At 35.5% G+C, this 72089-nt stretch overlaps 5 protein-coding genes and 1 long non-coding RNA gene across 7 annotated transcripts in view; 1 reads left to right on the top strand and 5 right to left on the bottom strand.

The window, feature by feature from the left end:
* The window catches only part of LOC125676025 (uncharacterized), a 3861-nt gene extending 3155 nt beyond the window's left edge, over nt 1–706 (bottom strand). Inside the window, exon 1 of the mRNA XM_048913950.2 lies at nt 314–706. Within this exon, the coding sequence (XP_048769907.2) occupies nt 314–706 (393 nt within the window). The remainder of the gene's footprint in view (nt 1–313) is intronic.
* A 12246-nt stretch (nt 707–12952) lies between these two features.
* LOC125682866 (uncharacterized) lies at nt 12953–16107 on the bottom strand. Its single transcript, XM_048923455.2, has one exon. The coding sequence runs from the start codon at nt 16059–16061 to the stop codon at nt 14442–14444; it is 1620 nt and encodes a 539-aa protein (XP_048779412.2). The 5' UTR covers nt 16062–16107; the 3' UTR covers nt 12953–14441.
* A 6146-nt stretch (nt 16108–22253) lies between these two features.
* Nucleotides 22254–30472, bottom strand: LOC125683660 (perlucin-like protein). The gene is made up of 6 exons (XM_048925053.2): nt 30281–30472; nt 30111–30195; nt 26166–26248; nt 25503–25584; nt 22629–22844; nt 22254–22314 (listed from the first exon to the last, which is right to left on the bottom strand). The coding sequence occupies exons 1-5, from the start codon at nt 30434–30436 to the stop codon at nt 22630–22632; spliced, it is 621 nt and encodes a 206-aa protein (XP_048781010.1). The 5' UTR covers nt 30437–30472; the 3' UTR covers nt 22254–22314; nt 22629.
* An 8218-nt stretch (nt 30473–38690) lies between these two features.
* Nucleotides 38691–55618, bottom strand: LOC125683648 (uncharacterized). 2 transcript variants are annotated; one of them, XM_056159380.1, is made up of 4 exons: nt 55531–55618; nt 41443–41823; nt 41214–41323; nt 38691–40650 (listed from the first exon to the last, which is right to left on the bottom strand). In XM_056159380.1, exons 2-4 carry the CDS (start codon nt 41821–41823, stop codon nt 38973–38975), a joined length of 2169 nt encoding a protein of 722 aa, XP_056015355.1. In that variant the 5' UTR covers nt 55531–55618; the 3' UTR covers nt 38691–38972. The 2 variants fall into 2 exon arrangements, with proteins under 2 accessions (XP_056015355.1, XP_048780981.1); XM_048925024.2 differs by lacking the exon at nt 55531–55618 and adding an exon at nt 46238–46508.
* A 7483-nt stretch (nt 55619–63101) lies between these two features.
* Nucleotides 63102–64112, top strand: LOC130052995 (uncharacterized). Its single transcript, XR_008801423.1, has 2 exons — nt 63102–63630; nt 63798–64112. It is a non-coding gene; the product is annotated as an uncharacterized LOC130052995 (long non-coding RNA).
* Nucleotides 64113–66828: 2716 nt separating this feature from the next.
* LOC125683644 (uncharacterized) lies at nt 66829–70674 on the bottom strand. Its single transcript, XM_048925012.2, has 4 exons — nt 70316–70674; nt 69813–69925; nt 67838–69702; nt 66829–67344 (listed from the first exon to the last, which is right to left on the bottom strand). Exons 1-4 carry the CDS (start codon nt 70640–70642, stop codon nt 67118–67120), a joined length of 2532 nt encoding a protein of 843 aa, XP_048780969.2. The 5' UTR covers nt 70643–70674; the 3' UTR covers nt 66829–67117.
* Between the last annotated feature and the right edge of the window lie 1415 nt (nt 70675–72089).

Below are 72089 nucleotides of genomic sequence, written 5' to 3'. Positions count from 1 at the left end.
ACAATTTCGGAAAATACAGAGAAGCTTGGTGTCTGTCCGATGGTTTCCATCATAGTCACAGACAATATACCAGCCAATTTGTTCATGAAATTGATTATATTATATGAATCCTCATTTTATTAATACAATTGATTATACTGTCTATATCGTCATGAAGTAGTTAGAAAACTTTCATTACTGTTGCTGTAATTCAGTTTCTACCTATCTAATGTATCATATTTTGCTTTAAGCACTTTAACTTCTTTGGTCACCAATACTTAAACAAATAAGGCATGGAATATTGGGATGAGGAGTAGATATTTGGCATAATTACCCGAAGTCGTTTTAACATATTGACGGCATGGTGGTAAGCGTGCCTCTCCTTTTCCGTCATCATTCGGTACTCCTTCCTCCATCTGTGCTCAGAATTAGGATGAAAAACATCTATCCCGTCCCCAAAAAACACCTGTGGAGGGGGGAGAAAACTTTCAATGAAATGTGTCTCCTCCGCAGTCATATTGCTACCCTGATTCAACATGGCTCGGTTGCATGCTGCTCTTTGCATACATTTCCAGTAAATTTTGGCGCCAATGCTGCGTTGTACATCCGTCTTTCTGTAGTAACTATTAAAACAGTCCTCCACATCGCCGGGCGTCGTCATTTCTTCAATCATTGAATATCCCAAGCGAAATGCCAGAATTCCAGAAAATAATATTAAAACATACATTTTTATGTTTTACGATTACTAGAGGTTGATTTTTGCTTCTAGATCAATGTCAAGATGACATCATGAAATTTGCTGTTCGCGTTTCATATCACGTTATAACGTCTAAATAAAACCATGTCTAGTATTAAGGGACATGGTATACAAATTATATATACTGTCACAGATATTCTTTACAGCACGTTTTCGAAAGACAGAAATCAGCATTCATAAATCAGCCATTGATCAGAAAGAATATTCTGCCGGTAAGCCTTCCGAATTTCTCCCGAGTTTGACCCATATATGATGGGCGACAGGTTTAGATCCATTTTACAACCCCCTGTCATAATGAATAACTCAATCGGCCAGGGACAGTTTTTAACGTAGAATCCATCATAGAAATCATATCTAACCTCGATTTCACAATACATGTAGTAATGTTTTATCAAATGGACTTTATTCTCTGAACACTTCGTTTCATAAGAAAACGGTTTTTTTTTTGTTTTAAATTACGCCCAAATTTCATTGTAATCCGAAGTCAAACATTATCATGAAATAAATTCCAAGCCATGATAACATGTGTTTAAAAAATAAAATATTTCCAGAATAAAGCAAAATCATGTCCGGTACTTCAAGAACAAAAAATGTCCAGTAATCAAAATAATTGTTACGTTTCTGGATACATGTTTTCAGAAACTACTCAAGGAAATTTATTTACGATATCATCATGTAAGAATGTTTGTCCATGTAGTATGTCAAAAAGCAAATAATTACAAGCCTTGATTTTGTTTTTACAGTGCACAACGCATTAAAGCTTTGATGTGGCTAGACGATAATAGCCCGTGGCCTTATTTTATGATATGTCTTCAAATGTCATTAATTTAGTGCGAGGAGCTGTCCCACTTGGCATACTTTTCCTAGGTAAATCATATTGGTTTTCTAAACCCTTTTTAAAGGTTTGATTTTACTTCTTTTAAAAAAAATTTCTTCGTATACCTATCTTTTTATGTGATACTCTTGTTTGTTTTCATATTACAAATGATGGGAAAACTTAAAGAATACAATGTTTATATATATATATATATATATATATATATATATATATATATATATATATATAATTTTAAAACTGTTTTAAATGTAACGCCTGAGGATTATGAAATAAAAGCGCTTGCGTTAAAATTTTAACTTTGTGTACTGTTTATTTTATTTCCTTTAATATATACATATATATATTTATATAATATTCCATAAACGAGTCAACTTTATGGCCGTCAATAAAAACTTGAAACTCGCCTCATCTGTGCTGTGGATTATGATCAATATTATATGTATATATTGTTATATCTCCCTTTTGAATCCACACCTGTCTGCATTTGCGTGGGAGGCTTGCATACAGTTTCCGAACGTAAAATAATGGAGTGTCAAATCCGGCACACAGCAATTCAGCCTTCATATCTTCAAAGTTAAGCACCAAATAGTCTAGTTTTTACTATCCGCCCGTCACCATACGGGACGTGTGGCCATCCGTCAGTCTACCTACATTGTAGCTGGCTGTCCGAGATCATGTTTTCCGGACTTTTTCCCGTACAACATTGAAAGTTTATAACTAATTCTCTCTTAAGAAGCGTAAGAATGAGTTTGCTTTTCAATTGGATTGGCGCACCGTGACCTACTTTATGGTTAAAAGTAGGTCAAACAGTTTTCCGGACTTTTTTTTATTTATTACGGATATAGATATAGCCCTGAAATTTACTCACAAGCTTCCTCTCAGAGGAATACAAATTCAATTTGCATTTCAGCTGCATGTCAGTCCAAGATCACCTTTTCCGGACTTTCTTTCGTAAGGGATGCATGTACAGCGTTATGGCTAAATGTAGGTCAAACAGTTTTTCGAACTTTTTTGTAACGAATACAGATAATGCCCTGGAATTTAGTCACACGGTTCCTCTCGGACGAATATAAGTTCACTTTGCATTTCAGCTGTATTGGTGCACTTTAGGACTAAAATAGGTCAAGCATTTCTTAAGATTTTTTTGCGTTATGTTTACAGGTATTGCACTGAAATTTTGTCACAATCTCTCTCTCAGAGAAATACATAATCAGTGCACATGTCAACTTGATTGGTGCACCATGACTTACGCTAAGACTAAAAGTAGGTCAAATTCTTTCCTGGACATTTTCACACTATGGATGCAGATATTACAACCTCCCTCTCAGTGAAATAGATAATTAGTTCACATCTTAGATAGATTCGTGCGCCATGACATGCTTTAAATTCCGATTGTGTGTGGTATCAATAGTGCATTATACATGTATGCTTACAGATTGACTGTCACTTAGCGTATGTTCTACCGTTTGCAATACTCATGTTTTGTTTCTCATGATAAGCCAAATGTTTTCTATTGGACGTAAGTCTGGAGACTGTGCAGGCCAGGAAAGCTGAGGAAATTCATTTTGCCTTTTCCATTTTATACTAACCCTGACCAATGACAAGGTTCATTGTCATCCTGGAATAAGAAAGGTTCTCTGCCAAAATGTTTCGTCACAATTTGCCATACATTGTTGTCCAGTATTTCTATGTACTTATTTCCATTTAGCATACACCGTACCAACAACATGATATGTAAAACACCCCCAAACCATAATTGAACAGTGAATAAAATATGTATAAAAAGGGTGATATTTTTGTTCTCATTCTTGGGGAAAGTGAGACACAGATGCAGGTCATTCTTCAGTTAAAATTACCATTTGAATCTGCGTCTGTAATAATTAAAGTGATTCAAAATCTAAAATTGAATAAGAATATGTATATGAAACCGTTTTAGCTAGGGTGCCTTTGCATTGTGACCTTCGCATGGCGCTTAGAGGCCAGGAAAATCAATTTGTATGGTGCAATCTATAAATAGAAGCCACGTCATTAAGCTGTACACGAGTCAGGAGGGTTTTCCACTTCTGTTTTGGCTGCTGTTCCGACTCAGTAAAATGTTTGTCCGACGCAGCAAAAATGTGTGCAACACAGTAAAAAACTAGTTCTAATTGTAACGGGGACCGTTACATATGTTCCCCAAACCTCCCCCAAATAAAATGTGATGTCCTTGTGAATCTATAGCAAAAAATCATTTTATTTTAGCCTTTAATTACATGTAGTACGTTTAATATGGTAATTTCAGTACCAAGAAATGAAAGAAAGAGTTGCACGTGCGTACACGCGCACGCGTGTATGATTCCGAATTTTTGTTGATGTCATTCAATAGGCATTTGTATCATATACCCACAGCATGAATTTCATAACGTTTCCACCAAATATAAGGAAGTTATAGCGAATTTAAAATCGTCCAATCAGAATTCAGCACACGTGCATGCACGTGCTGAGCAGTAATTCTAACCACAGCAATTTGTAAGGAGTACCAAAACACATCTAAAACCCTAATATCAATAGAATTTGATGAAAAACAAAAACGTTATCGTCCTTTAAAAATCGAACATTTGAAAAACGTCGCACGCGCATGCGCGTGTGCGTTGGCATTTTTTGTTACACCAATATATAGATACACATATTGTCTACGTATGCTGTGAATATCATCTCATTCGCTTCATCAATAAGATAGTTACAAACGTTTTAGTACTATCCAATCAAAATGAAGCGCACGTGCATGCGCGTGCAAATTGGTAATTTTGACCATGCAAATCAGTTAAGGGTCTCAATATCTACCTATGATATGAATATCAAGCCATTTCAATGAACAACAAAAAAGTTAGACTGATTCCAAAGTTAGTGTACAAATTTTGTAATGCACGCGCATGCGTGCACGTGCAGACAAAATTACTAATCATTTTTCATATCTACAAATGATATACTACCATCCTATTTAGGTTTCATATCGATCCCCTTAATATTCTGATTTTCCAATTTTTGTACCAAAATTGCAGTGCACGTGCGCGCGCGTGCATGCATGTGGAGACAAAATGACTATCACCATGCACATCTACAAACGCTATACTATCAAATTTGATTTCGTGATTTAGTTTCAAAAATGAGACTAAAAATTATAGTCTTGGGGCAAGGAAAAGATAAAAGGTACAACATTATATTATATTATATTATGGAAGACAATACCCCGGTTTCAAGTATTCAAAACACCGCGTGGATTTTACGAGGGCTGTATGCTGAAATACATATGTTTAGAACAAGTGTTAGATAAACATTGCCATTGTGTCAAGCATGAATGTGAAATGGTTTGCGGTCCACAGCACGCTACATACAACGAAAAGTAATCGTGTTTTCAATTTCTTTGTACTTCAAACAAACAATTGACAATGACATGCATATGCTACATGTATTTCCGAACGTACAAATGATGAAGAAGGGGGAGGGGCATGGATGTACTGTCGTTGTTCCCTGTCCCCACATTTTGTTTTCGCTGAACGATCTTTTCATATAAAAAAGATGCATTTAGTTTTTTGGTGAGATGCCTCTTCATTATTTCTAACAGCGGTTTGAACATTACCGTTTGAAAATTACTTTTGTAACTTTTCAGTGCCTAGTTTGGGATTCTTATTTAGCTACATTTACATGTTGTAAATCTTGCATATTTATTGCGAGTCACTTCTGTTACGTTTTTTTTTTTTTTTCATATTAGAACTCCTACACAAGCTTCGAATCTTATGGTTTTTTGCTAAGGTTATTAGCATTTTCATATAAAGAACTGTTTTTTAAAATTAAAACAATAGCAATGTGTATTATGTCTTATTCAGACAAACGGATGAGTCTCCTTTGCAATATGAATATGAGCTTTTACACAAGAAGTGTAATACACACAAGTTGATGAGTACAACGTTTAATGTACCTATGTACAAAGTCTTGGGTTTTGTTTTTTTTTGTTTTTTTTGTTTTTTTGTTTTTTTTTTAGATTTACGTATAATAAACAATCACTACAATTGCTAAATGTAAATCCATGCTTATATGTTAGTCTAATTCATCATCATATTTGAATTAGTATATATCCTCTTGCACTAACTTTCATGTTAAAAATGAGCTATCTCCACTCTTGTTGATGACACAGTATTCAGTTTCAAAGTAATATTGCACATGTATGATGAACAACTTTTCTAAATAACTTCCTAAATTTTGTTTTCAGTTATTCATGTATTTATCGGACTTATTTGGATTCAGATTCTCTCCAACCTGATTTTGAATTGAAAATAACTTCTTTATTGATTACAAAAAATAATTCCACTTTCATGGTTTGATTGCTATTTACAGATAATTATGCACTGGATTCTGTAGTACAAGTCATAAAGATGCATGTTTATGTGTGTATTTAAATGATTTCAGGTAAGGTAATGAAATGGATGTAAAGCGTTTCATAATCCTGCATTATTGGTGTGTTTTGACATGTGGCATTTGTTAGTGTATGTGGTTTTGTGTAATTTTCTTTTTTGTCCAGTTTGTTTGTTCCTTTCTATTATAAGTGACTTACATATTTGTATCAAACTATTTATTTGTTTCATTTCAGTTGTATTCTAAAAATATTTCATACACTATTTAACTGGAACACAACAGTAAGTTAGTTGCGAAATAACAATTGAACACTTTATACCGAAAACTACCATTACAACTGTTTTCACATTTTCTACCAAAAATGTTCTTCTCTATAACATCACATCTGTAAGAGAAAAAATGCATAGTCATGTAGAAAGCATTTAATTATCCAGGGACCGGAGCAGAGCGGATCAGAAACCCTTGCCTTGGGAAGATGGGTGGGAGCTAAACAGGGTATAAAGTGTTCAATACATTTGTCAAATATTTGAATAACATAGCCTTAAATGCTATTGATTGATTGTATCTTGTTTAACGTTCTTCTCAATAATTTTTTATTCATATGGAGACGTCACCAAGACCGGTGAAGGGCTTCAAATTTAGGCCTATGCTCGGCGCTTACGGCCATTGAGCAGTGAGGGTTCTTTAGAGTGCCACACCTACTGTGACACGGGACATCCGTTTTAAAGGCCATCTCCGAGGACCCGTGACATTCACACCTGATGCCGAGAGTTTGGTGATGGAACTGTCTTTACCTGTTTAACGAACTAGGTCTGTCGCGGCCGGGATTCGAACCCCGACCGCCCGCATACAGAGCGAACACTTTACCTCTGGACCACCGCAGCGGTGGTAATGCTATTGATACTAAATTCTGATTATAGGTATTTAATAAGAACAGGTGTCCTTTACCAAAATTGTTAATTTCATGATCCAAGGACAGGGTTTTAGTTTAGTGTGGGATCAAAATTATCATAGTGACCATTGTTTTAACAACATCATATAAAATTTATATTTCAACGTGTTGAAAAGTTTCAGGACATTGCTTCCAATCCATATTTGTTATTTTCTTACAGAAAATGTACTACTTAGTTATGCGAAAATAAAGAATAATGCATAAACCTTTTTTTAAAGTTGTTCCTGCTCATTAACATTACATACAGAATTCATGAAGTCAGCTTAGCGCTTTTCAGTACTTTGATTTTTTGTGTGTGCAGATTATCTTGTGTACTGCATACGTTGTACAGTTCGCCTGGATACTGGTACAGGTATGCGAGTATTAAATTCGCCTGTTATATCCTTCAGTGTGGCTCTACGAGACGTCTTAACCATCTTGGAAAGCGTGTTTTCTGATCACTTTGTCACAATTTTTTCATTCGCTTTGAATTAAGTGCATGTCTATGAGAAAACCATGCACAAATGAAAAAAATGTTACTCATGACACATTAAGAAATAGGGACATTCTAAACTTATTTTAAAAGAATCTATGGTGAAAGTATCACAAGTTGATTCACAACTGTATTCAGGAAATCCCCAATCTATTTTTAGCCCTCTGTCAAAGGATAATTTTGATCGAAAATTAGCACTTTTATGGACAGGGCCGTAAGTAGGGTTCTAAATCAGGGGAGGCAGGGGATTGGGGGCCGCCGATTGACTTTACGACTGAAAATGACACTTTTTAAATCCCAATTTATCATGTTTGTGTTTCATTTGTACTATGTAAAGAATCGTAATATGGTGTCAAAGACAAAGGTGCTTGTCTTCATTTTAAACATATATCCTATAATATAACATTTATATAATTTTATTTTCTTTTTTGCCAAAAAATCAGACGAGGCAGTTGCCTCGTCTGCCTCATCGGCAGTTACGGCCCTGATGGACTCCCGAAATCAAATAGAAACCCATTGAAACGGCATATCTCTGTTTTCTGTGAAGAATACTCACATAGGACTATCCATAAACCCGATACTTTTTGTTTACAAGATTTTATATATACGAGAAATCTTGGAGAATTTCTCATTAAAGTTTACTTGACATTTTACATGCCTATAAAACCTTCGGTGGTGTGTCTGATAGAACGCATATAATTTAGTTTACAGTATTCAATTTGATTGGACATCATATTTTTCACAAAGTCATGAAAGGAATTTTATGGATTTACAAAAATAAACTAGGAATACACTTTTGAAATTCAAATAAAATCTGTTATTGAATTATCTCCCTTTCAGAAAAAGAGCACGCTGGTTTAAAAAAAACTTTGCTTACATTGGAGGGAAAATGACATCTATGTCGTCTGGTACATGTGATTTCGCACACATTTCGTCATCTCAGATAACTAAATGCGAACTACAGAGGTATAGATTTATCAGAAAGCCATCTAATACTGAACAGAGCAGGTATAAATACCATAACCATTTCACAATTCGAGGAGCAAATTTGCAAGGAACACCGAGATACTTTAGGTCTCTATTGGAAGAGAAGTAAACGATCTTGTGTACACCCTTTCCATGGAAGTTCAAAAACAAAGCCAAACAGAGGCATTACGGCTGTTATGAGTAGAGAGATATGGCTGCGTCTGCAACTGTCAGTTCCAATAGGCGAAGGTATGTTTATTAGAATTTATTTTAGGACCAGTTTTATTGACCTAAAGGAAATGAATAAACAAAAACAAATTTCACATGAGTTTGTTGAATAAACTGATAAATGCAATGAAAATTGACAAGTGACCTTTTTTTAAGTTATGAAGATTGCATTAAGTTAAGTAGACTACTTATTAAAAATATGTGAAAGTGCAATAAGTGTAAGGTAATTTGCATCTCAACTCAATCCCTATGGTTCTCTGTGAATCAACAATGGCTGATGTGTATTGAAAACAAACCCAGACCTTCTAACTCTAGCAAATTTGTGATGTCTACAATGCTGGTTACATTTATTGTAAATTCTATCTAAATTAATCTCTGTCATAGATGTAAATTTATGTAAAGGATTCACAGTTTTAACCAGATTTTAGATATTATTACCCATTTAATATTTAAGGTGAATTTTTGAAAATGCAATTATTAGCTTCCATGGGCATGATGGATGGGTGGGTGGGGGGTGTCGGGGCATCATAAGATGACAATGTATATCACAAAGAAGTATTTATGACTGATTTGGCGAAAATAAAATATATGTGTGCTTCCTATTTCACTCCCCAAAAAATTAGATAGGGTTGGTAGGTAAAACATTTAATACATTTTTTTTTTTGAAATCTTAGTTTTTGATATGCTTATATTTAGGGTAGGCAGCAAAAAGGTAAGTAGGGTCGAGAAACAGGAGACACATATATTTTATCTTGGCCTGACTGAATTGTTTTTTATTATGGATATGACAAACATTCTTATACAAGTATAGACCTGTAATCAATTTCTTCCTAAAATTTTTAACAATTGGAATAAATGTACTTTAAAACTTGAAATTTTCAACTTTATTTGGAGTACTGTGAAATAGCGTTGCCAATGGTAACCAAATAAGGCACTGTACAACGTGTCGATTACCAGATTGTGACAAAATTCTCAAAAAAGTCTTAAAATACATTGAAATGAATAATTATGACAAAAGAAAGTGAAACTGAAAACCTAACATGAATAGCTTTCTGCATGGTTTTCTCGTAGACATGCACTTAAGTTTTCTGTGTCCTCGCATATTCGACAGAGTTTCAAAAGTTTAGAAATTGTAGACTTACTTATTTTCACATGACTCGCCCGATGGTCGCTCTCAGTAAGATGATTTTTGTAGTGTCACTTGATAATTCCTTGCCGTGCTCTGCCATTTTCTGGATTAGTACCGATATTTATATGTCTATGTTTATATGTTCTTGGAATACGTCTATAGTAGAAGGACTTGTGGATAAATCGCGATAACTCTACATGAGCCTATTTCTACCAAGCCATGGTATAATTTCTTTCGTTGGCTTTTTACTGTAAATTTCAGCTATTACCGGTGTGACTATGGTTATGGTTATACATATCCTCGTCCAAAATCCAAAGTTCAAATTTATGCTAGAATATACTGAATGGAAATATATTTGATAGATTTGCATCACAATTAAACCCACCACAGGATAAAATTACCGTACATGCAGCAGAGCTCAGCAAAGAGGTATATGTATAAGTTGATTGCTTCAATATGATGGAGACAGGTGTTAGTACAATCACCTTAAATAGAAATGGTCAGAAAAGTCATTTTCAATTATTTTGGAAGTGACGCCGCAAAGTCAATGGAACTGAAACAAGACCGACAGCGCTCTCCTCCACAGTTAAGTACCTGGCCATTAGATCGTGCAATCTCTCTCTCTTTCTCTCTCTCTCTCTGTACCCTTAAAAAAATAATGTTGGCGATTTATGATTTTCTCTACCTTATTGTTTTGTGTAGTAGGGTTCATGTAACAGTCGATTTCTTACCTACTGGACAAAAGTGAAGACTGACTGCAGAATGCAAGGTGAAGATAACGAACAGTGATCAATCTCATAACTCCTACAAGCAATACAAAATAGATAGTTGGGCAAACAATTGTTGATTATGAGAAAAATATCATTCAAAATTATAAATCGCGAATATCAATTTTGTTAGGAAAATACAAGGGGTTTACATGATCAGGATGGTCAGGTGCATGTGACCTTCCCCGCAAATGGAACACAATTTCTAAGTATCAATTCCTGCCTTCCTTTATAAACTTAACATGAGTATCCCAAAAGGGACCCTTTGTGTTATCAGCATAGTGTAAAACTGTACACACAAAGTCTAACTCCACTCATTCTTGTTTAATTTAAACATATTTTATTGAGAAACTCAACAGGATTGGGTAGCAGACATAGTCTATGTAGGCCCTCTCCCAGTTCGTGTTTCTTGTTTGTCCGTGCGAAGGACTGAGCAACGACAGGACAACCAATACATGGTCTGACACGTCATCTGCATGCAGGTATGGAAACTATGGATTAACCATAATCAACCCTATGACACCCAGAGGGAATTTTGCAATGTTAGGAAATTATGATAGGTAAAAACGATAATCTAATGATTTATTTCTTTATTGCATATTATAGGTTAAAACGGATCTTCCATATGTCGATTCTAAAAAACCCACATAATTCGAAATAAAAAGACACCAGAGAGTATTCCACATCAGTTTCATATTTAGGTATTTTATTGAACATACATATGTAGATGTCAACGGAAAACTAACAACACAACTTTATGACAAACAAGATGACTTTATTTTCTCTATGAACTTCTCACATTTGTGTAACGATATTCTATTATCATATGAATGTGGTATTTATGTCTCTCAAACTAATTCGATACCCGAGAGCATGTCCTGTGTATGCTCAAATTTTAAATCAAGACAGGCTACTGATAAATACGGTCATGTTACAGGGGTTTCAACAGCCTCGTTTAAAGTAAGTATTTTACAAATTGTATGGTCGTTATACTTTAGTTTACAAATACAAGCTACTACTGGGCCGGATGTTTTATACCTATTGTGAGGTCATGTGGATATATAAAAAAATAGTTCGTTTACCTGATAAAAGTATAGGGCTCATAGCGGATATGACCGGTCAACAAGTGATACTTCTAGACAACTTAACCCACCTTTGGTATGTCCAGGGGTCCGTGTTTGCTCTTCTTTTGATTTTGTATTTATGAGATTGATCACTGTTCATTATCTTCGCTTGTTGATATACATTTTAAGTTGACTTCGTCTCGTGATGTTACCCCATAGTCGTGAAACCAAAGCGATGTTGTGATTTAAATAATAGAAAATAGCAGTTAAAGTGTAAGTCAGTGTGTAAGTTTGTGTCCAGTAGTAGTGTATTATCATTAAAGTGTAAGTCAGTGTGTAAGTTTGTGTCCAGTAGTAGTGTATTATCATTATATCATTAATTACATTTGTGTACAACCTTGTGTATTTATTTAACAGGTTGGAATCAATAAATGATTATGAATTGATTTCAACTTGACGGTGTTCTGACTGCAACATATTCAATTCTATATAAAGTGATATAGAATGAATCTTGTTACATAACCCTGTGTTCATGTTTTTGAGATTTTGTTTTAAATGATTATTCTTGTGTATAATGGTATGTATCCGCTGGAAAGCCTGGGGATAAAAAGTGCGTGTAATAATGAGGTCACCTTCTTGAAATAAAGTATTATTATCATCATTATTATAATGGTTTGTTAGGTGTGTTATATCGAAAGTTTGCTCTTTATCTGCTAAAAGGAACATATACATGTAATATCTATGGATTCATTTCATTTATTGTATGTCAACGTTGTATTTTGATAATCATAGTTTTGTTACTGGATGTTTGTCAATCTCTACTCAGAGTTATCGTTCCTTACACTCACATATACCTCTGTCAACGTCTCAAAATAAGCAATGTTATTCCGGTTGTAAATTCACTTTTTTACGGCTAATAAAACCAAGAACTACTGTATAAAATATTGGGAAAATGTAGGTTAAGCAAGTATTTGTAGGTTCCCACCATTATTCATGCACTTACATGTACCTGTATGTATAGGCCTGGTGCAATAGAACAACCCAATTTCAGCGTTTCAACCCAAATCAATGCTTCCTGTGTCACAAAAAGACTTGACAACTGCTCGGTAGTTATCTATTTACGTAGATTTTTGTAACTGAAGTCGAAACCATATTTTATTTGAGCATACGTGCCATTTGACAAGAATCTTGTAAAACCCTCGAGACGTTGACAGAGGTGTATGTGTTAGCAAGGAACGACAACTCTGGGTAGAGATTGGATGTTTGAATGCTAACAAAATGAAAGCAGTTAAAATCCGAACTATCAACGTTTTATACTCCTTTTTGTTAATCAGTTTACATGTCAAGGAACCGATACTAGTTTTTTTGTTTCCTGCAGATGAATAAACAAAACACCGCGTAGGTTTGAAAATGTAATTTATTTAAAAATACTCGGTAAACAGCGAAAAATTGTACACATATATGGTGGTCAGTGACAACGAGAGACAATGATAAACTTGACTAAACATCTTAAATGTAATCATACCACTTCCACCCCTATCCAGAAAAACCCCACAGATATCAAACCCTGAAATAGAATATATCAACATTCCAGAAAACATAACGTCAGAGTATTAAGCATCCTCTGTCGACCGGTCACACCCGCCGTGGGGCCAATATCTTGATCAGGTAAATGGAGTAATCCGAAGTCAAAATCAGTGTGCCAAGAACGGCCTAACGTTTGGTGTGAAACACTTCAGACAGCATTTGACTCAACTTTCCTTGTCCGATTCAAAAACTGATCATATGCAGAACTAGCTCTTGCGTATCGAATCAGTTGAGAGACATGTGAAACTTGATTCTGGTATCAAAACGTGTAAATAAAGTTTCGCTGAATAACACCGTTTTCATAAGTATTTGAAAACATAGCTAGTGTAGATGTACCATAAATTTCGTATGTATTTGGTTATTTTCGTGTAGTATCTATATCTGCGAGAATGACAAGTACTCTCCGATTTAAAGTTGTATAAGATTAAGGTTTCATTTGAAAGAATGCTTGATAAAATCTTGCATTTAAATAGCTTATTGAAGCACACTGTTTTGACAATTGATAACATTTCGGCATTACATCATCGAGTGTACCACTTACAGGCCGGACGTGAGGAAGGCTATTTATACATACACTTATGTCTTTTAAACATTCGCGCAATGCGGAATGAAATGTCATACCATTTAAGAGTATAAAAATGTTTCCTTGAAATTTTCATACATATTACAATCTTATAAGAATTCTCTGAGTTAATCTGATAAGCATTTTTATTAAAAATGATACATGTGATTTACAAAAATACCTAGATTGATATCTTTAATATTCATATCAAAATTTGAGCATTGAGTACCATAAAAAAATCCCGATTAAACGATTTCTGTCTGTTACATACATGTATAATTGTATTTCAGAAAAAGGTGAAGATCACGAACAGTGACCAATCTCATAATAATAAATTCTTTCTTTGACTACTTTTAAAAAATAGGACTTCATCGCTAAAGCATCTTTGAGTAAGAAAATATCAAATTCGTTCAAAATGAAGCAGATTAATATGAAAGATTGTAATGTCATCACATATGTTCCATCGCTTACGAGGCTTAGCTATTCACGAAGTAATAAAAATGATAAAAATAAGAATAAAACAATATACAGGGGTGTTATCTTTTTAACTCTTACATTACTTTGCAGTTACTTTTTGTCTTGCGTTTTATCTTTTCTTCATAACATTAAATTCTTTCAACATGAAGCAGATTGATTTGAAAATTGATTGTAATATTTTCATATGTGTTTCACCGTTGATGAAAACTTATCACTTTTGAATTCCTGAACCAAAAACGAAAGAGGAGTATTGTTGTTGTCTTTCTAACTCTTACATTACTCTGCAGTTTTTTCTGCCTTTTTTCTTACGTTTTGGCAATTTTTCATAAACATGTTCATCTGAATCAAGGTTGACCGTGGATTCTAATTCTGTGTTGATGTTAGGATAATCGGATTTTACTAAGTCTTCCTCGCTTTGTAACTGTTTTCGTTGTTCCCAATTCATAGCGGGGCAGTGGAAAAGATGTGTTGTTAGCATGCCACGGGTGAGGATCATCTTGCACCCTGCGTCGAAATTTATGCAGTACATGACGAATGCGGGGCATGTGTTTTCATAATGGTCTTCCCACTTACAAGCATGCAGAAGAGCACCACAATCACATTCCTTCATCATGCAATTTTTGTCCACGAGAACTGTACAGTTACTGTTGTAGCAGTTTTCACAATGGTGGCTTTGCTCGTTGATATTCTGCAAAATATTATATGGGGGTAGACCCAAAGCTTTAAAATTCATGACTGGACAAGTACGTAAATGTTCTGTAAGAAGTATTCTGGAAATTTTATATTGGCATCCATATTCTTTATTGATGCAGGGAATTTCCTTAAATAGACAAATTCGTTTGTGATCTTTGATTTTACATGCATGTAATTTCATCGAGCACCCTTTGTTAGAACATCGTTTGATCATGCACTCTGGCTCCTCTGAGCAGCTGATTTTGTGACAATGGAGACAATGTTCGTGTATGTCCTTATGTTTTACAGTTGGTCTGTTAGGAGAAAGCGCTTGCTGATAGTCACCAGAGTGTCGATGGCAATTGAAGCTTGGATACCTTAAGACTGTTTCCGTCATTTTAGTGCAATGCTTTAGGTGATACCAGAGCTTGTGTCTCGGCATTTCCATCCGGCATCCGATAGTTTTGTTGATACAAGAAATGATAGTATGTTTACACATTTCATCATGTTCTCGTTGTTTGCACCTATGAAAAATAGCTTCATCACACTTATTCTTGCATTTCACCAGAGGGCAATCTTTCATTTCGTTGCAATTCTTGTGAAAACAGGATAAACAATGCTCATGAGGAAATTCGGATGACTCATGTTCTTCAATATCTCCCTGATCACTAATGGGTCTTTCTGCCTCTCTATCTCTCTTCAATTTGAGTCTGATTAAGTTAGTAGATAAGTCCTTAACGGAAACCCCACTCAGATCGTCCAACAAGGGTTTCTTTATCGTCACAGACTTGTTCAAATTAACCTTTTCTCGGCTTGCTTTAGTTTGAACATGGTCAGTGTTCTTTACAACACTGGTTTTCCTTTTAGAATATAGCGACGAACCTGCAGAGAGTATCTGGTTATCAAACACTCTTCCATGGTTTGGTATTGGCGGTGTTTGACTTTGATCCGTAAGACACTTTGATTCGTGCTCCATCTTTTTTTCTTTTTCCACAAGTTGCTCTTTCAAACTCCGCTTTAGGCTTGCAACAGAAATATTTCCAAAGGAAGCACGAAGGGGCGCTTTAGGCGCAGTAATGTATTTAGATTTGTTTTCATCCTGCTCAGGTCGTTTTTGAACCTGATCTTCTTTCTCATCGTCTCCGTGATAACTGAACACTATACCAGGAGCTTTCCCGTACACTGATTTACCAAAATCTTTGATATTCTCATGCGACATCTTCTGCAAATTACACCTTCCAAATCTCCCTAGCGGTTTCAGCAAATTGCCTGTGAAGAAGGAAGTTGTTGTGGCTTTAACGGAAATTTATGACAGAAATAATTCAAAATCTTGTCAAAAAGTAAAGTTTGATTGACATTTAGAGGCGTCACATTCCATCAGAGCTGTTGCACATAGTTTAAAATAAATGAGGCTTACGGCAGATGTGACTGGTCGACAGGGGATGCAACTCCTCCTAGGCACCTGACCCACCTCTGGTATGTCCAGGGGCTCGTGTTTGCCCAACTCTCTATTCTGTATTGCTTATAGGAGTTATGAGATTGATCACTGTTCGTTATCTTCACCTTTCATGAGAGAGATGTAGTTAGGTAATATATGTTTGGGATTATTGTTGCTTAGTGTATTTGTCACGGAATATTTTGAGTAAATCTAGTATATTACATGTGTGAAAAGGTGAAGAAATCAAACAGTGATCAATCTCATAACTCTTTTAAAGAATACAAAAATTAAGGGAATGGCAAACACGAACTATCTGGTGTCTACTTGTAGCTGTCTATATACATGTATATGTGTTACTATCATGTTTTGTGAGTACAACATTGCGATACATATTTCTTTTTAAAGACCTCCATATATATACACATATATACATATATATATATATATATATATATATATATATATATATATATATATATTCTGATGATGTAAGAGTGTTACTGTGTCTCCCATTACTATCAGTACATTGTAACTACGCATAAACCCCCAAACCCAAATATGAGGCCTGTTGTGCATCAACTTAATAACATTCTGAAATCAGATGAAGAAATGACAAATGTGCTCCGTGACTACAAAGTCATTAACAGTAAAAGACAACCAAACATTCTCTAAAGAATAGTAATATCCATTCAAATTTCATAAAAATCAAATTTCCGGGTCAACAGATGGATAGATCCCCTATTTAAAGGAGGGACAAACCTTCGAAGGAAGGGAATTCACCGTAAATGCAGGTATGTCCTGTGGTTCTAAGAATTTAATATAAATTAAGTATGTTATTACATGTTGCGGATATAGTCAAAATACCGGAAAGACAGGACCAATTCTTCGAGCCAGAAATTGTGTACATAAGTAACACATTCAAGTACCAGAATACTGGAGGGAAAAAAAACAACTAAGTGAACATTTAGGCGTGTGTGAGAAAGGACGTTATCAATCTTTCCTTTTTATAAACTCTTCACAGACGATTAAGTGGAAAGGAGAGAAAAAGAAAAATATTTCATTTGCTGATTTAGACCTACTCTTAATAGTGTAGTGTAAATGCTTTGTATTACGTCACCATATTACGCTCCTAATGACTCCCTATATATTATGACTTCATTTTCATTTTGTAGTTACAAAACATTTTGTTTTCATAATGTAAAACATCTGGAGATCTTTTAGAAATGAAAGCGCTTACATTTTACAACGTGTTGTCAGATTTCACACACACACACACACACACACACACACACACACACACACACACACACACACACACACACACATATATATATATATATATATATATATATATATATAAAGTCTCTTTTCTCGAACTAAAATATAAAAATCTCTAAACACTTTATAGACACAAAGTGTTAAAAGTTTATATATATATATATATATATATATATATATATATATATATATATATATACTTTTTGTTTGAGAAAAACCCACTTTTTGTTTGAGAAAAAAGCCCACTTGTGATTTTGTCTTTCATTTTTTTCCTGTTTTGGGGTTTAATTTAATTGTCGGACTTGAGTTTTACTCTGTAAAGCTAACGCTATATTGCATAAATCGATGAGGAGATACAGTATGCCATTTATAGTAAATGTTACTAAAAACGTAACAGCAAGACGTCGTCATAAGATGAATGGCATGGTTAGATTGAAAAAAATATGTCTTTTGGATCCACGAGTGCATATGATCTTTCAAAAGTACAGGTTCAAATCTATTTTAATATCTATTCTTTTACATCTGATTAGAAAAAAACACTTTTTTCAATATCAGAAATTCTCCTACTTTGCTTCTATGAAAATTAGTTTTATGTATGATACGTGTAGTTTTAAATAGCTTGATCCGGTAGAAAAAAAGTTTTATCATTAACATTGATGTCTGCAGGATGAAAAGGTGAAGATAACGAACAGTGATCAATTTCATAATTCCAACAAAGAATACAGAATTAGGAATAGGGCACAGGCCCCTGGACAAAGGTGGTATCAGATGCCCAGAAGGATTTAGGAACCCCTGATGACGGTCACACACACCATGAGCCTTTATCTTTATCAGGCAAACGGAGCAATCCACATCTAAAATCAGCATGTAAAGAACGGCCGAAGAATTTGGACAGCATTTTACCCAATGGCAGGTTGTATATGTAAATCACATTGTTATAACGGCCACATAATTTGCTAAATGCTGACTTCAATCGAGGCTGTTGTAAACCCCTGTAACACCAACTCACTTGTCAGTAGCTTACCTCAATTTAAACTCTGATCATACTCAGAACAAGCTCTTGTGTGTCGAGTCAGTTGAGAGACATAAAGAGCATAATTATGCAGGTGATAATGGAATATTGCTACATAGATATGGGAAGTTGTCGATGGAGAAGATGAAGTCATCTTGGTTGTCATAAACTTGAGTTGTTAAGATAGTGGCTAGTTTATGACAGGTGGAAGAGGTATTCCTTTTTTTTTTTTTTTTTTTTTTTTTACAAATACGTTGTCACAAATTAAAGTTCGTTTCCATGATATAAAATTAGTTCTCACGAATTAAATTCGTTAACACGATTTCTTTTCTTAAATCAAGAGGAGGCTACACGTTAACATTAACTTCCATTGGATAAATCAAAATATAAACGAAAATTCATCACCGACATGAGCGTATTTACCATACGTTATGTGTTTCAAATCGATCTGTAGCAGGTGTAGTTCATATGTTAAAAATTATATATATTTAGGGCTTTCCACCTTTTTGTGGAAAGTCGTAATGTTATTAGGGCTTTCCACCTTTCTGTGGAAAGTCCTATTGATATTCGCAGAAATCATTGTTATCGCTACTCCCTTTAAACCGTAAATGATAGGAGGATGAAACCTTTGCTTAATCATAGAGGGTAATTAGTAGAAGCGAAGAATTTCAAATGAAGGGATTCGGTGTCCCCTAAAGGGAGTTAATGCCTCTTTATGTTTTGAGGTTTATTCGTAAAACATGTCAAACTTGAGAACGGTTTGTCGTAGAGAGATGGGACCAACTGGAATAGGATCGTTGACCTTTGACCTTGAAAATTAGGTCAAGGTCAAAGTCATCAGAAAAGAGGAAAATAACACTTTTTATACTCTCTTTCCTGCTTAAGATAGCGTTGAAATATTATATCGGTAAGTATTAATTTCTTCATTGGTTTTGATAGTATGCATTATAACTTTGAACTTTGATCCTTCTGTGAATTTCGGAGACTCGCGTTGAAAACCTTTTTTTCATTTTAAAGGTCTTTGTTTTTCTGTTTATTATTTTCCTGCCGTCAAAAAAAGATTTCGTCTTAAGACTTACATGTATCGAAAAAGTTTATAGTCCATCATATAGTACTTGTTGAGAAACGAATACAGTTCACCCTGCGAAATTCAACTTTGACCCCTTACGGAGTTATTGGACCTTTCGCAGAAATTATTGTTATCGCTTCTACTTTTGAACCGTAAATGATAGGAGGATGAAACCTTTTCTAAAGCATAGAGGGTAATTAGTAGAAGCGAAGAATTTCAAATGAAGAGATTCGGTGTCCCTTAAAGGGAGTTATGCCTTTTTATGTTTTGCGATTTATTCGTAAAACATGTCAAACTTGAGAACGGTTTGTTGTAGAGCCATGTGACCAACTGGAATAGGATCGATGACCTTTGACCTTGATAATTATGTCAAGGTCAAAGTCATCAGAAAAGAGGACAAATAACACTTTTTATACTCTCTTCCTGCTTAAGGTAGCGTTGTAATATTATATGGGTAAGTGTTGACTTCTTGATTGGTTTTGATAGTATGCATTATAACTTTGAACTTTGACCCTTCTGTGAATTTCAGAGACTCGCGTTGAAAACCTTGTTATCGCTACTCCTACTTAACGGAAAGTCATAGAGACACGAAACCTTTGGTAATGAATTCACAGTAAAACCCTCTTGCAAAGAAAAATTAATCAAAGGGATACGAAAACCCTTAAGCATAGTTATTGCCCCTGAAAGTCTCCAATATCATTATCTAAGTCTATAACTTTTATATTAATATAGACAGAGACATGGGACCACTTGCATTAAGACCGATGACCTTTGACCTTCAAAATGAGGTCAAAGGTCAAGGTCATCATCAAAATTAGTGTTTTTTCATTTTCAAGGCCTTTTATAGTATTTTTAGCATTGAGAAGCTAACCGAAAGGAACCGAAAACCCCTAAACAAAGTTATTGCCCCTGAATGTCTTGATTAACATTTTTTAAGGTTATATCTTTTACATTAATATAGATAGAGACATGGGATCACTTGCATGAAGACCGATGACCTTTGACCTTCAAAATGAGGTCAATGTCAAAGGTCAAGGTCATCGTGAAAATTATTATTTTTTATTTTCAAGGTCTTTTTCAGTTTCTAACATCATCTTAAATATTCTTAAATACCTTTTTTAAATCATGGTAGGTGGAAAGCCCTCTAATTGTTCGAGAACAATTAGGATTACTAGTTGTGAGATATTGTTCTTTCCTTTTGGAGTGCGATGAACATCTACTGCCATTTGAGAACATTAACGCAATAGGCCTTCCATTCACTTTCATCAACTTCAATTTTAGATATTTGAAGGGTTAAAAAATGAACCGAAGCTTCAATTAGTTATGGAAAAAAACTGTTGGTAATTAGAAAAAACCTCAGTTCATTTATTTCAAGATTCTTTAATGCATGCACACAAGTATTTGTCTATAATATTGGGGCTGCACCCAGTGAACTAAAGCCCCTGCATTTGACAATATTATCAGCGATGAAAGTATTGTATTTTAAAACAGAAATAGCATAGAACATTGGCTACTCTCTGCTTACAAGAGCAGACAAGTACCGGTATATGGTCACAAACTTCATGCTAAGGATTATTTTACCGAGATATCAATACAACCTATCATTGGGTCAACTGCTCTCTGACGTGTTTCATACCGATTGTTAGGCCGTTCTTTGCACACTGATTTTGACTACGGATTACTCCCTTTACCTGATCAGGATATAGGGCTCACGGCGGTGTGACCGGTCGATAGGGGATGGTTACTCCTCCTAGGCACCTGATCCCACGGCTGATATATTCAGGGGTCCGTGTTTTCCCAACTCTCTGTTTTGTATTGCTTTTAAGAGTTATGAAATTGATAACTGTTCGTTATATTCACCTAGGCCTTTCATTTGCATAGTTCAATATACAGAAATTTCAGTTTTATTTCAACATAAAATATTAATTTCATTTTAGAAACATAAGCTTGTGGTCCACGAAATTGCAGTCCTTTTTCAAACGAAAGCAACTCTATTTTACAATGGAGGTGGGTTCAAACTATCAACGGCATTTTCTTTATACATGTATGCATAAATATCCCACCTCTGGTATATCCAGTGGTCCGTAAGTCGTACTCTGAGTTTTGATTTTTTTTTTATAGGAGTAAGCTATATGAGATTGATCGCTGTTCTAAGTGTTCTTCTCCTTTTCGTATATTATTCACAAATATAAAAAACAAAATACAAAGAACAAAACTCAAAAGTACGCTAGCATAAAGTTTGGCCACTTGGTTACTTCCAGTTTTTAACTTCTAACCTATATGTTTATTACTTGTGTTGTGTAGAGTGTAAACTACAGATACATGGAAGGTGAAAATAACGAACAGTGATCAATCTCATAACTCCTATAAGCAATACAAAATAGATAGTTGAGCAAACGCAGTCCCCTGGACACACCACAGGTGGGATCAGGTGCCTAGGAGGAGTAAGCATCCCCTGTCGACCGATCACACCCGCCGTGAACCTTATATCATGATCAGGTAAACGGAGTTATCCGTAGGCACAATTAGTGTGCCAAGAACGGTATGAAACACGTCAAACAGGCTTTGCCCAGTGATAGGTTGTATTGGATAGAAATAATGACAAATTCAATGATTACACGGATTCCATGATATTTATTGTTGATCGTGTAACATCACCCTGTAGTATCGGTTACCTGTAAAATAAACAAAAGAATGGGCGTGAATCATTCAATCATTATTATACAGAAAATATTGGCGGTGAAGTCTATTTACATCGAGAATGACGTTATTTTGATCAGAAATAATCATTAAAATATCAAATCTGAACAACGAACAATATATGTACGATGTTGATAATAGATACGTTGACACAACTAAAGGCACTATTGGCTAAAGAAATGCTGGAACTTCTAGTACTACGTGATGAGTATAACATCAACATACTTTACAGATGAAGACGGAGGTTACAAAAAGTAATTGTTATGGTACATTTCATCACATACTTTACCTTACGTTTTGCAGACGAATATAAACTTCTTCTGGCACGATATGTCGTTCCATTTTCCAGGTTTGTGGTGTTTGAAGTTTATTACACCACAATTTTCACGCCCACCTCCATTTGGTTCCCTCGATTGCCAGTTGTAATATTTCAATATTTTCCCTGTCGAAAACCCTTTCCATCTCCCATCTTTAGCAAGGTCAGTTATGTCTAGCCATATCGTTTCTATGACAAGTTAAACTACTTTAAAGATTATTAAACAAACAATTCATTGAATTCACACACCACTTTATTTTGATGAGATCTGATAGATATTTTGAATTTATGAATGGTAGTAAAACATATATCTAAAACAAGAGGCCCATGGGCCACATCGGTCACCTGTGTCACCTTGGCTCATATTTAAAGATTTTCCCTATATATTCGCATATAAAACTTTGTTCCCTATTGTGGCCCCAACCTACCATCAGGGACCATGATTTTTACAAACTTTAATCTGCACTATGTCAGGAAACTTTCATGTAAATGTAAACGTCTTTGGCCCAATGGTTCTTGAGAAAATTTTCTCTATATATTTGTATGTAAAACTTTCATTCCCTATTGTGGGCCTCATCCTACCCCCCGGGGCCATAATTTTAACAAACTTGAATCTGCACGATGTCAAGAAGACTTCATGTAAATGTACACTTTTCTGGTCCAGTGATTTTTGAGAAGATTAGAAAGATTTTCTCTATATATTTGTATGTAAAAATTTGATCCCCTATTGCGGCTCCATCCTGCTCCGGGGGTAATAATTTTTACAAATTTTAATCTTCACTATGTCAGAAACCGTTCATGTAAGATTGTACTTTCTTGGCCACGTAGTTCTTGAGAAGATTTTTAATGATTTTTCTATATACATGTATCTTTGTATGTACAACTTTGATCCCCAACTGTGGCCCCATTTCATCCCCGGGGGTTATGGTTTTAACAAACTTGAATCTGCACTATGTCAGGAAGCTTTCATTTAAATTTGTATTTATTTTTCCCAGTCCAGTGGTTCTTGAGAAGAATATTTTCAAAGATTTTACCTAAATATTCGCATGTAAAACTTTGATTCCCTATTGTGGCCCCATCCTACCCCCGGGGGCTATGATTTAAATAAACTTGAATCTGCACTGTGTCAGAAAGCTTTCATGTAAATTTGTATTTTCCTAGCCCAGTGGTTCTTGAGAAGAAGATTTATAAAAAAGATTTCCCCTATTTATTCCCATGTGAAACTTTGATCCCCTATTGTGGCCCCAACCTACCCCCAGGGGTCATGATTTGTACAAACATGAATCTGCTCTTAATCAGGAAGCTTTCATGTAAATTTCAGCTCTTCTGGCCCAGTAGTTCTTGAGAAAAAGATTTTCTCTATATATTTGCATGTAAAACATTGATCCCCTATTGTGGCGCCAACTTACCCTCGGGGCCATAATTTTAACAAACTTGAATCTGCATTATGTCAGGAAGCTGTCATCTAAATTTCAGCTCCTCTGGCGCAGTGGTTCTTGAGAAGAAGAATTTTAAATGACCCCTCCTATTTTTGCATTTTTGTGATCATCTCACCTTTGAAGAGGGCATGGCCTTTCATTTGAGCAAACTTGAAAGCCCTTCACCTAAGGATGCTTTTGACCAAGTTTGGTTGGAATTGACCCAGTGGTTCTGGAGAAGTTGAAAATGTGAAAAGTTTACAGACAGACGGACAACAGGCGATCAGAAAAGCTCACTTGAGCTTTCAGCTCAGGTGAGCTAAAGAAAAACTATCATTAGAAATTACAGCTGTACATACATGTACTTAATGTGTTACTAAATTGTATTAACTAACTACTAATGGCAAGTGTGGTCGAAGGCGAAGGGATAATTAAGAAATGAACGTAAATTTTATAATGAAATATAACCAGGTTTAGGTCAGTTAATGCTTTATAATGCGCATATCGGACTATAGAAAACGCACAAACTGACCCAAACCAGATTATATCGTATATTATGCCCTACAATTAGTTTCATTGTTTGCTAAGCAGTTTTTGAACGTGAATGACTGTGTGCTCATTGCTATCACTAGTCACGATAGTCTATTGGTTCGGGTGATCACTAGTCACGATAGTCTATTGGTTCGGGTGATCACTAGTCACGATAGTCTGTTAGTTAGGGTGATCACTAGTCACGATAGTCTGTTAGTTAGGGTGATCACTAGTCGTGATAGTCTATTGGTTCGGGTGATCACTAGTCACGATAGTCTATTGGTTAGGGTGATCACTAGTCACGATAGTCTGTTGGTTAGGGTGATCACTAGTCACGATAGTCTATTGGTTAGGGTGATCACTATTAGAAATCAGAGGTACAGGTCTTTTGAATATGATCTTAAAGACAGAGGTCCCGTCTCACGGTAAGTGAGCACGATAAAGAACTCTCACTGCTATGACCACATGCAGGTATAGGTAAAGATTTGTGGCACTTCACCTAAAACTGGTGACGTACGTACACGGATAAAAAAAAATATCGAATGAGAAGTAAACAACAAACGAACAAATAAAAAAATGCGCCAGGTTTATGTATCTAACGAAAACGGTAAAACCCGCCTGTTTATAGTCCTAGGAAATATGGTAGATAAGTATGTGTACTTACCTACTTTTGATGCACTCTTTTGTAAAAAAAAAAAAATAAAATAAATAATAATAATAAATAAAAAAAAATAAAAAAATCAAAAAAAATCTTGTTCACATCCCTATGAACTTGGAGTTTAAAAATAAAGCGCAAAATAGTGGAAAACCCGAATGAAAATGTATTTAGTTTGCTCTAAATCATCTGCACTGTGGGTAGAGAATGAGTCTAATATTTAATAGTTAGTACTAAATATACCTGGAAAACGTTTTCTAAACCATTCAGTTTCTTTCTGACTCTCAATATTTACTAAATGGGCGCCATTCATTCTACAATGCATCTGAAATACAAATTTGCATGCAATGTTAAGGCTTCATTGTCAACCAGATTGTTGAGTAATAATCTGCATGATCCACACTTCCTTTGGAGTTTATGATAAAAAAAACCAAACAAGATTACTTCATTGATGTACATTTTCATGAATTAAGTGATTAATGTATTCTTAGTCCATTCGTATTTTATTTTCCATGTATATCATTGTCTTGTTATATCAGGAGTAAAATGAACATTTAAAAATTATATTCATGCCTTTTCTATTAATAGAATGCATTTTTCATTCATTATACATAGAGCATAGATAAGACCAAGCATTGTCACGAGTCATTCATAGAATACTAATTAATGTTCCTATCCGAGTATGTTTACAAATTTGTGTATTTGATTGACAAAGATTTTTATGTCCACGAGTGGTCATGCATTTTATTAAAAATAATACAGAATTTATTGTACCCAAAATAGACATACACATTTATTATCCATATTTGTGTACCAATGATTTCAAATGCAATCGGATTAAATTAACATTATGTAGTCAAAACAAAATTTAGCGAAATCAGCTGCCAACATTTTGTAAAAACGTACCTGAGCATCAAACCAGTTCATTTTAATGTTGAACTTTCCATAGCAGTGTTCCCCGAATCGTCTCCATCCCCTTTTACATGATTCTAAAGTCGAATACAAATTATCCATATTAGCTATATAGTGTATGCAATCTATATCCGGAGTTATCGTTCCTGACGATCACATACAATATAAGGAACGATAAGTCTGGTTAGAGCTTGATAATGTATGCTGTATGAAACTTGCGTCAATACACACCGGTCACGTTAGCTCCGTGGTATAGCGTTCGATCCGTGACCCTGTTGACGAGTCTCGCTTGTGTGATGGCCGCGTCAAACCTGCGACGTAAATATAGGTAATGATTGCCAATTCACCAAACGCTCGACACTCAGAAATTAGAAGCACAGGTCTTTCGGTTATGACCTTCACCTATAGCTTGGGACATCTCGATATGAGTGAAAATTCTCGAAGGAAGTAAACGTCAATACAAACATTAGCGGCAATAATTTAACCATTCCCGATTATTTATCTGATATTTTGGGAGGTGGTTACTTCGTAATGAAGCAAATAAGTTTTATGACAAACCAATACTAAGCTCCGTTTATTAGTATCTAATGTTGTTTACACTAACAAGAGGCCCAGGGGCCTTATAGGTCACCTGAGTATCATGTAACAACCTTCCAATGTTTGAATTAGGTTTGTGTTTAAATATAAGAATTTTACTTTTGGATGGAAGAAACATTGAATAGCTATGTGGTCATGAAGTACATGTGTCATTTTTATGTTCAATCAATAATCCTTTTTAAAAAACCTAGGTCTGAGACATCATAAAGAAAAGGGTTATTTACTCCTTAGATAAAACCAATATAAGAAGATTTTCAAAGAATTTCTACATTTTCAGTATATGACCAATAGAGCCCCACCCTAACACAAGAACCCCTGTCCCAGGGGCCATGAATTTCACAATTTTAGTAGAGGGCTCAACGCTCATTATAATTATGCCCACAGTTTGGCTTCTTGATGTCCAGGAGTAAAGAAGAAGATTTTTTAAAATTACACTCATTTTGATGGTTTTTGCCCCACCCCTCAGGCCCCAGGGGGGCAGGGACCACGAATTTCACAATTTTTGTTCCCCTCCACACACAGATGCTATATGCCAAAATTGGTTGAAATTGGTTCAGGGGTTTCAGAGAAGAAGCTGAAAATGTTCAAATGTTAACGCACGACGAACGACGACGGACAAAAACAGATAGAAATAGGTCACCTGAATGATTCAGGTGACCTAAAAATAGTACACCATTTGTGATGTCTAGAAAAGATGTTTTTCATTAAATATCATGTATAACAAGCCGAATTCTTCGTCTGTTCCGCCATGCTTGTTATCGCGAGATCTCGTAATCAGAAGAGGCGGGGTTTATCTATACATGTATATGAGCACCACACTATAAAAGGAAAACATTGTTGGCAATCAGCGCAAAAATGTAGATATTCAACAGTTCAACATGGTCTCAAATGTGGAAACCACCAAAGACAGGAAAATAATATGATGGCTGAAAACGTTTACACTCTGCTGTTATTCTTTTAACGACGAACTTTTAACTTGATATTAAACCTCTCCAGTACGACCTCCATGCTCGCACAGTGATGTAAACAATATCTTATATGGGCATATGCAAATAAGCATTTAACTTGACAGTCGGGAAGTTCAGCTTCAGTACAGCAAACACGGTGCACAACATGAATCAAGAAATTGTAATCTATCGAAAGTGTTAAAAATGATAGGCAAGAGTCTCACAAATCGTAAGGTGGAGTACATATAATTAATTCATATGTAAACTAAGAAACATATGCTATCATTGTTGTCTTAAGTAAAGAAAACCAGCAAATGATCTGGAATGCTGCGGGGTTGAATCATTTCCGCATCTGCACCATTACAGATATTCTAAGGAGTTGTAGCCCTCTCCATAAAATAAAGAAATGGACAGGGCTACATTTTTGTAGCTATACAGACATATATCATTGAAAATATGAATTAAAAATAATATCGTTTTCATTTTTTATACTAAAGGATTTTGTATGTTTCAATTGAGGTATAAATATACGTATACATGTATGATTGATATTGGTACATGATTCCTAAATTGTTCATATTCTTTGCAATGAAATCAAAATTGAGTCTAATCTTTATACTATGCCACCACAACTATGACAGAAACATTGATATCGATTGTCAGGCCGTTCTTGGCACACTTATTTTGTCTACGGATTACTCCGTTTACCTGATCAAGATATAAAGCTCACAGCGGGTGTGATCGGTCGACAGGGGGTGCTTACTCGTCTTAGGCATCTGATCCCACCTCTGATATATTTAAGGGTCCGTGTTTGCCCAACTCTCTATTTTGTATTGCTTATGGGAGTTATGAGATCGATCACTGTTCGTTATCTTCACCTTTCATGTGGGAAATTGGCGATGCCCTGTTTTTGTAAAGAGTGGATGATAAATTCATAATAGAAATTATGAGATTGATTAATGGTCATTATTTTCAACATTCATTTACATTGTAAATCGAAGCTTTTGTGCACGCGCAAATTTCAAATTTATCAAATAGTGTGCTATAAATACAAACTTTACAGTCATAACAACAAAATTGTTATTCGAAATATTCATTGAATTGAAGGAATTAAAGCTTTAAAAGTCCTAAGTCAGTGTAGGGGCGATCATTCATTCATACAATGTTCACTGCATTTGTCCTAAGAAGGACAAATCTCTTGATGCAATATTTTCAAAAGCTGTTCCAGGTTACCATTCATTAATCACATAAAAATAGTTACACTGTTTGAAAATTTCTAAAATATGTAAAATTAAAGTTTACTGGTAAAATATATGTAAACGAGGTTGATTTGATTTTGAAAATACATGTATCTGTCAAAATTTTAATATAATTCTAAATTTCCATTCGGAGCAATATTGTTCTAGATTGCAATGCGGTTTTGAAGTAATATCGCAATTTCTGATTCACAGTGAAATAATCTGCAAAAACCAAATATTACCATTTTTACAAAATAAAAACTTTCCCATTCAAAATAGTCCGTAAAGTCATCTATAAAAATATTGCAAATTTAGGATTAAGATAGTCTCCTTGTTTTACCCCTAATTTGCTTGGAAAAGTTTACTGTACGTTGCAGCATATTTAGTGTTTGATTATGTTTTAATGAAGTTGTAGACATTAGCTCCTATCCCCCTTTCAGCAACTTTTGTAACAAGGCAAGTGTGGAAACTGTATCAAATGCCTTAGAATAATCAATAAAGCATACATATCTTTTTTTTTTTTTTTTTTTTTTTTTACGTTTGTGGAGATACATGTACTTATTCAGCATGCAGTGCCTTAAGAATGAAAAAAAAATGTCAACATATGACACGGCGGGTGTGACCGGTCGACAGGGGATGTTTACTCCTCCTAGGCACTTGACCCCACCTCTGGTATATCCAGGGGTCCGTGTTTGTTCAACTCTCTATTTTGTATTGCTTATAAGAGTTATGAGATTATCACTGTTCGTTATCTTCACCTTTCATGATAATCATTACACCCAGTCAATGTGCATTTGCTGATCACTTAGTCATTGTTCATATTCACATAGAAAAAAAAAGCCAAGATTGTTTGCATTAAAAATGTTTTCTTTAACCCACCTACCTCTTTTGTATAGTAAGTTTTACTGTACATTTTGTTATGCCTACGTTAACAATTTGTTCTGCAAGGAAAATGGGTGATTTGGAGCAAAATTGTATGGCGTTTGGATGGCTTAATATTTATGTGATGTTTAGGCTGTATTTAGCATTGTCACTAGGCATTTTTGAACCCCTCCCCCATGTTCGCCCTGTATGAAAAACAACTCCACCGCCTTAACAAGTAAACCAAGGAACATGGAAAGAAGCATGATCTATGGAGATTGACTAATTTGTCTAACCTTTTTTCTTTCTTTCATTTGCGCCTGATTGGCATCCATTAAAAGTACATCCTTGTCTAGTACACTCAGTCTCAAACACAGCCATCTAAAGTAAGAGATAACAGTATAGTTATTGAAAACCGAGAGTACCTGTTGGCGAGACAACAAACATCAAAATTATACATTCTTACCTTCAACATTTTGTTTTGGTTCTCTATGAATTTGAACAGTTGGAAATGAACGTCTGTGATTTTCTTGGACAGTTCAGTAGCGGTCTTATCACACCTTACAATACCAAGCTCCGACATGGATACAATGATCCACACCAACAGTAACACACTTCTCATGCTGTCAGTTTCTCTGTTGTTTTCTTGTTGTTTGTTTCGTATACATATAACAAAGTGAGCACCATATAAATACATTTGACATGATTGCAATCTTACGTGATGGTGTTTTAACACGCAATATGTGTATAAACATCAACCTGCATGCAATATATCTACATACACGCAATATGTACATTAGTTTTCTTAACAATAATTCAATCGCTACTATTTTTAAATTATAGATGGTAAATTGATTAACCAACCACTCAAAATTCATCAGACTATCTTAAAGTAATATTTTCAAGGACATTGAAAATAATTATTTATATATACATTGAATACTGTAAATTCCTAAATATACGCAAGGAATTTAATATAGCGTAATTTCGCTTAAAACATCACTCGCGAAAAGATGTTTCTCGCTTTTATTTTTATATTGCTAAAATACGTGCAAAAACACTTGATCAGAACACTCGCGAATTTATTTTCTCGCGATTTGACGTCCATGAGTCATTTTGGGGTAATAAGAACTCGCATAAAATAAGGAATCTACAGTATCAATAAATTTCACTTCTTATATTATTTTGTTCAGACAAATCATGCAATGGTATCATAATTATCATTCTTTATTTGTTGGCATATTATGCTTGAAAGAATTATTACTCATCTGCAGGTATTTGGTTGTTTCTATATATGTTTGAGTACTACAACGTTTTTCATAGACATTTCATCCGGTGTAGATCTGCCTAGTAATTTTCACAAAGTCGAAAGTGTATGTAGCTAAAATGGCGTTTAGAATGTTCACGTCCTTAAATCTTGACGTATTGCAATATTTTTTTTAGGAAAAGGGAGTTTCTGTTTCAAAGGTGAAACTATTGTGAAAGCTACATGTATGTGAGGCAGTAGCAAAGCTGAATTCAAAATGATCTCGACATGTATTCTAAATTCTGAGTGAATTTTCTGTGGAACGATCGCACCAAATTACCAACCTTTTTGCTTGATGATTTTTTTAAAATTATTCCTGGGTTCAGCGATGCCTCCACTTATCATTTAACTATTGCGGAGTTCTTGGGACAATACCTACTGAATTGTCTTGCCCAGTGATGTTCTTCCAAATTACCTGTATTTTTAAAGCGTTTTGTAACAGTGTTGCTTTTAAAATTTAGATTCTAAAATAGAATTTTTCTTAACCTGAATTCTGATTATATTCATCTCTGTTATGCTAAAATTTTGACTTCATTTTTTCATCGCATTTTTGAAGACTGCGTCATCCATGTTTTGTTTACATAGGAACTGAATGTGATTTATGGGTAATCAAGAATATTTCGCATCATTGGGAAACATCTGATAATCATCAACCCCAAGTTAAGGATCTTCAAGAGCAACGCTCTGTGAGTCCTTCTGTACGATGCAGATCTAGACCAGATGACTCAGAAGGATAATACGCATCTTCTGGCCGAGGACCATCAACAATGAAAATCTGTATAAGAGAATAACCACGTGGTCACTCCCCATATCGATCAAAAGAAAGAGATGTAAATGGACAAAGGCGTCATCTGCAGTGCAATTACATCCGCAAGTTGCATAGTTTTTGAAGGATCTAATTGTTCTTATCTCATGCATTTGAGCTCGAGTGATCATTTCCTGTCTTTGTGGTTGCGTTGCTGTACATATGCTTTCAAAAGGAAATGGGGGATGTTGAACCTTTTTAATTTTAATGCTACATCACCTTTTATGAGATAGCCATGGTCTGACATACATGTAATATCATCGCTAAACTTAATATTATCAACAAAGCCAGATTCTTGTATTATTTTCTTGTCAGAGATATTACCAGTGCACAAATCGGATACAAATCAAGGTCGTGTATTAAGGTATTGCTAATTTTTTATGACATAAAATATTCGACTAATCCTTGATAACTCTGATATACAGTTAAATATAATTTTCAATAAAGTCTTTGACTTTATTATGTTAAAGATGATTGCAAACACTTTCAATGGTATCCCTGTTATGAGTATTATTAAAGAACATTGAGTTTATCTGAAAATAGCACTGATTAATTGTGATTACTGATATAGAGTAATTACATGTATACCCCCCGCAAACGAAGTTTGGGGGGGGGGTATACTGGAATCACTTTGTCCGTCCGTTTGTCCGTAGACGCAATTTGTCCGAAGTTTATTTCTAAATACCGCTGGACATATTTCATTCAAACTTTATGCACATCTTCTATATATTATGTAGTTGTGCATCTCCTATTTTCATTGAAATATTTTAACAGTTATAGAAGTTACGCACATTTTCTTTTCATTTTGGGGGTTGCGCACTTTGTCCAGAGTTTAATTCTAATACCGTTGAACAGATTTGATTCAAACTTTATTCTCATCTTATATATATAATGTAGTTGTGCATCTTCTATTTTCATTGAAATATTTTAACAGTTATGGAAGTTACGGACATTTTCGGGTTTGGCATCCACATACTGTATCTGCAATCTTGTGACTTCTCGGTAAAACATAAAGTGGCTCATGTGTGTTGAATACTTATTTGTCAGATAGTATTTATAATCTCAACTATCCCTGGCAATGGGATTCATAGTAAACTGCCTTTATTGCAGCTACTTAGAGTTGTTATACCAGTGGAAAAGATTACAATAATACCAATACTTGAGCTAATGTCATTTATTTACTGACAAAATCAATGACAAAGTAAAGTTGGCATAACATAATGATCTTTAACAAAGTGAATATAAACTAAAGACTAGAAGAGTTGACCAGGGATTTGCAATCATACAACCTAAAATGTGCCAAATAATATTCATTGTTTATATTAAGCATATTTTTAATAGTTCATGTACTGCTGTACTGTAGAATATACACTTCTGCATTCACATTGATTGCCCTGTAGATAATGTGAAAATATCCAATGTGCTTGCATTAAATATGTCCCATCTTCTTATATGCCCCGCGGGGGTATTAGTCCCCTTAGGACAGTTCTAGTTTTCTGGTAGAATGAAAAGGTGAAAATAATGAACGGTGATTAATCTCATAATTACCATAAAAATACAAAATTAAGAGTAGGATAAACACGGACCCCTGGGTTGACCAGACGTGGGATCAGGTAACATCCCTTGTCGATCGGTCACATCAGCCTAGAGCCCTTGATCAGGTAAACAAAGTAATTGGTTGTCAAAATCAATGTGGAAAGAACAGCTTAACAATTGGCATGAAAGATGTCAAACAGCATTTGACCTAATGACAAGTTATATTGGTAAATTAGATCGTTATAATTACCATACAATTTACGAAATGCTGACTTTAAACGCGACTGTTTAATCCTTTGTAACATCAACTTATTGTCAGCAACCTGCCTCGATTTGAAAACCGATCATACGCAGAACATGCTCCTGTGTATCAGTTGAGAGACATAAACACTATATCCAGGTGATGATGAAATATTACTACATAAATATGGGAAGTTGGAGATGGAGAGGATGAATTCATCCCGTTCGTCATAAAGTTGAGTTGTTAGTCTGCCGTTAATATCTATGTTCAATAAAATATCTAAGTATGAAGCAGATGTGAAGGAGTCTGTGGTGTTTCACTGGGGTACATCGAATTAACATGTGAATGAAAATGATTATTGTTAATAGATAAAACGTCGTAGATATATCTAAATGTCGAGTTGAAGGCCACAACAAGATATTTTTGTTGTTCTCATGTAGAAGCTTATGAATAAATTCTACCTAGCAAGAATATAAAAACGGGTCTGATAATAAATTTAGCTGTCGATTGCTTCTGTAATATTTCTTGGCATCGAACAAAAGTGGTTCGTTGTGTAGACGACGGAAATATCGCTTATTTCTGCATTAAAATGAAATACGATATTTATCCATCTATACAACCGATAACTTGTAGGAAGTATATAATATACCTTCCATTTATTTCTCTCGCTATTCTCAGTTTATCAGTGAGAGTTGTCATTCTTTGACTCGCTGAACTTGGAAAAGGTTAAAGATTTAATGAAATGAGGTGAGAGCAAATAAGAAATTGTGATTATTTTCTTTTTTATTGATTCAAACAAGTTTTAACATGTCGTATGGACAATGATAAACAGGTTTTGTGAAAACATTTGACAATACAATGATGATATTACACATGTTGTAGTGGACAATGAGTAACTTTATTTTAGTAAACAAAACAAGACACATGTTGTATATATAGCTCGCCTATTTTTATGATAACAACTAAATGCAAGTAGTTGAGGGTTGGTGCTGTCACTATCTGATTTCCCCCAACAGTAAACGCCATTTAACATCCAAAATTATGAACACGTGTGCAACAATAGTAGAGGACTAACCATATCAAATAGCACAACACCGTGATATATCAACTCATTTTTGTTTTCTTTCTCGAGCATGCATTTGAACCATGTATCCGACTATGTCGTACATGTAAATATTGTAGGGTAGCAGGGGACAGTTTTGCACTATAGGCCCGGTCAACTTTTAAAAAAAAATAATGGAAGTACCCCAAATTTGAAGTGATATTACATGTGTAAAAATGTATACAATAAGTTTAGGATGCATGTCAAATGTAGCTGAGTGCTTAATAAAAATGTTGATGTACAACATGTAGGTGTCACCATGATTCCTAGCATATAGATGGGTGCAAATACGAAACTAAGACACGTGGTCAGTTGCTGAAGAAATTCCGGTGAAAACATGCATGGTCCAGCAAAAGGTCTGTAGCTGAGAGGGAAGGTGGATGGCCCAATATGAGAGGTAGGTTTTTGAGATGGGCAGATAGGGTTCTAGATTGTGCATAGTGTCTAAATCCCCAGGTTTGGTACTGTGATAGTGTGGGGGTGGTGTGGATTAGCCCAAATGAATGAAAATCAAAGCAAAAAAGGGGAACCTGCTCAGAGCATGTTTTGTGCACCAGCACCAGTATTTATAGATTACATATAATTTAGGTAATATTTTATTAACTACACCAATATGAAATACAAGTATTGACATAAAAGGGAAATATGATTTTTCATTAGTCTGTCATGATCTGACTTTGATGTATACCCCCATCCACATGTTTCAGAACCAAAGAAACTGTCCCCTGTCACATAAAGGGGTTTGATACCGCCCTATGGTAGTACTGTCGGTAAAATCCGGTGTTCTCTCTTCCTGTTGTGAGAAAGCCAACAATGGATTCTATGTACAACGTACCAAATACAGACACGTTTTATGTCCTAATAGGTCGCCAACATATTTTCCATAGAAATTTAAGTTTACTTGCGTTTCTAACATTTTCTTTTCCCCCCATTCTTTATTATTAAGAATTTATCTGAGGAAAAGGGGATCTGTTGAAAAATCTTGCCCCCGTATTTGTTTGAAAAACTGTTGAAAAAATTACAGCAAGGCAATTAAATGTTCTTTAAAGGATAGGCAAACATCTAAGCAAATGAACAATATACTAGTATTATTCATTTATTATGTCCAGTTTTAGTTATTATCCATTGACATGACACTTATCTACCGAGCAAAACACCAACAAAATTTTCAAGATACAGGAAAGAGCTTTAAGATTTATGTATGATGATTACAAAAGCACGGATGAAAAATTATTAAATCAAACAAATTTTCCATCAATAATATCAGGAGAATGCTCTGGAAACTTTTAAAATTATTCACAAAATTAGTTCAGTTTTTCTACAAGATTTAGTTGTTATAAAGAACCATTCATACAATTAAGATATACGAATTCAGCTGAAATACCCAGATCAAGAGCAACCAGTATGGGATTTCAGGCAGTAAGGTTGTGGAACTCTTTGCCGAATGATGTCAGAAATTTCTCATCATACAGTCAATTTTCATATTATATCCTAAATTGGTGTGGGGACGTAAATTGTACGTATAAATCATGCAGACTCCAGCCTCTCCTGCCTAAATCTAAAAAGTTTAATCTAAACTATTATTTTTAACAGTTTTAATTTTACTTTTTCTAACTATATTAGTGCTGTGTATCTTATTGCCTTATTTCCCCTGATTCTTCTGTATGTATCTGTGTTTTATATAGTCCCTGTACATCTATGGATGTTTTACTTTTCCCAACTGTATTGTTTTACCTCTTTCTAACCCCTACTACTTCTGTATGTATAATATGTGTTTTCGTTCATATAGTCCTTGTATATGTATGCATGATGTGTGATGTCAATATACATGTATGTGTTTTTTGTTTAATAATTTTTCTGTTTTATGATTGTGCATGTATATATACCATTATTTGCTATGTGTTTTATACTATATAGTCGGTTAAAGAGCTTATTAGCTCATACTTGTTCAGTGTAAATAGTTTCGACTTTAGATATAATTAATTATTTACTTACATGTACTTATCTATTTATTATATCTCCCTTCCCAGAAGGAGGGCATATTGTTTTAATTCTGCTTCTTCTAAAAATGCTCTAAAACAATGGAAGGGGGAGACATCAGTTTTCGTGTGCTAAAACAATTTTTCCTTGTGTATTTCTCTATTTCTGTATCTATCTAGCTATCTATATGATTTGAACATATTATTGTATAAATATACAAAAGGATTAGTTACAAGTTCTGCTAACATAGAAAACTTTTTCATCTATATATTCATTTAAATATATATCTATTTATCTATGTATCTATTTATCTATCTATCTATTTATTTATCAATCTACTTATTGCAATGCAGTAATCAAAGTGTAATACTTAAAGTGGAAAATTCTGTGTTTCTCTAGAATAAAAAAGGTTTATTTCAAAGTTTTGTTGTTTTTCTACATAAGTATAACGATGTCAAAATATGATGTCAAGGCTGATTTATCTATAGAGTAATGTTCATAAATTACATCTAAATCTGGCACAGGAAACTTCATCGTAAAATGATGTATGGTTTATATATGTGTAAAAATAGCTCCGGCATACAATATTATCACCTCAGCAACGATAATTGGTTTGAGCAGTTGCTAATTTATTTTAATTATGCAGTAATAAATAAAACAACAATTTAATCTGTGATTGTTTATAGATCAAAAACATGATTTATCTACTGGGTTTTTTCTTTTCTAGAAATTTAGTTAAATTAAAACGAGACATATTCAAATTAATGAATTCTTGGTTATTCCAAAAACGAGGTGGAAGTAAATATATATTACCACGATAGGAACTTGATCAGATGAGTAGGATCAAGTGAAGTTGAACGGCGTGGATCATCAGAATAAAACAAGACGCGAAGTATCAAGTTTGATCTGATGATCCGCGCCTGTCAACGAGACGTAATCCGACTTTTCGGGTCAAGTTATTGTAGTAATGATAAATTTATTACCAACCCCTTATATATTTTAGATCCATGAATGTATTCCTAATTGAGAGAGAGAGAGAGAGAGAGAGAGAGAGAGAGAGAGAGAGAGAAATTATTTACGAATTATCACCTTCCACAAAATCATGCCTTGACGTCATCAGTTTCAAAGAGACATGATCTAGATTCAGATCACTACAGTGATGCAATACTGAAAATCGCTATTAAAGGGGGGGGGGGGGGGGGGGGTAGTGAAGGGCATTTTGTTCTTTCTGGGTTTTTTTAAAGGATTATAACGAGTCCAAATGACTATTTTCTTTATAAAATAACAATTTTCTACATCTATCTGGATTCATTTCCAAGTTTAAAACAATAATATTCAACTTACGTTTCCTGAATTTTTGTTTCCTGGATACAATGAAAAATTTCAGTCTGCTCTATAAGTTGGCCCCTAGTGTAACGTTTGATGAGTATGCATTTCAAAGTTGATGCATATCATTCATTTATTTATTTTTTATTTTTTTTTATAATACATTGTATTGGAAAGGAATTTGAGGTGAGAAAACCCCCGACTAAAATGAGAAAATGAGCTTTACTGTCTCTTTAATCTGTTGTAACTTTTTTTCTTGATTTTCTTTTCTTATATAAGATAATGATTGAATTGAAAGGTTAGCAAGAAAATAATTGGAAATATTCCAAACACACAAGGATTACAGCATTAAAAGATTTGAATTTAAAATTCCCGTATTTCTAAAGTAGCCTAACTAGAGAATATTATTTCTTCTCACTAGTCACATGATTACAGATATATTGGAAGGTAAACAATAATATTATGAAATTCCTATACAAAGTAGAGTAATTGATACACCAATATATATACGTGCTGATCAAAGAGAATAATTAAAGAATATTAAATATTAAGGCATAACTTATAAATTTGAAAAAATATATAATAGATTGATGTGTTTATTATCAAGTATTTAACGACATGCATATTCATAACATGAAGAGCTACGACGAAATATTAACATTGTTACATGATTAAATGAGTTAAGAAATGATGAAATTTATAAAAAAATGTTTAATGAAACTAATAATCACCAGTACCTTGTATGCAAAATACATTTATTAACCGAAACGACTGCAAGTTTTAAGCATCGCTTGTGATATTGCCTGACACAATATTAAATATGTTACTGGTTGCGATAAATAAATGTAAATATGCCTCATTTTCAATTGCACACGAATTGCAGTTGAATATTATCCGGGCGGAATGTGGGTATTCCTTCGTTTGTAATGCTCCATACCAATTGCATGGCATCACCATAATCCTTTCCATAAAGTTTTGGTGGTGAGTTATCAAATTTCAGTGAACCATCACAAGGCTGAAAATGTCCGAATCGCTTGCAGTACGGCTTACAAACATTTCCACATGGATCGTACGCTTGGAAAATTGATTCAGTGTGGTATTTTTCTGGACTTTTAACTGCTACATAAACTGTGGAAGATGTATAAGGTTGTCTTGAATCAACAACTGCGAACTCCCGGAATGATCCGTGGTAGTTCAGACCATCGCTGTGAATCATAATTTTGGTGAAAATTCCGTCCATGTCTCGGCAGGATCGCGTGTGATTAACATTTTGAATGAATTTGTCCTTCAGACTGGTGTATCTGGTTGGGTCGTAGATATCTCTTCCGATCTTCATTTGTCCTTCCTCTATCGGGAATGAGTCGAACACCATCTGTTCTTGTTGTCTTTTATAGATGATCTGCACGGGTATGTATACCCAGACTCTGCTGTCGGAAATACCATTCATTTGAAACAAGTTTTGAATCACGTTTGTTGGCACAGTGGGTGGGCACATATTTGACATAGGACTTAAGATTACCTCTTTATCACCACTCGTTAATCTCTGAAAGACCCCTATATTATTCTGCAACTCTTTTGGAAAGCCCATTTGAACTTCTTCCTTTTGTTGCTTGATTATGCTCGTTCTGTTCCGTGCAAAAGCTGACAGTCCATTTTGTCCAAATTGAGACAAAACAGGCTGTCCCATTTTAGACAAGCGACTCGCATCTATTACTGCTGTATTTCTTTTTCCCCTGCCAGTTCTAAATCGTGGTGGAAATTGTCCAATTCCGTTTGCAATAGGGAAATTTGGGAACGTTCGCTGCTGCCCTTGGTTTGTCGCTGATCCGAACGGTGCTGTCGGGGTTGTTGGAGTGATCATTTCCAATGTGACACACTGTGGTCGTCCAAATTGGAATTCGCAGGTAAGATAACGCGATCCACACCTGGGATTTCTGTAGCTACATGATGGCGAAGGTTCGTAACTGTAAATCCTAGTGGTGTACATATCGCTCATTCCGTGAAGATTCCTTAATCTCCCAAGTCCCATCAGTCCGTTTGGAGCATGGGCAGCAGTACCGTAACGTCTTGGATAATCTCTAGTTGGGTCAACTCCTTTCTCTTTTTGGCTTCTTCTGAAAACTTCCCAGAGATAATCGACAAAACAATGATGAAGATAGAAAACCGGGTCATACGCAGCTGTTTCAGCAGGGGCCATTATACCGCCAATGTGCTGATGGACGTCTCCGTGTCTGATTTCGAAGTCCCACGGTGGAGGGGCATGGGGCTCAGAGATTTCCTCCAAACGAGATCTGGTCATAATTGCTCGGATGTGCCTATATGTGAAATACTCTCCCTCATGACCTCCGGCTCTAACAAGTGGTCCCGCAGGTGTCTGCCAGAACCTAAAGGGTCCATCGATGACACGACCTTTCATTGTTCCTAAGAATTGGGGTGACCACATAATGGATCTAGTGGGGTCTCTTAAAGGTTGGTCCAAACGAGAATCAAAGTAGAGCAAAGTAACACCTGGGACCTTCTGTCGGAGAGCATTTTCATAGCTGTAATAGAACAGGAATATAAATGAATTTGATTGCATTATGTGAAGTGGTTTTGCTCAGTCTCATCTAGATTGTATACACTTGGAAATACGTTGAGGACCACCTACACCAGGTTTTTGTTATTGGTATATTTTATATTTTTACTTGGTAGTAAATCACTTCAACAGCATACACGAAATGAATCTGTAAGCGACTGTAAAATAGGGATTGTGGTGATTCTGTTTATACATATCATGATTGTCATAACTTTGTGCATTGTGTATCAACTCATCGGACGAATAGGACTTGTTCCAGTACGCTTCCTATTTATCATTTTCAAGAGCAAGCCAAAAATATCAAACATGTAATGTAAATACTTGTGCTACTTTAGTGCTAGCTTTCATGTTCATCGTTTACTATTTTAGTCATCTTACGTTAAAGGATTTCGTTAGTCCGGAGGAGGGGACACGTCGTACCGATAATTTGACAGTCTAATTCGTCGTGTCGTTGGTAACTTTAGCGCTTTATAGATTCAAAGAAAACTATCTCACTGTGTGTGCTTGTGTGTGTGTTTAGAAACTTACATCAGCAGAAGAACTCTATGAAAAGCCAGAAAAGCAGCACCATGATGTACGTCATCGCCTCTCTGCTGGTGAAGCAAACCCAGAGCGTCGAAGCGATTGGGTTTTACATCCTACAAAAGAATCAAATAGATGCTATAAATGTCAAAAGCGCGTGTGGTTGTTTAAAGCCAATGAAAATGGAGCACGGAAGAGGTACTATCAAAAAGGGTCCTGGAAAATAATTATTTACAGTATCTCTTTTCAGCATATTGATGGCTCTGAAATAATCCTCTCTTTGTTTATCTGTCGCTCTTCTCAGTTCCATCCGCCTCCTCAGAGTCTGCCTCTTGGATCGGGCCTCTTTGTTAGCCATACGTAACAACTCATCTATCCAATGGGTTGTTTCGTCTGTGATGTTTGGGTTATTGTTTTGGAGATGCCATCTAAATTTCTGAATACAATATTGGTGAACATTGTCGATACGTGGGTCAAACTCTTTGCGGTTGAAACGAGGTTGGTCAAAGCAAGTCTTCAACTCTTCCGGTGTGTCTATGATTGTCATTTTAGAGTTTACCATTAAACACAAAACCGCAGCGAGACCAAGCCGGAATAATATAGCCATGGTACTCATCTGAAAGGAAAAAATGAATTTACTGTTAAATTGAAATATATACTTTTAGGTATAAAAATAAATGGCTTAATTGAACGTTTTAAATCATTCATTAACACCGTACTTACTTATGAACGAGGCAGCTGTTCCTAGCGTTATATTTACACGATAGACCAGTAGGTCAAAATGGTCATATAAATAAAAATGAAATATCTATGGTTACTTTAATGAAGAAATATTACTGCCTACATACATGATGTAACAAAGCATTGATTCTTGTGGTGAGCGGTTTTTGGTGTAATTACACGAGTTTAATGACTACATATATAGACCTCGTTATTTCGGTAGCGAGACTCTACTTTAAACAATGAAGGGAAATGACATGTTCAATTTATCTGAAAAGGTATTTTATGAATAACATCAAATGAATTAATACGTCTATGTTCTGTACGTGTCGTGTTTAATAAATGTGAATTGGAATGCTTTAAAATGATATAAACTTTATGGAATGATTGATAAAATAATTTATGTATAACGCATATCTTAAATTGAAATCTATTTGTTTTAATCACTGACAGAATAATGTATTTGTATGTTCACTTCAAATTAGAAGTGTTTACAAAAATATTTCATCACAATTTAATTCTTAGAATCCAATTAAACCAAAAAAAAAAAAAAAAAAAAAAAAAATCAATACATTTCCGGTCGTCATTAAAATGGCTGAAAGTTGCTCATCATTTTTGGATCAAAATAATATGACCACAGTTCGTATGAATGAACCTTAAATTTAATTTCAGAGCGATGTTATGATAAAAACGATAATCGATGCATTTGCTATGTCGTTTGCGGTACAGTGTGGGTACATCTATTTCAAATCTTCAGAGCGATGGTAATACCTTAAGTTTCATGATAGAATACGGGAATGTAGGACAAACTTGGCTAATAATGAATTATGAGATTGATCACTGTTCGTTACGTCCACCTTTTTGTCATTGACCTGCTGTATATTATATATACAAGTAACCAACAGAACAATGTTGAATTGTCAAATTTTCGGGAATAGCTGTCCCTTGCTCTGGACGATAGGATATTTATAAAAGATATAAATGCAATTTTAAAGAACAAACTAGGATGCAAAGGTCTGGAAAAATATTATATAGGGGAAGCATTATATAGGTGAAACATTATATAGACGCCCTGATTCTCTCCAGGCCTTTGTAATTTAGTTTTAGTACTAGTTTGGACTTTATTATTACATTTGTATGCAAAGATTCTACCGTCCTTAAGAAGGAGCATATCATCCAGAAAAGGTGAAAATTTCGTCATCTTAGTACTTTTTATATCCTCATCTCTTGTATCTCATATCTACAATTAGATCTGACATTTTGGATGTTGAGTGTTGTTGTTATATCTCTCTCTCTCTCCCTCTCTCTCTCTCTCTATATATATATATAACATCCAATGTTTTGAAAGAGTGAAGTGGTTAGATTCTGTGCCAGAGATATTTGAGGAACTTGATTAACATTTCTGTTACCAGACGGGGACAAACACGTTGGCAAAGCAATATCATTAATTCCTTGAGATATTACTATTAACTATCATTGATTTATAATGAGAAAAGCACGTACAATTAGGGATCTTAATAGATGATATATAATATTTAATAAATCTATCACTATTTCAGAGTACACTTTTCTCACGTGAATATTAATTTGCATGCAATTTTTGTATATAAGTGATAAATCATGTTGATAGACTTGGCTCCATTAGTTTTGCACTTATTACAATGACGTATGATTTTTATGTATTTACTGATCACGATTGTCAAAGGTAATCAGGTAAATCTATTCAGCTACTAATGAAGATCTTCTTTGTTCATTCTGAGCTTCAGTAAGACCGTCATGAAGGTAAAAATACAAAATAATTTGAAAAACAAAATCAATCAAATTGGATGTTGGCATTTAGAGAGGGTTTAGTTTAAAGAGGTAGTGTTCTTCTTCAGAATATTTTAAATGCCTTCAGATTACCTTTAAATCTAATTTAACACCTATGGTACGTATTGCTTTAAGAATTCTAGCACAGCTGACCTAATTAGGGGTTGTTTTGTTTTTTTCGAGGATATGACGCCATAGAAATAAATAAAGAACTCTCGGACCACCTTTTTGCAGTTTAAAAAAAAAAGATTTTAGTTGTGGTCACACCCAAATACAACCAAAGAATTAACAGGAAAGTACAAATGAGAAACATAGTTTGAAAGCTTCGTCATGTTTGAATGTGACCACAACAAGACTGACGATAGATTGCACTTTTTGAGTAGCATTGAGTGCAAGTATTGAAACATTAAAAGAAATTACCAATCACATCAACATGGGAATTCAGAGTCACCAAACCTTCGCTAAACTGCAGAATGAAGCGGCCACCTTGCCAAGGACTGACTGCAATTCCCTGGTATTGACGTAAGCACTCATGCATTGAGCTAACCCATAAACGAACAGTACAACTGCAGCTGCTCTAATGCACATGTACCTCCCAAAATGTCACTACCTCTTAGCAGTAAGCACATATTCTCTTATGACAATTTCAAATCTATATATGAAAGTTATCTTGTTTAGACACACTACACACAGGCAAAACCAGGACCAAAACATCCTTGGCGGAAGAAAAGGTCAGGATTGTGGATTGTTTGGCTAAAATAGGGTCTTAGCGCCCTGTCTCTTTAATTGATGTCAGTCTTATGAACTTGGATCTTCGGAGTCAAGGTTAGTTCGGAGTCAAGGTTAATTCAAAGCAGGTGCTTGTGTTTTGATTATAAATTGCCGTTTATTAAAAATGTGACATACTTTTGTTACATTACTTATATATATTCGTAATAGCTTTGATGTTTATCACAAATCTCTCTTTTAAATCATTAATGGGATTCTTTTCAATAGTAGCTTGCGCCGAATGCACAAAGAATAAAATCCCAGAAGAAAACTCTGACTGGATACATTCGTGAAGTGTAAAGTAGCCAATTCCTTCCTATATCTGTACTATGAGCAAAATATGTGAAAGTGTATTGTCAGAAAATAATCAACCAATTAGAAATACTAAACTCTCTTATTCAGTATTGTACATTATGCACAGGAAATCTATAAATAGTTCATATATGTGCTCAGAGGATCAATTTCCACTACATCAAACTCTTCAATGTAACCTTTCACAAAATGAAGAAAACATTATAGAACAAATACTACAAGCGTTTTCGTGAAGACGGTGTCTAAGGGTCAAACTAATAACGAACAATGGGCAGCACGCTGAAAAATCACCTCTCGCAATATGACATATGGCTAATCTGCGTCATTGCGATCGGTAGATGTGAAAATGACAAGTAATATATTCAACCTGGGAAGCACGACAAGACGTCACACGGGGAATCCTGGATAAATTTGTGCGGTGTTAATAAAATAATAATCATCTGTTGCATAATGCATGTACAAACAAAAATCCCGACATTTGAAAATCTGAAGAAAAACTAGTAAGTGTTGTCAGCAAATACGTTTAACATCTTAATAATTAAAATAAACAGTTTTAAAAAAAAAATGCTTCTAATTTTAGACACTTATTGTGAGTGAATTTAAATTATATGATACGATTGTAGAATTTCATAATAGTTGGTAACGAAAATTCATACATACATACATATACACACACACAAATAAATAAATAAATAAAAATAAATAAATATAAATAAATAAATAAATAAATAAATAAATAAATATATATATATATATATATATATATATATATATATATATATATATATATATATGAAATTAATCTTTGTTCGGATGAATTTTTATTTTTATCCATAATTGAAGAAACGGATATTCACTGACTGCCTGAAAGTGAACGACTAGCACGATTTCAGGGTTACACTTAAAGTAATCAATCACCTAGCTTTCTTGTTATATAATTCAGTGTCCTATCCTTCATTATTTTTTAATCAGAATGAATTACATACTAGTCGAAAAATGAATACCACTTAAATTTTTTTTCCATTTGCTATAATTTTGTACACAGCGTTTGATATAATAAAAGTGAGAATTTAGATCATCTTTAAAAATGCCATTTTTTTTAAAATTGAGCGTAAAATCTTGTATATACTTATTGATGTTTCACATCAAAGATCATTCAGCTGATCCGGTCACTAGGAAACAGCCCAGTGCTTGCAAAATCAGAAAAATCACATTTAGGTGTGAACACAGGTAATAAAATATACAGCACTTCCGGAGATATTTTACGTCAAGGTGGTCAACATTTCTATTTCCTTGTTCCTTACTTTCCTCCAAATATTCAGTTATTCTGATAAGTAACCGAATGATTACATAAAATCACGTTTTTTCTCCACCCTTGTAGTTCTTTAATAACGAAAATATTCTTACAAAATGTTACATACCTTCAAATATTTTTTGTCAATCAGAAGATGTAAAACCTGGTATTCCGCTTATGACTATCACCGATGCTCTCTGGGAGCGAGCATGCGTGTATTGTCCCGTTCAAATGAATATATGACAATTCAAAAATCAAATTTTAGAGACCCTCATACATCACATGAACGTAATAGCTTAGCTGTCAAAATCAACGTGAAGAAAATACATTTATATGCCCAGATAATCAGTCTATGACATTACTGCTTAGAAATTAACCTTTGTGTGTTGCAGCAATATTATGCTCAAGAGATGATTAATAATTATGGTAATGAGTTTGTTTTAATTGTCATGTGATTGAATTTTATTAGTTAAATATAGAGACAAGGAAACTGCAAGTAAAAACCAATCAAATTACCGGTATGATAAAGATACGATTCATAACTTCCAGAGCTGATATATGTTTGCTCCCGTCTTTTTAGTTAACACTTTCAAGTTATAATAGAGAAAACTAATGCGGCTAAATTTAGCCTAGTAATATCACATTTTATAAATTTCCATTCGAATTTTATACATACTTAGGACCAAACACTCCACCAAAATGGAATACAATGAGGACATTTTCCCTTTATTCCTAGAAAAGGGCACTTCGCATTTCGCAATTGTAACATGATTAAGATTAATTTACACGGTTCACGTTTTACCTTGGAGCTCCTGCAGCACACCATAATTACTATTTTCTTGCTACTGAATTTTTTCTGATTTACGATTTGGTTATTCTTACTTCAAGCAGTATTTTTCTAAAGTAATTAGTCACGGTCTCTCTATGCACCAGTGGTTTTGCAGTTGTAGCTTTCTAAGTTAAAAAAAAAATCGCGTCATCTTTGTAAATTCATTAGCACGTGAACATAATCATTTTGAATTCAAACAGCAATATAACAAGTTGACTTCATGATTTGAAATGTCAATTTTAGTTCATGCTCAGAATTCTAATGACTTTGGATAATATACGCTGCGCAGAAACATTGTGTATGTAACTAAGTGTTAAAAAGCATATGTAAGCTATCCTTGCAAAAGAACAATTGATCTGTACATCTTGGTTGTGGTGGTTAATAATGTCGATTTAAGAGGATCTAAATAGGTTTGGCATACAAATTTTCCTCTCCTGAAGACGTTTGTATTTGTCTTCCAATGCCTTCCTTCAACGAGCTCTTCCCAGGTTTTTGTTATTGTTTCGATTGTTGTGAAGCGAATCTTAATTCTTTTTAAATTCTATTTCTAGGTCAAACTACCTGCCACTTGTTTCTTATCTCACAATGTACAATCAAATTTTGTACATTAGGATCGTTCTTCTCTGGCGCTCGATTTCCGAGAAAACAAGTTACATATAGTGCCCGATGTTTGTTCGTTTGGTACTAGCATCATTCGTTAAGCTGTTGTTTACGAAAACGGCACTAAGACAATGAATTTGAATGTAAGGTGAAGATAACGAACAGTGATCAATCTCATAACTCCTATTATAAGCAATACAAAATAGAGTTGGGCAAACACAGACCCCTTGATATACCAGAGGTGGGATAAGGTGTCTAGAAGGAGTAAGCATCCCTCCTGTCAACTGACCACACCCGCCGTGAGCCCTATATCTTGATCAGGTAAACGGAGTTATCCGTAGTCAACATCAGTGTGCCAAGAACAGCCTAACAATCGGTGATGACGTCTCAATACACATCAGACAGCATTTGACCCAATGATATGTTGTATTGGCAAACTAGATCGTTATAACGACCATATAATTTGCGAAATGCTGAATTTAAACGCGACTGTTGGAACCCTGCACCATGAACTTGTTTGTCAGTAGCCTGCTTCGATTTAACAAGAGGCCCATGGGCCACATCGCTCACCTGAGTCACCTTGGCCCATATCTGAAGACTTTCCATATATATTTGCATGTAAAACCTAATAGTCCCTATTATGGCCCAAACTACCCTTTGCAAACTTGAATCTACACTATGTCAGAAAGCTTTCATGTAAATGTCAACTTCTTTGGTCCAATGGTTCTTGAGAATAACATTTTTAAAGCTTTTTCTATATTTGTATGGAAAACTTTGACCCCCCCCCACTTGTGGTCCCATCCTACCCCCCGGGGGCCATGATTTGAACAAACTTGAATCTGCACTATGTCAGAAAGTTTTCATGTAAAAATCAGCTTTTCTGACTCAGTGGTTCTTGAGAAGAAGATTTTTAAAGATTTTTTCTATATATTTGTATGTAAAACTTTGATCCCCTATTGTGGCCCCATCCAACCCCCGGGGCCCATGATTTGAACAAACTTGAATCTGCATTATGTCAGGAAGCTTTCATGTAAATCTCAGCTTTTCTGGCTTAGTGGTTCTTGAGAAGAAGATTTTTAAAGTTTTTCCCTATATATTTGTATGTAAAACTTTAATCCCCCCCCTTGTGGCCCCATCCTACCACCGGGGGCCATGATTTGAACAAACTTGAATCTGCAATATGTCAGGAAGCTTTCAGATAAATTTCAGCTCTTCTGACCCAGTGGTTCTTGAGAAGAAGAATTTTAAATGACTCCACCCTATTTTTGCATTATCTCCCCTTTGAAAGGGACATGGCCCTTCATTTGAACAAACTTGAAAGCCCTTCACCCAAGGATGCTTTTGGCCATGTTTGGTTGAAATTGGCCCAGTGGTTCATGAGAAGAAGATGAAAATGTGAAAAGTTTACAGACAGACAGACAGACGGACGCCGGACAAAATGTGATCAGAAAAGCTCACTTGAGCCTTCGGCTCAGGTGAGCTAAAAACTGATCACACGCAGAACAAGCTCTTGCGTATCGAATATGTTGAGAGGTATAAACACCATATGCAGGTGAAAATGGAATATTGCTTCATAAATACGGTATAGCAGCAATAAAAATCAACTTTCGTTAAAAGATAATTTTCATATGTACATATGAGTTACATTCATTGTACGGTAATCTGGATATCCATAAAAAGAACGACGGTCTCTTGGTAGTGCCTACTCGTATGCCAGTAAGTGATGCCATATTGATAGTAATAAGTGATGCTAGATTAATACTAGCAGGTGATGAAAGGCGAAGATAATGAACAGTGATCAATATCATAACTTCTATAAGAATACAAAATAGAGAGTTCGACAAACCCGGGCCCCTGGATATACCAGAGGTGGAATCAGGTGCTTAGGAGGAGTAAGCATCCCCTTTTGACCAGTCACATCCGCCGTGAGTCCTATATCTTGATCAGGTGAACCGAGTTATCCGTAGTCAAAATCAGTGTGCCAAGAACGGCCGAACAATCGGTATGAAACACGTTAGACAGCATTTAACCCAATGACAGATTGTATCAAAATTGGCAAACTAAATCGTTAAAGCGACCATAGAATTGGTGTAATGTTGACTTTAAACGAGACTGTGGAGACCCTTGCATCATTAACTAGCCCGACTTATCATACGCAGAACACGCCTTGCATATCGAATTAGTTGAGAAATATAAACACCATATACAGGTGATAATGGAATATTGTTGCATGAATATGAGAAGTTGACGATGGAGAAGCTGAAATCATCCCGTTTGTCATAAAGTCGAGTTGTTAGTTTGCCTTTAATATCTACTTTCATTAAAAAGTCACCGCCGCGGTGGCCAAGTGGTTAGAGCGTTCGCCCCGCATGCGGGAGGCCGGGGTTCAAATCCCGGCCGCGACCGAAGTCGTTAAAACAGGTAGTGATAGTTCCATCGCGAAACGCTCGGCATCAGGTGTGAATGTCACGGGTCCTCGGAGATGACCTTAAAAACGGATGACCCGTGTCACAGTAGGTGTGGCACGATAAAGAACCCTCACTGTTCAATGGCCATAAGCGCCGAGCATAGGCCTAAATTTGTAGCCCTTCACCGGTCTTGGTGACGTCTCGAGCGAGACGTTAAGCAAGATACAATCGATCAATCATTAAAATGTCTAAATATGAAGCAGAAGTGGACGACTCTGTGGTGTCTTTTTATCGAGTTCACAGGGATATATCAACATATGAATGAAAATTATTACTGTATTGTTAATAAATAAAACGTCGTCGATATATCTAAATGTCGAATTGAATGCCACAGCAAGAGATTTTTTTCTGATGCTAGATTGATACTAGTAAGTGATGAGTGGCTTAGAATGTTGCGCTTTTTTTCTGCCTAGGTACATGAAGCAGCGATTTCCCTCATCTAAAATGGTGCTTCTTTTGGTAGTTCTGATATGACACAATCTAAATTTTTCCACATGTAATCGTCAGGTGTTGGTGTGATCCACACGTGGAAGTCGCTCTCCTCAATATGGGACGCCGTGTTCTTTATATTTAAATATAAGTTGTATAACTCTGTGATTTATAACTTTGGGGTCAATATGTACGTTTTCTCCATGAGATTTAAACTTACCTTGCTACTTATGTTTTTGAACTGGCCTTGCATGGGCTGTTAATATTTTTCTCTCGAACTTTCTCAATACTACGAAACAGTAACTGCTATAGTCTTTTACAACGTCAATGATTGATAAAATGTATTTCTCACCATACATATACAGTGTTATGTTAATCGATGACAAAAATCCCTGTTTTTGGTCATTTCATGCCTGGCTTGATTTATATTAGCGCAAATCAGATTGGACATCAACCGCTGTGATCTCATGTTTCTATCATAACTTCGCATAAAACTAGGGTAATACATGTACATTATAGTATGCGTATGCACCTCCTCAACGCCTTTGGCTTTTTCGAAGGATATTGTAGTATCTTAATGATCTGACCGAAGTTGTTGTATTGTCACTGCTCCTAGGAATACATGAATGTATCATGACCTGGTGTAAAGGCTGCACCTTTATATCGCAAACTACGACAGGAGATGACACAGGGTTCGTAAATGTACATGTGAGTTCCAGTCATCCTTTCTCTCAGAAATGAAAATCAAAGTTATATTGTCTCGTGTTTTGATATCGAATTTCTGATTATTATATACAATTACTATACAAGGATCCCAAGAAAACGCTTTGTAATTGAATATCTGATGAAAGTGATTTATAGTTGATTAACAACAGGACGTTTCACAAAGAAAATACATGGATCTTGTCCCGTCTACAATATATCAGCTGGTATGTAGACTCTTTTCTGATTTTCTTTATTCTAAGATGAGGATGGAATTGCAAATTGGATTGTTTATTGCTAGAGAATATTTTACTCATATGTGTCCTCAAATTGACAGCGAAATGCAATATCCATAAGCCAGTGTGTCCTCAAATTGACAGTGAAATGCAATATCCATAAGCCAGTGTGTCCTCAAATTCACAGTGAAATGCAATATCCACAAACCTGTGTGTCCCTTAATTGACAGTGAAATGCAATATCCACAAATCTGTGTGTCCTCAAATTTACAGCGAAACACAATATCCACAAACCTGCGTGTCCTCAAATTGACAGTGAAATGCAATATCCATAGGCCTTCGTGTCCTCAAATTGACAGTGAAATTCAATGTCCAAAAGCATGTGTGTCCCCTAATTGACAATGCAATACAATATCCAAACTTTTAAGATTACAAACAAACTTTACAGTACCTTGACATAGATCATCTTATACTTAACCTACCTATGTGTTCTTGTTATTCTTTCAACTACAGTTCAGCTGATTTTAAAAGGTCCTCAATTCAGAGAAATTTGGCTTTCAATTGGCGACAGAACTTCATCTCTAATATGAATTCTGTCAAATATTATGCCAAACAATGAGCTAGATATGAAAAAGGAGAACTTGATACCCTGTCAGAATGGATAAAAAGTATAATGCATTGTAAATATAATCTCATCTCTGGTATATCCAGGGGTCCGTGTTTGCCCAACTCTCTATTTTGTATTGCTTATAGGAGTTATGAGATTGATCATTGTTCTTATCTTCGCCTTTCATAAGAGGAATATTAAAATCTTGTATTAGACACATCAAAACAAAAGCGCGTACCATCTATCCTTCTGTGTTAGTTAATCAGAAGTGATAAAAGAATTAGATAGATTACATGAGTAATGTTTTGGTTCCAGCTGACAAAGCTTGTAACAACATTGTCCTTGTTTGTAAGGTACATTATTACAACTGTATCTTAAACGAACCTTGCATTAATTCCACATTTGGTTATCGTACTTGTACTTATACTCCAATTGCCTTTTCAAAAGATGATATTCTTCAAAATCATGCTTCAGTTTTAAACACATTTAATATCTCAGTCAATGAGTCGGATGTATGAGTTACCGTACCTATACTGGAGTCCTAAACTTCATAAAAACCCTTACAAATAAAGATACATTGCTGGATCTAGTAAATGTTCTACCAAGCTCCTATCTTTGCTCCTCACGAAATTATTAACAGCTGTGAAGGAGAAACTTCAAATGTATTGTGCCACAACATACCAGAAGTGGTGAAATTAAATTGCATTCTAAAAAATCTAAAGAACTTTTAGTAAATTTGAAATCACAAAACTTTTCTCAAATCAACAACATCAAAACGTATGACTTTTCAACACCTTACACGACCATTCCTCACGATGAATTAAAAACTAGCCTTTTGACATCATAGGCAGTTGCTTCTTCAAGAAAAATGGAAAGACGAAATATTCACATTCAGTTATCAGTCATTCAAAAATTACTTTGCTAAACACCACTCTGATTCTGCACACAAGTACTCTGAAGTTGATATAAGATGTGCTGGAGTTCCTCATTGACAATATCTACGTAGTCTTTGGTGATCAAGTTTTCCAACAGTCTGTTGGAATTCCCATGGGCACGAATTATGCTCTTTTGTTAGCTGAGCCGCTTTTTGTATTCTCATGAGACAGAACTTATATATGGGAAGAAAAAATCCCTAGCTGCGGGACCTTCAACTCGACATTTAAATACATGTATTCCGAAAACGTTTTGTATATTAACAATAATCATTTTCATTCATATGTCGATTCGACATAAAAGACACCTAAGACTTTCACATTTACTTCGTACTTACATATTGTATTGAACATAGATGCTAATAGCAAACTAACAACTCAACTTTATGATTTCAGCTTCTTCATCCCATATTTATGTAGTAATATCCCATTATCACCTGCATATGGTGTTTATGTCTTTCAACTGATTCGAAACGCATGAGCTTATTCATGCGTATGATAATTTTTTAAATTGAGGCAAGCTACTAACAAACACGTGGATATTACAGGAGTATAAACTTTCTCATTTAAAGTCAGCATTTCGCAAATTCTATGGTCGTTATAACGATCTAGTCTGCCAATACAACCTGTCATTTTGTCAAATGCTGTCTGACGCGACTCATGCTAAATGTTAGGCCGTTCTTTACACATTGATTTTGACTACGGGTTACTCCGTTTCCCTGATGAAGATACAGGACTCATGGCGGATGTAACCGGTCGACAGGAGATGCTTACACCTCCTAGGCACCTTATCCCAACTCTGGTATATCCAGGGGTCCGTGTTTGTCCAACTCTTAGTTTTGTATTCCTAATAGGAGTTATAAGATTGATTACTCTACGTTAGCTTCACCTTTTCATCCACAAGCATGCACGTCTCCTCTAATTGCTCATGCAACAGTCTCTTCCATTAAACATGTGAGGGATGACATTAAGTGTTGTGCACTACCTCGGTGTCCAATATCTCTTTTATGTCGCATTCCGTCCAAAAGGCTCATTTCACTAATGGCTTACGTGAAGTTGCATACAATTTTCAAATGTTCATATTAAGGACTGATAGAGTGTCAGGACAGCTCGTTGGTCTGAGTAATTACACATGGTATACACGTAACCGTCTAGCTCTCTCTGTGTGATCGTAGGGTAAACTTTGGTTTAAAGTTTCAACTTTATTTTACGACGATTAGTTCTATAACTATCCTGATGTTTTTCGTTGTCTTGGATATTGGCGTAAAAGAGTCATTGATGGGGGAAACCTATGTCCCAATATTTTCTCAGAGCTACCGTTCTGCAGCTAAACGCTTATACACCTATCAATGTGACTTATGATAATGGACATTTCATAGAAAAAAATTGCATGTAAACAGAATGCGAATTCTGGCTCTTTTTTAATACTGTGAGCAGAGCAGATTTTTCACAAAGCGCAAACACACGTTTTACTTTAACTAAACATGATAAACATCTTACAAATAGTGTTTCCCAATGATTTTTCATACACGAAACGTAGTCAGATTTTCTTTGCATTACGTTGACGGTGAACAGGGATTCATCTTCACGTGACTGTCATAAGGAAATCACTATTGATGGTTCCACTAGAAGAATATTCAATTTTGGGGAAAGCATCTAGTCACAACCCACAACGTAATGTTTAAACGAATGAATTTGTCAACCTTCGTCAAATATTGACAGTTCATTTCAGAAATGAATTTCCATTTTTGAAAATTACATACGGGTTTGAACTGCGATGCTGAACGTCGTTAGGACTTAGTGGAAGTAAGCCGGTGTGAAGTGTTGCAGTTCATAACTTAACGTGTATTTAAAAAAAAACATGAAGTTTATTTCTAATATTTACAATCAACTTTCATTTCTGTCGGAGTTCTCAGCTGTTAAAATGGACGTATTATATTCATGCATTGTTTACTACTGCTATACGTTCATGGGGAAATGATTATCATTACAATTTGTAGATATATAACAAGAGCCAAGACATTGTTTGGTTGGTTGGTTATATATTGTTTAACATTTTATTAAGTTTCCCAGTTTACTTTCGGAAGGTCGGTGGTCTCTTCCCAGGTACATTGTATCTGGGTTCTCTCTTCCACCAATAAAAACTGGGCGCTACCAGATAACTGAAAAATTGTTGAGTGTGGCGGAAAACATCACTCAATCAATCAATGTTCGAGAATTTTTCACGCATATGGAGACATCACCATTGTCGGTGAAGGACTGCAAAATTTAGACATTTGCTCGGCGCTTACGGCCTATGAGCAGGTAAGAATATTTATCGTGCCACGCCTGCTGTGACACAGGACCTCGGTTTTTGTTGTTTCATTCGAAGGACCGCTCCCAATTTAGTCGCCTCTTAAGACAAAAAAGGGTACTGTACATTCATTTGATGAGTTTATTTCGCAGTAAAAAGGTACACATGCAATCGTAAGAGTATTACTTTTACTCATTTATATATATCCAATTGTTTTAAAATGAAAAATCTAGGAACTAACAACTCCCAACAATAAAACTCCAAATTTAACACAGGCGATGAGTACGAATGACATTTATATATAGATTTGCCAAAAATCCTTACCTTTCTAAACTTCAAATATTACTGATCCAAATATATATTTTATTCCCAAAGAGGACACAAACTTTAGAATTTGCACATTTGGGGCTTTATGATACCTAATCAAAAAAAAAAAAGAAAAAAAAAAGAACCATACACGGATGTGGGAACATGAAGAATTATGTCTTAATAATATATTAGTGTCTAATTTGCATATTTAATTTTTGTACGAAATTAGCTGCAATGATTTCCTGATAAAGGAAGACTTCGTCACATTTCAATGTCGGACATGCCTCAGAACACGTATGCTTAGACAGTTCAACTACCACAGTTTGATTTGTACCTGGCAGATAAGACGTACATTATTGTTGATCCTTGCTAATAGCAGGTGCTTTGTTTCACATTTTACTTGTACTGCGTGTACTATAACAAACATGCAAGATTTTTTTTTTAATTCCACGGCAATTTGTTGCAGAATTTTTCTCGTATTATCTCTTTGCTTCTTGTTGGTGGGGGACTCGGGACGACCCCAGACCGTATGTATATAATAATATTAAATAAAAATCGTCACTACGGAAACAACATTTGTTAAACATTACATTGTCTCTTCACAGAATCCCTCTGTTGCATAATTTACAGTGTATTCTGGTTCAGGTATACTAAAGTTACAAGAGCGGGTGTTTTAACCTAAAGACTTAACGCTACTTTAAAGGGGCGTGGTCACGGTTGAGCTGATTTTTTAAAAAAAAAATAAATATTTTTCCATTTTTATTGTTTACTATGCTTACTAAAGTATTTTTTGATTTGAATATCAGTTTTTGAGCTACAAGTGAGATACAGCAATCATGCACAATTCTTTGTAATGTAAACAAGGCTCGTGCCATGTTTTTGTTTACATGTAGATTGCTTGATAGAAAATAGCATGTTTAAATCAAAATGAGATGTGCTAAACACTAGAAACAGAAACTATTGAATTATGTTTAAATTTAACTTGTAAATTGAAAAATCTGCTTTAAACGAACTTTTACTGGTATATATAGCTTATATGTATATGTAAACAAAAACCAGGGCACGAGCCTCGTTTACATAACAAAGAATTGTGAGCTCTGTATCTCCCATGTACCTCGACAACTAACATTCAAATTTTTGCTGACTAGAAATACCTTAGTTAAAAGCATTTTAAGTATTAAAAATGGAAAAATGAAAATTTTCAGCTCAAATCGTGTCCATGCCTCTTTAATCGGTTACTGATACATAACATACCAATGCTATAAAGACGACCCCATTCTTCACCGTCTCTTTTGCTAAGCGGAATGTTCTTTTTATGGCCCCCTTTAAAAAAGAGGGGGCATATTGTTTTGCAACTGTCGGTCGGTCGGTCTGTAGACCATGTGTTGTCCGCTCGATATCTTTCGACCCCTTTGCTTGATAACAACCAAACTTGGTACAGGGGTTGCTCCTGGAGAGTATATGATCCTTATTGATTTTCAGGTCACATGGTCAAAGGTCAAACTGCTGGTCTTTACCCCATGTGGTAGACCATGTGTTGTCCACTCAATAACTTTTGACCCCTATGCATGATAACTACCAAACTTGGTACAGGGGTTGCCCTTGGAGAGTAGATGATCCCTATTGACCTTCATGTCACATGGTCAAAGGTCAAACCTCTGGTCTTAAGCCCATGTGTTGTCCGTTCAATATCTGTTGACCCCTTTGCTTGATAATAACCAAAATTGATACAGAGGCTTTCCTTAGAGAGTAGATGATCCCTATGGATTTTCAGGTCACGTGGTCAAAGGTTAAGGTCAAACTGCTGGTCTTAAACCCATGTGGTAGACCATGAGTTGTCCGCTCAATATCTTGAGAACCATTCACTTGATTGTAATGATATTTCATATGTGGGTTGAATATAAGAAGAAGAGGACCCTATTGTTTTTCAGGTCAAAAGGTTAAAGGTCAAGGGTCAATCTACTCTGGACATAGGAATATCATGTCCACTCAATATCTTGAGAACCCTTTGCTTGACAGACATCAGACTTGGTACACTGGTACATCATCAGGAGAAAATGACACCTATTGATTTTGAGGTCACATGGTCAAGGGTCAAACTGGACATAGGAATATATTGACCACTGAATATCTCAAGAATCCTTTGCTTGACAGACATCAAACTTGGTACACTGGTATATCTTTAGAAGAAGATGACCCATATTGATTTTGAGGTCACATGGTCAAAGGTCAAGGGTCAAACTGGACATAGGAATATACTGTCCGGTCAATATCTTGAGAACCCTTTGCTTGACAGACATCGAACTTGGTACACTGGTACATCTTCAGGAAAAGATGATCCCTAATTAAATTGAGGTCACATGGTCAAGGGTCAAACTGGACAAAGGAATATACTGTCCAGTCAATATCTTGAGAACCCTTTGCTTGACAGACTTCAAACTTGGTACACTGGTACATTTTCAGGAGAAGATGACTACTAATGAATTTGAGGTCACATGGTCAAAGGTCAAACTGGACATAGGAATATACTGTCCCTTCAATATCTTGAGAACCCTTTGCTTGACAGACATCAAACTTGGTACACCGGTACATCTTCAGGAGTTGATGATCCCTATTGATTTTTTAGGTCACATGGTCAATCCACTTTTGACATAGGAAGATATTGTCTGCTCAATATTTTGAATTAATGATACTACTCTCAATTAAATGATGTGTGTGTGTATAACCCTTTTCAATTTTGCCCCATGGGGGGCATATGTGTTTTACAAACATCTCTTGTTTAATTTAGATTTTTTTAACATAACTTCGCCCTTGCATATGTTGGGCAGATTCATGCAATGTAAGGCATTGAACCTGTGCTATTGCTGTCTACGTTATTTTCACAGTCCAAGCATTGGTTAAATTTCCTACAGCTTGCTTAGCAATTGAATATAGTACGAGGCTTTGTTACCCTACGCATGCGTGAAAGGAGCTTCGTTTTCAGGGACTGGAGGATGAGAACCGCTACCCGTGGAGTTATGACGCAACAATTGGTCAATTTTTAATGAAAAATTGAAGGAAAATTGCAACCCGTAATATCATTCAATGTGCAAAAACCGAAGAATATTAAATGTAGTACATAATACATGTACGCTTGCAGTGACGAAAGGTTTTTAAAAAATGGAGGGGGATGTAATCCTAAAGTAGTTTATAAAATGCTAATTTATGTAAAATTTAATTAAAATAAGGACTGATAATGATATGAAAATGAAATAGCACATTTTATATGTGAATTATAAAGACAATAATGTTTTCTACAAATTACTCTTAATTACAAAATCAAAAGTTGAATAGATGTCACGGTAAATCTGAAGGTCATTACCTAGAGGTCAAATTCCATCAGTTTTATCATTCCAGGTACCGGCAAGTGTTAGCTCTCGTTATTTATGAGGTTTCAATGTCATTAAGAGAATAGCATAAGGGAGCTGTTCAATAATGATATATTTAATTAATCTGAAACACAATTTAAGATATGTGCCAATGAACGCATTCTAAGCCTAATGGAACAACAGTGCTATCTTGATGAAATGGTGCTGTAGTAAAGGATGTTGTTAAAAACATTTTCACGTTTGTATGTTACTGCAAGCTATATGTATGTTTGCATACTCTGAGATAAAACTTGACAATTTGTTTTATAATTAATGAAAGTATGCCGGCGTGAAGCGTTGCATTGCATACCCTCGTGTATTTTCAAAAATGAAGTTGGTCATATTTACATTCATTGTCGGAATTCCCAACCGTTATAGTAGATGTACTATATTTGTATTTATACGCGTATTTACAACTGCAAAGCATTCCTAAAGAAATAGTTAATAGCCAAAATATCAAAAGCATGTAAATGCTATGGTCGCTAAAACTCGTGTGTCTCGAATTTCCGTTGCACCCATACTTATTCTATCATTCTGACCTACAGTTGGATCTTCATACTTATTCTATCATTCTGACCTACAGCTGGATCTTCATACTTATTCTATCATTCTGTCCTACAGCTGGATCTTCATGCTTATTCTATCATTCTGTCCTACAGCTGGATCTTCATACTTATTCTATCATTCTGACCTACAGCTGGATCTTCATACTTATTCTATCATTCCGACCGACAGCTGGATCTTCATATTTAAGTTAAAAACTTCAACTACTGGTATTTAGATTTCTATGGAGTTCAAATTTATAATTAATTTACATCATGGGGGAAAATTAATAGTTAGTTTTTCTCCGAACATTTTTGTGTATAGATGTATATCCATTAATTCAAATGTATAATAATATATCGATATACATTCCAATTATAGCATTTTTGCTATAAAAAGTTTACAAAATATGGAGTATGTCATAGATTAAAATTAGCGTCCCATCGCAATAACTATATAACACTCCTATTGACCAATAACGTTGACATCACAATGTCATGAGAGCCTATCAGTATCATGTTAAAAAAATATCACATTCCACTATCTCGTAATTACGAGTTCTTTTCTCATAATAACGTGATCTTTTCTTGTAATGTTAGGTAATTATCTCGTAATAATGAGATCCTTTTTCGTAATTACGAGAAAAGGTGAAGATAACGAACATTGATCAATCTCATATCTCCTATAAGGAATACAATATAGGGTTGGGCAAATACGGACCCCTGGATATACCAGAGGTTGGAGCAGGTGCCTAGGAGGTGTAAACATCTCCTGCCGACCAGTCACACCCGCCGTGAGCCCTATAAATGGAGTAATCCGTAGTCAGAATCAGTGTGCCAAGGACGGTCTAACAATTGGTATCAAACACGTCAGACAGCATTTGACCCAATGATAATTGTATTGGCAAACTAGATCGTTATAACGATTTGCGAAATGCTGACTTTAAACGAGACTGTTGAAACCCCTGTAACATCCGGTTGGTTTTGTTATCATAATAACGAGATAATTATATCGTAATTACGAGATAGTGGATGTGAATTTGTTTTACATAATATTAATAAACTTTCGTACAATAGCAATCTAATCATTTACCTTACGAAAAAACCAGTTATTGCTTTACAACTTGTTGACTGACAAGCACAGAGAGTTCTTGATGTAGGATTTGTTTGATTTTGGTTTTTATTAATTTGATATCTTTTCAAGAACGCTTTCACTCATATTGAATCTTCACCGCTGTAGGTGAAGTGCCACAAATTTAGACCTACGATGTACAAGTATGCCTAGCGCTCAGGGCCGTTTCAGTGAGAGTTCTTTATCGTGACAACGCCTGCCGAGACACGGGACCTTCGTGTTTAAGGTCTTATCCAAAAGATCGGCGATTCTAAGTTTTAAATGTCGAACGTTTGGCGAAGGTTGACGCTCTCATGACACGACTGGATTCCACGATCTCCCTGTCGAGCAGCAATCAGCAATGACCGATGGATAATTCCAGGAAAAGGAATAGAGTTGTAATACTTGTAAGGCTAATGTAACTATCTATTGGCGTTAAATATTTATGATTTTCTTTTACATTATTAAGTATCATTGTGATATAGTACTTTCTCATGCGCGGATCTAAAGGGGGTGAGGGGTTTGGTATTTCCACAGTATAAACCATGATTCATAAAAAAAAAAATATGTAATTATATTTATGCACTTATTACTGAGAACAGAACCAATTCATAAAATTACCATGATATAATTATGTACAAAGTGTTCTCAAAGGAATAAATACTGATTCGATTTGTTTAATATCCTTTACAATTTACATAATCATCGATGATTGATGTTACAGTTTTATTTATACATTTACGTGATGTTTAATTATAGACTAGGATTTTACGTATTGATATTTTATACTTTTCACTATCTTATAAACAACAACCTTCTGGACTATGCAAGCCTTTGATTGGCGGTATTATACTCATATATACACTACACTACCATGAAGACATTGATTGTAGTACAGTTTAGAGTGTAGGCTGACACTACTTCGTTCACCTTTAGAAATTGACGGAAAAGAAATTGTTCAATTATTTATCAGACATGGAAACCGAGAATTACTTAATGACGTTTCTTAAGCTAAATCAGGCACATACGTAAGAAGAGTTGGGAAGGGGGAGGGGGCCTGCCCCCTTTTAGACAATATACTCTTGAGGTATTTTTGCATGCAAAGGCCGTTAATATATAATATGCAAAGTTAGATTTAACAGCTAATTGTCCCAAACACCACTTTTTTTGGCAATCAGTAAAGGGTAGCGGAAATGCAATTTGAACCGATGAATATTCTGGTCTCCGCCCCCGCCACTCATTGATCATTTCCTATACCAAATGAACAATGAGTGGCGGGAGAAGGGACCACCGATTAATTGAATTTATGCAATGACAGAATAACCCCCTCCCTGATTTTGGATTTTGAGTTGAATGAAACCTTTTTTTCGTTTTTAAAGAAGGTTATTTTTTCGTACAAAAAGTTTGCACCCCCCCCCCCCCCGGGAATAAAATTCTGTACCCGCGCATGTTCCTAAAAGGTACACGTGAAATCAATCTGTATTTATCTATTGTTTGACAATACATATTGAATAACCGGGTACTGCGCGTTATTTAATTGTCTACCAACCGTGGCGTGTAATCAGCGCAAAAGAAATTAAAAAATAGATAAAACATTAATGTTTAAATGCAAACATATCGGGCCTGGTCATAAATTGCGGGGTTTCAATGAGTACCCCACGGGGGATGGGGGTATTTATTTCCACGACTTCCTAATTATAAAATGAAAGTAGATAAACATGATAATAAGTGTATTTCTTGTAATCCATTAAAATAAATTTTGACATTTTCATCAATATATTGAATATCAAGTTTCTTTGAACTGATAATTTGTTACGAAAGTCAATAATTTTCAACCCAAACCATCTAGAGTTAGGAACGCATGGGTTTAATTGGTAGCGATCATGTATACAACGAATTTGGATCACTATGTCGCAATATATCCTGTAATCAATAAAATTAAAATTCACAATTAAAATTCAAACTCGTCAGTATTGGATAACGACGTGCCGATATGGTCGATTACACGTTATACAATCTTGGCGTCACTTACTTGTGTCGTGTTTGATTCGTAAAGTTCTTCAACATCGTGAAAAAGAATGCCGAAATAAAAAAGCCAATAGAAGAATTTATTTGCTTTCCACAGGACAATTATGATTAATTTTTGTACTTATAGATTTAGGGGGAAACACCTTTTCGAGTTGACGTTTGTGGAATTGCTCGTTTTGCAGAGAGAAATAGGTTTTATCCACACAAATTTCGCCGTATTGAAGATACCAGTTGTTGAGTTGTTTACGGAACAATCAATCTTCGCGTTTTTATTCAAATTAATTGAAACTGGAATTAAAAATATTTTGTAAATTGTACGACGAACAATTAATACAACGTGCGACATTTCACGAGATGAATACGCCTTTTCCCACAAGACTTTGAATGATCGATCATTTCCAAGCACCTGACATTTACGTAAATTGTAGATTTGACTTACAGAAAATACACCCATTTATAGATATTTCAATAAGAGTGGACTCGGTCAGTACTAAACAAACCGGGCCACTGCATCTAAGGACCACTGCACAGAAGCATGCTAATTCTACAGAAATCATCAAATGCCCCGTGTACATTGTATGTCAACAGAAGCGTGCTAAATCTACAGAAATCATCATATGGCACGTGTAAATCAACAGAAGAGTGCTAAATCTACAGAAATCATCAAATGTCACGTGTAAATCAACAGAAGCGTGCTAAATCTGCAGAAATCACCAAATGTCACGTGTAAATCAACAGAAGCGTGATAAATCTGCAGAAATCATTAAATGTCACGTGTAAATCAACAGATGCGTGCTAAATATGCAGAAATCATCAAATGTCACGTGTAAATCAACAGATGCGTGCTAAATCTACAGAAATCATCAAATGTCACGTGTAAATCAACAGAAGCGTGCTAAATCTACAGAAATCATCAAATGTCACGTGTAAATTAACAGAAGCGTGCTAAATCTACAGAAATCATCAAATGTCCAGTGGACACGTGTGTATATTAGATAACTCAACTCGGGATTTATCTTTTTGTTTGGTAAAAATAACTTATTTGTTTCAATCAAGTTCTCCAAGATCTGGCAAGTTTATTTTATGTAAATCTGTGATACATGTATATTTCAGAATTATGCAATATATCCAACAAACTTTTCTATAAAGATTTCGCTTTTTAAAAGATTTTGTTTTCAATCTTATCATTTTCAGGTCACTCGGGTGCTGTGTGTGTCCTTACATCATCGTGCATCGTTACATTTTGCGAATCTTTTACGTGTAACTTCGCCAATGTTCACCAAAATTGTTGGGCTAGGAATCCAAGCATTGTGAATTTTGTAGTCCCTGTCCTTTTGGACCCATGGGATAGGGATGCAATTTCTAAAATCGGTACAGTCTTTTGAATATTTACTCATGGGCATCTGGTTTGAAAACTGAGTGCATGCTTATGCTGAATATGATGACTCTATCGGAATCCTCAAGGGCGGGTGTATCATATAGTGAAATTGCATTAAATGTTTAGATATGTTCTTCATTACTCCTTGGCATCTAAGAAACAAACTTTATCGATATCAATGTCTTGTGAAATCAGTAGCCCCTAGTTCAGAGTGGCGGGTTTCAGGGTGGACCATACGGATTAATCAGTGAAAATATGTTAATTGTTTAAAGATCGCAGTTTCTTTACATATGTAAATCTACAAAACAAACCTATGTGCATGGTTGTTTAGAGTATGGAGGACTATACTGAATTTGTTACAATTCAACTTTATGACAAACGGGATGACTTCAGTTTTTCCATCATCATCTTCCCCATGTTGTATATTTCTATTATCACTTACATATGGTGTTTATGTTTCTCAGCTGATTCGATACGCGGGAAAATGTTCTGAGTATGATCAATTTTCAAATCGAGACAAGCTATTAACAAAGTTGATGTTACAGGACTTTCTATAGTCTCGTTTGAAGTCAGCATTTCTCAGATACTATGTAACGATACTTATAATTGAGACAAAGGTTGGTTAAGTCCGAAATCAGAAGAAAAAAAATCTCAAGTTTTAACATAAGTACAACCATTTCTCAGTTTTTAAGTAGCACACTGACACCTTGTACTCACACCACCTCAGATTTATTATCTGTAGTATGCTGTGTGAATTTCAAGTCTATGGGACTCTTGTTGAAGATAAAATTCTCCAGATGAAAACCGAGGCGGAAATGTCCCGTCAGAGTGATTTGAATGACTAATATTTCAACCCTGGTCGCGGTAGCTCAGTGATACAACGTTTGCTTCGTACGCAGGAGGTCGCAAGTTTTTACCGACAGAGGTCGCGAGTTGCTACCGACAGATACTGCGAATTGTTGCCGACAGAGGTCACGAGTTCTTACCTACAGATATATTGAGTTGTTACCGACAGAGTTCGCGGGTTGTGGTCCACAGATATCGCGAGTTGTTACCGAGAGAAGTCGCGAGTTGTTGCCGACAGAGATAACGAGTTGCTACCATCAGAAATCTCGATTAGTCACCTACAGATATCACTAGTTGTTACCAGCAGAGGTCGCGAGTTGTTACCGACAGATATCGTGAGTTGTTGCTGACAGAGATCGCGAGTTGCTACCATCAGAAATCACAAGTTGTTACCGATAGATATCGCGTGTTGTTACCGACAGAGATCGCGAGTTGTTACCTACAGAGGCCGTTCTTAATATGGAACTAACTTGGATGTGTGTCTTTTCATAAGCCTTCGCATGATATTTCTCTCTCTCAATAATGCTATTTGGTTATATTCACGTCTTTAAGGTTATAGTCATCCACAGGTAAGTAAAAAGGCTACAGAATTTAGGTAGAGGACCTTTCAACTAAGCATCAACGAACGTGACTAAGGAATTTTTGTACAGCACGTTTCCTTTCGTGTTATGAGGATTGCGTGATGATAATAAAAGGAAAATTCACCTTAACAAGGCTCTTCACATACTGTCTACATTTGTATCACTTTTGATCAGGTATTCCAGTCGACAGATTCCTGTTGTCGGAGCAAACATCTTATTTACTTTAATTACATTTTGTAAGAAGTTTGAACACTTCTTTGAGATTGTCCAAAGTGTCAAATGAACTAAATGTTTAGCACACCAAAGGATATCACTTGTCTAGCTTTGGAGAAAGTCTGTTTAAGGGCTGTATACAGATTCATCCTAAAGTTGATACACGCTAGTAATGACGATTATCATTATTAGCAACTATTAGACGATGTGTGGGGCTTCCTAGTTCCCACTGCTGTTAAAAGTGTGATGGATAATGCTTTCATTTATTTTGCCCAATTACGCAAGATTCATGTTCGGTGGTTTTAAAAAAATAAATGGAAGACATGTTTCATAGTTGGATTTCGGAATAAAACCTCTATTCAATTGCATCATATTAATGTCTTAACTGTTGTTTATATTTCAAGCTATATGTTCACAGTTGATAGTAATTATAATTTATTGGATGAAAGAAATTGTTTCCTCTTTTCCACACACCAAGGAAAACGCCCGGAGTAGAAGAAAGAAATTATCATTTTATCTACTGTCCTAAAGGTCAAATTTGCATAGGATGAAGACAATTTATTTTATTTCAGACCTACCTTATTTTAAGTCTGATACTTTTAAACAATAACATTTACAGATAAATAAAGGATGGGGAATTAAAGAACATCATACGCCATTGAAAGTAAACGGAATGATTTTTAGGTGTGTTTTTGTTATATTTTTTCTTTTCTTTTCCATTTTGGCTGTTGTTTTTTTGTTTGTAGTTTGTTTTCCTTTTAATAGGCTCAATAATAACTTTTACTTAAAATCTATATTGATAATTGTAGCTGACTATGAATTTGCCTATATTGCATACGTAGTACCCTTCTTGTCCCACCGTTCTTCAGGTTGCCGTTTTCAAACCACTATACTTTGAAGACCTTCTTATGATCATGTAATGAATCCAAGACTGAAAATAAGAAAGGGTACTAGTCTGAAGTTTTTGAAATAAGTATTTTATATCCGAAAGTATGAAATTTAAACGTCACAACCTTTTGCAATCCAACGCAAATCACACGTTTGCTCCAAGAAAAGTGGAGGAGTGGTAGAACCTTGTAAATTACATACATGTATTCCTCTGAGTAAAGAGACTTCATAATATTTGAAAAGGTGAATAGGATAGCTTCTTTGGGGTGCTTATTACAGAGCGTGTAGAATTGTTGTGCACGTGATGATTTGAAGGGGGAATCCCTGTACGCAATTTTATCAATGGACTAATTGTGAGTCCATTCATTAAAGCACTGATATTTTGACACGTGTGATGTACTTTTACAAGAACATATTACTTATATAGATTAAGAATAATAATTTAATTGGACGCATATTTTTATATTCAACATGTTGTCAAACATTAGTGAAAGAACATCAATGTAGAAGTCCATTTTACACAAATATTTAATAGGCTAACCAACATACAATTCAGAAATTTTACATAGTAGTATAAACTGACTGCGGTACACATGTGGGTGATAGATTTATAGATCAATTGCAGTCGCTGTAGGATCCGCCTCTTCTGAGCATGAGCCTGGGACACACACGTGCGTGGCGGCGTTGTAGATCGTCCCTGCCGCACATTTATCTGGTATGTATTGTCCATACATACAGACCGCGTACTGGTCGCAACTGTTTTGGCACTTTTGCACAGTACCAACGCAGACAGTACATTCGCCGGGTAAAACACAACCATCGCCTATATCACAAGCTGTAGAAAAATATTTTTTGAATATTTACTAAGCTACAATAGATTCTATCAAAGTGCGTCGCACTTAAGATATTTATGTGCCAAGTGCAACAAGTTTACTGGTTTGTAAATGCTAATGATGCAAGCAACTTATATCTAATTTCTTAATGTGGTTAATTGGTCAAGTTCCATTAGAATATTCTTTCCGTATCATTGTCAGATTATTTGAGCTAGACGATAGAAGAGATTTATTCATATCAAGTTGTCAAACTTGTACACTTGTAGTCGACCCGCTCTATTCTGCATTAATAATGTCAGGAGAGTGTCCGCTCCAGTCTGTATTAATAATGTCAGGAGAGTACCCGCGTCAGTCTGCATTAATAATGTCAGGAGAGTGTCCGCTCCAGTCTGCATTAATAATGTCAGGAGAGTGTCCGCTCCAGTCTGTATTAATAATATCAGGAGGGTACCCGCGTCAGGCTGTATTAATAATGTCAGGAGGTAGTATACTTACTTGCATCAGAAGAAGACGGTGGTGCGCTAGGTATCAGTAAAACAGGCATAGGTGGCGGGGTCGGTGGAACTACAGGGACCACCCCAGGCATCGGCCAGCTCTCCTCGTAGTCGCAGTAAAAGGTCATGTATACTTGTCTGCTCATTTTCCGAGGACAACTCTGACCAAGGTTCCAGGTGTTTGACACAGCTTCTCCATAGTCTTTTGCGTACAGTCGTGGATAACCGGAAGTTACGCGTAACATACCGGAACAGGGTTGCGATTCGTCAAGTTGCGAATTGGGAATTTTACAATATGGTCGACAGATTCTACCACACGAGTCGTAGGCGGAAAGCATGACGTCTGTTGCTCCATACCCGGGGTTTTTGATCGCAACGAATGCAGTTGAACTAGAAATAGCCAATCTGTGGTCGACAATGGCGTATTCCTTGTAATTTCCAACATAGTTGATACCATTAGACTGAATAAAAACAGCACCAGCTCCAAACTGACCTGTGTTACACGATGAATACGAAGCCGGTCTGCCTGTATCGAGGGGTACTTTTAAAGTAGCGTATGCGTCGGGCTCATAGATGTCAGTCTGTCTCAAAGGCCGTCCATTGATAACAGGAAAGGCGTTATATCTTTTGTATTCTGGAGGACGTTTATACACTACATCCACTGGGAGGTACACCCATTGACGCATGTCGCTAACACCGTTTATGTTAAATGTGTTCTGATAAGGTCGATTTACAGGGATTACTGGACAGGTTTCTTGGGAGGAAGTGGATGGGGAAGGATTTGGTGGTAGCATGGAATTTTGAATTTTATTGTTGATCATTCCTTGTATCATTCTGTTAACATCTGGTCCTGTTCCACGTATTCTAGGTATGCCTACATTCATGCCTTGGAAAGAAGTTGGCCCAGCCCGAGTTGGGGATGGGACTTGGAAGACTTCGAACCCCATTGGATTTGCCCTGTCCTTCCTAACAGACATGAGCATGTTATGTCCCATACGAGGTACTACTGCTGGCCGGGAATTTGGCATACTGTTTGGTCCAACTCTATGCACATTGATGTTCATATTTGGGATACGAAGCTTACTAAACCTTGCCATTTGTTGTTGGAAGTTCATGTGTTGTTGCTGTTGCATACGCATATTATTGTCCACCATTACATTCTGTTGCATAGGTGGCATGCGAGCCTGATCAACAGATACACATACCCATTCGGTCTTTATGTTCATACAATTAAAATATGGTGACCCACAATTACGATTAAAAGCTGTACATGATGGAGAATCATCGTACCTGTATATTCCATTAATAATATATTCACTGAAACTGTCGATGTTTCTAAAATTACCGAGTCCCAACATGGCCGTCGGTAAATGCAGAGTGTGGTTAACAATTGAGGGATAGTCACGAGCTGGGTCGATGTTGTTTCTTCTCTGCTGTGCTCTAAATTTTTCCCAAACGTAATCTATGTAAGCGTGATGGAGGAAGAAGACAGGGTCCATTGCAGCAGTAGTGAGTTCTCCCATTTGTCCGTCAATCCACATATGTACCTCACCGTGATGAAATTCTAGATTGAACGGGGTAAATGCATGAGGTTCTGTTATTTCACCTAATCTTTTTCGTGAAAGGATATTTTGGATAACACTTCGGCGGAACAGTTGTCCTGTGTTTGCTATGTTTCTAACTAAAGGACCTGCAGGAGTTGACCAATCAGCAAAGGGGCCAGTATTTACTATTCCATTGCCATTACCAAGGAAGCGGTCACTCCAAATTACTGATGCAACAGGGTTTGCCATTGGCTCGTCAAGCGTAGAGTCCCAGAATGGAAGAGTCGCATCCGGAATCTTCTCTCGTATAGCGTTCTCAAACCTATTAAAGATAATCAGAATTTTACATGTAGCTCATATATATAAGATGGTATTGTATTCACAATTCATATTTGTAAACAACTCAAGTTCAAGAATATTCAGTATAATTACATTATCAAGAAAACTCGATGCCATCCAAGAAAATTGGGTCCTCCATGGGCCGCAGTTTCGGTGATACCTTGATGCAAAGCAGCCAGTGCGTCATATTTATTTGGGAAAATGGTCTAAAAGAAATCGTTTCAGTTATTTTACGATACATCCAAGAAACAGAAGTGTTGCACTTCATACCTTCATGTATTTTGAAAGATGAAATTAATTTCTTATGTCTACATTCTTTTCATTTTTTGTAAGATTTCTCAGTCGTTAAAATAGATGTACTATATTTGGCAAGATTCATACGCGCAGTGTTCACAAATCCTGATGATTCATGAGGAAATGGCTATAATTACAATATGTTTATATATCAAAGGCAACAATACTGGAAATGTAAATACTAATTGACATTAGTATATAGTTGATTCATGTATTGATCTTTATCGACATGTTAAGGTTGCCTTATTATGAAATAGTGTTACTCTAAATATGTATCAGTTTATTATTTGGAGACTCCAAACCTTATCTGCTTTCAGCATCTGGATAGCCCTAAAAAACTTATGTCTCTCCAAATCTGACATCATTCGAATCTCCTTTCTCACTTTCACCGGTCCTGTGTTTGTCAATCTTCTCCTGTTTGGAAACACAAGCAGACGACTGTACCAAACGTTTGCATGAGACGTGACATTATAATTGAACCATTTGTGCATTCCGTTTTGTTGCCACATATACTGATGTACACATATCCAGTTGATTGACTGACCGACAGTATGTGTGATGCTGGTTTTTTGTGCGTATCTGGTAAAACAGTCGTCCAGTCCCTGTGGAATCGCCATGTTGTGTATCATGCCACAAGCGTGGTGAACCAACGCAAACAGAACAGGCAACAGAAGACAAACCTGAAAACAACCAATTATCACGGAATTGTGAACCTGAAAACAACCAATTATCACGAAATTGTGAAACTTTAAACAAGAAACTATAAAATAACGTCACAAGCAAAATTTTTAATCACTAATTTTATCAAAAAATAAAATTCTTTCTATATAGATTATGTTTTGATGGCGGTGGATGTAGAAAAACAAAACTATACTATCGAACGAGTTCATTAACGATCCTCTGACGTGGAACATTTTGGAATTTCAATGAAGCGTCTTTTTTTACCTTCCATTTCTTTTCTGTTTCGCTAACAGTTGCCATAACTGTCTTGTTACCGTTGGACAACGCAATAAAGCAAGTTTAGATTGGACTAGCGCCACCTATATAGTGTTATTGCCAACTGATGTGTCATGGTGACTTTTGGACGGAAAACGGTCTTCAGTGGAAATTGTTAAAACCATGTCTGAGGAAACGCATCGATGTTGACACAAGTTTTAAGGCTGTTTTTGTAGTTAGCTATTATTTCCTTACCGTGTTAACAAGATTGCTTCATCGACAAAACTTTTATAATGGCATTAGGTTCGCACCATAAAGCAGGATTTTACTTTACTTATAACACATTAGGTTAAAAAAAGACTAGGAGTTACAAGATGTTTTCGATAAAACTTCAACGTCATTTAAGGATAAGGTTATCGATATTTTATTTGTTAAAACAATTAAATGGCGAATATTATGAATGTTTACATCATTTCAACATGTTTGTCTTTGTCATTCTAACAACCATCTTGTTAATTGTTTCATTTGAAAATAGATCTAAAGGAAGCTGTTTGGAGGGTTTGTTCCTACACCACAGGTGAAACTCGGCGGTGTTAGTAGAAAGCTATGCTCAAGTTGTGGAAGAAGGAAAACGCATTCAGCTCTGGTGTATCAGTCATTAGCTACAACATACCAGAACCTGGGTGTATTTGTCACTTCAATTTGAACATTAACATGTATGTGCATTCAACCTTTCGACAATTTATTACCAAGACCAACAAGCATTTTTTACAAATTTCATTTCGAAAATTAAGGTGTCTTTTTCATCGAAATACAATTCTTATTCATTGTGTTAACAAGGATTTTGTATATGACCTCATGTCAACTTACTCTCGCAGTCCACCGGAAAACGTGTTTTGTTTTCGTAAGCGAACACTGAATAATAGAGATAACGTTTTAGAGTCAAAATTTTACCTGTAGTTGGTGGTATTTAATAATAAATGTTGTAGAAGTACTATTATAAGTCTTGATACTTAGATACTCACACTGAACACTTGTACTATCCCCCCTCCCGATGTTTACATACTCAGAAAGCACATAACAAACGTTGTGATCACATAATATAGCGAATTAATGCGAGGCAAGGCATCTGTAAGCGCA

This window comes from Ostrea edulis, chromosome 1 (genome assembly GCF_947568905.1).
Source record: "Ostrea edulis chromosome 1, xbOstEdul1.1, whole genome shotgun sequence".
In the NCBI taxonomy this organism is placed as follows: domain Eukaryota; kingdom Metazoa; phylum Mollusca; class Bivalvia; order Ostreida; family Ostreidae; genus Ostrea; species Ostrea edulis.
The sequence above is the reverse complement of the archived record's forward strand: the minus strand, read 5'-3'. Positions and strand labels throughout refer to the sequence as shown.

What these genes read in the sequence shown, in the direction of transcription:
- LOC125682866 (XM_048923455.2), bottom strand. Translation starts at nt 16,061, where the DNA reads ATGTCGCATGAGAATATCAAAGATTTTGGTAAATCAGTGTACGGGAAA.
- LOC125683660 (XM_048925053.2), bottom strand. Translation starts at nt 30,436, where the DNA reads ATGAGAAGTGTGTTACTGTTGGTGTGGATCATTGTATCCATGTCGGAG. An exon ending in ACCAAAACAAAATGTTGAAG is followed by an intron (nt 30,196 to 30,280) that starts GTAAGAATGTAT and finishes CTCTTACTTTAG; the next exon opens with ATGGCTGTGTTTGAGACTGA. An exon ending in AAATGAAAGAAAGAAAAAAG is followed by an intron (nt 26,249 to 30,110) that starts GTTAGACAAATT and finishes ATTCGACTTTAG; the next exon opens with AATCATGTAAAAGGGGATGG.
- LOC125683648 (XM_056159380.1), bottom strand. Translation starts at nt 41,823, where the DNA reads ATGAGTACCATGGCTATATTATTCCGGCTTGGTCTCGCTGCGGTTTTG. An exon ending in ATATGCTGAAAAGAGATACT is followed by an intron (nt 41,324 to 41,442) that starts GTAAATAATTAT and finishes ATTCTTTTGTAG; the next exon opens with GATGTAAAACCCAATCGCTT. An exon ending in CATAGAGTTCTTCTGCTGAT is followed by an intron (nt 40,651 to 41,213) that starts GTAAGTTTCTAA and finishes GTTCTATTACAG; the next exon opens with CTATGAAAATGCTCTCCGAC.
- LOC125683644 (XM_048925012.2), bottom strand. Translation starts at nt 70,642, where the DNA reads ATGATACACAACATGGCGATTCCACAGGGACTGGACGACTGTTTTACC. An exon ending in CATCGAGTTTTCTTGATAAT is followed by an intron (nt 69,703 to 69,812) that starts GTAATTATACTG and finishes TATCTTTAATAG; the next exon opens with GTTTGAGAACGCTATACGAG. An exon ending in ACCGTCTTCTTCTGATGCAA is followed by an intron (nt 67,345 to 67,837) that starts GTAAGTATACTA and finishes ATTTTTCTACAG; the next exon opens with CTTGTGATATAGGCGATGGT.